This window comes from Rutidosis leptorrhynchoides, chromosome 11 (assembly GCF_046630445.1).
Source record: "Rutidosis leptorrhynchoides isolate AG116_Rl617_1_P2 chromosome 11, CSIRO_AGI_Rlap_v1, whole genome shotgun sequence".
Lineage (NCBI taxonomy): Eukaryota > Viridiplantae > Streptophyta > Magnoliopsida > Asterales > Asteraceae > Rutidosis > Rutidosis leptorrhynchoides.
The window spans coordinates 347866339-347938427 of record NC_092343.1 but is presented as its reverse complement, the minus strand read 5'-3'; positions in this window follow the sequence as shown (position 1 = coordinate 347938427).

Here is a 72089-nt window from a genome sequence, read left to right as displayed (position 1 = left end):
CAAATGATTCAGTACCTGCTGAAGTCATTAACGAATACCTTGCTCCTGACTCTAAACCCCTGCGAACAATATTCTTCATCATCCTCTGATATTAGAAATTCTAAAATATCATCATATCTTTCATTATAAATATCCTCCATATTTCTGAAGATATTTTCTTAATTTTTCTTATTTGAAATCATTTACCTCTTCGCGCTATCTGTATTACATCATAAAAGAAACTATTTTAGTTTCTAAATTCTGAAACATTCAAGTTTAAAATAGGAATATTTTGAAGTAGTGTTGGGAACTGAAGCATGAATTAGTATAATATAATGACACTTGATCAATGTGATTATATTACAGTAAGTCATGCTGATTTTCTAAATGAAACGTGATGATTCACAGATCATAACATCATCATGTGCCATGTTATATGACTCTTGTATTCTATTTAACCTCTAAAATATCAAGAAAATATTTCTTGATGATTCGGCCTTTTCCAAGGTATTCTAGTGATTTGACAAGTTAAGATCGTGCAATCACAATTTTCTTCCTAGAACATTAACAATGTTCATTCCGAAATTCATATCTGTGAATTCTGGACCATTACAAGCGGTACTTAATTGCAAGAAGAAGAAACAAAAGGACAAAACTCCGAAATAGAAATTGGGGTATAAATTGCAGCAAATAAAAGAGAGCATTAACTGTGAATGATAATGATTATTGAAGACAGAAGCAGAGACTTTGAAATATAAGGGAACATATAAAGCCCAACGACAAACCAGAAATTATAAACCATATATATCGATGCATATAGCAATATAAAGACACGGGAGAACTAGAAACACTATAAACCCAAGAGTATAGTAGAAGTAAATAGATTCTTTCGGTGGTAGATGAAAAAGAAGAATGACCGATATGAAAGTTAGAAGTATATCGAGAATCAGAACTGGATGGAGCATATTGATGAATACTTTAAAATATGAGTTGAGGGGGAAAGAATAGAAGGTGATGAAACATGACTAGGAACTTAGAAATCAACAGATTTAACTCACACAGTGGCGGAATAAGTGAATCAAACCCTCTACTGAATAGGTTAAGTTTTTTTTTTTTTTTTTTTGATTAATTTAGTCAAACCACAACTAAATCAAGTATGATTAGATCAACACCTAGAGCTATTATTCACCACCTGGGTGATTTGGACTGAGAGAGAATCGGAGGAGCTCACTAGATCTGAGTGTGTGTAACAAATGAGAGGCTTAACCTAAAATGAAGAACATAAGACTTTATATACCCCTGCTGTTGACTCACCCATACGATTCATTCATCACACGTACGAGTTGGCTTCATCAGCCGTACGGGTGATCACTCACTCGTGTCTTCTCATTTAGATTGTAATTGTGACTTAGCTCAGCATCAACCATGCATATGAGACTGTCAGCCGTACTATTGAGGCTTCACTCGTTCCTGCAGTTCCTGTAACATAGTCAAACATCTAAATCTCGTTCCTGCAGTTCCTGTAACCACATATAAACACGGATAGGATAATAACGAGCAATCATGGTGGCCTGTAAACTGTTGTACCTGCAATGGACGTGGGTAGATGTCTAGGGAGTTGCATAAAATGCATCAACAGAAGGTGTGAGTTGTAAGGAAACGAAGGAGGTGAATTTATAAGAAAATCTCTGACAGAACAATTAAAATGGACGATCGCATTTAAAGTGGATCCTAATTCCCTTGATTACCGGAGAGTCAAATCTTATTAAGAAGATTTTCTTCAAATCCCTTGAAATCTGGGAATGAATCATATCTACGTCAAATGATAAGATGAATCTACACTTACTCATTTCACTCTTCTATGTTAGCTTCATTCGTACTCTTCATATAAATGAATTGTTTATCCAAATTAATCGCTGATGATAAAACTATAATTTTCAGCCCGTATGCATCATGAAAACATACTTATTATCACTCACGAACTTTCCACTCAAATTTCGGGACGAAATTTCTTTAACGGGTAGGTACTGTGACAACCCGGAAATTTCCAACCAAATTTAAACTTTAATCTTTATATGTTTCCGACACGATAAGCAATATTGGTTAAGTTAAATTGCAAGAATTTTAAACTATGTTCATACATTCATTCAACCTCGACCAAATTCCAACGATTCACGAACCATTAAACGAATATGATTATATATGTATATGTGTATATATATTATAACTTGAAACGTAAATAAAATATTAGATTAAATACTTTATATGATTGTATCTGTTTCAAAATGTTTATCAATGGAATTAGAAGATAAGATCAAATGATTGAATTATCAGATATATTGAATTATGATTACAAGTCTCGGTTGAAAGGCCCACGTTGATTTGAGAAATCTTTCCATTTTAACAATATTCGAAAAATGGTAAAGTGATTTATAAATAAGAACAAATTGTCAATCATTGAGAACTAGACAAAGGATAGTGGAAGATTGAATCTCATAAAGACTCGATTGATCTATTTAGTTTCAAACGTACAAAAACGTTTTCAGTTTAAAAAGAACTTTATTATTAAAACGCATATAACTTTTATAAATATCTAGAACCGTTTTTGACAACTCATTACTTAACTAGTATGATAAAGATAACGATATTTATATTTTATTTTATTAAATATATATAACGATTTAAATTAATATTATATATATTTATTCGCGTATTATACGTACATAGTTTTATACTTTTACTATACTTAAACTTTACATTTACTTTATTTTTACTTTACTTTAACTTTAATAATTCACTTTAATAATTCATACTTTAATAATTCACTTTAATAATTCATACTTTAATAATTCACTTTAATAATTCATACTTTAATAATTCACTTTAATAATTCATACTTTAATAATTCACTTTAATAATTCAAAAATCTATTATAAATAGAATTCAATAGGTTTCATTATTTCATAGAAATTTGAAAATATTTTTCTCTAAACTCTCTCAATCGATTTACATATATATATTTACTCCGTATTATTTCAAGATATTATTAGTATACATAAAATATTACGACGGAGTGCTGTCCGAGTGGTTTCGAAATTGTTTTTCGAGTAGGATAGGATTAAGGAAATTATGGGTTATAGCTATGGAGGTGATTGAGTATGGTTCATGGGTATGCTCGTGAGGTCAATATAGTGTTTATCATTTCCGTTGTGTCTACATACCTTTCCTGCAATATTGAATCTCAATATTGATACGTGAGTACTCATAATTTAACTTTTACATACTAATAGTGTATCCCTGACTAGTGCTCGAGTATTTAGGATTATGCATGCTTGTACTTTTGATATTGCCCTTAGACAGGTTAGGTTGAATATTGAATTAGTTACACTTACGGTTGAGATAAGGTATAAGATATGCATGTCCTTGGAAAGCTAGCAAAAAATTAAGAACTTTTCCTTTAGATATCGAATGGTTTTGATGAACGGATTAGAAGTTATAATCAATTGAATTTTTGATATTTTTATTAAAAATGATTATTATTATTATCGTCGTTTTTTATCGTCGTTCTAGTTTTATCTTATTATTATCATTATTATTATCTTTATCAATAAAAGGGATTTATCATTAAAAATTGTTAATTTTTTTTATTATTACTATCGTTATTATCGTTAAAGTTATAATTAGTATTATTATTATTATCCAATTATTATCATTATTATTATTATTAGTATTATTATTATTATTATCATTATTAATATAAATCATTATTTAAAAATGGTTATTGTTATTGTTATTATTATTATTACTATATTATCATTAAGATAATTATTAGTATTATCGTTAATAATGTTATAGTAACTAACATTATTAATATAAGTGTAATTAAAACAAATATTTGTAACACCTAATTATTTTCATTACTATTATTATCATTATTATGAACACGATATAAAAGACGATTAAAAGCTATTAAACGAAACGATTAGGAAATAATGAGTAAGAGTATCATGATGAAATTAAAATATTATAAGATATTGATTTAGATAAAATTATCGTTCTTATTATTTTTATCATTACTATTATTATTAAAAGTATCGTTAGTATTAAAACTATCATTTTAACAAAAATTATCATTTAGTACTTCGAAATAGAATTATTATTTTAAAGATAATAAAATAGAATTATTAAAACTGTCATTGTTACTATAAAATATCATTATTATTATTATTTTAAATAGAATTATTATTTTAAAGATAATATTAAAACTTATCGTAAATATTAAAGTTATCATAATTAGAATTATCGTTTTATCATAATGTCATCTTAGTAATTATAAATATTGATATTTTTATAATAATAATTTTTATTACAAAATAATACAACTTTTACTTACTATCATTATAGATATTATTTTATCAAATAAATATGTGATACAAACATATTTTACTACGTGTAATAACTTACTTTAATAATACCTATCATATTATCTTTATAATATTAAATGAACCCTATAAATTTTATTACTTAATATATATAAAAGTATATTTTCTTACATAAATTTAATATAAAATTTTATTTATTAATAAATAAATTATATTATTACTCTAATAAATCTTTTAAAAATATTTAAAAATATAAAACGACGATATTTAAACTATATATTAATCATGTATAGATTTTTAGAAATTATTTTGAGTCAAATTTACTTTTGTTGACTTTTGCATATTAGTCTCGAGCATTAGGATTGTGGTACACTATGACTTGACCTAATTTGTTAGACAAATATTGACCAACACATAATTATATATAATTAATTTAGGTTCGTGAATCCGAGGCCAACCTTGCACTTGTTCAATGACGTTATATGTATTTTTACTACGAAATACAGTATGGTGAGTTTCATTTGCCTTTTTATCCTTTATATTTTTGGGACTGAGAATACATGCGCTTTTATAAATGTTTGACGAAATAGACACAAGTAATTGACACGAATCCTAAAGATAGATCTATTGGGCCTAACAAACCCCATCCAAAGTACCGGATGCTTTAGTACTTCGAAATTTATATCATGTCCGAAGGAGGATCCCGGAATGATAGGGGATATTCTTATATGTATCTAGTTAATGTCGGTTACCAGGAGTTCACCATATGAATGATTATTTTTGTCTCTATGCATGGGACGTATATTTATGAGAACTAAAAATGAAATTCTTGTGGTCTATTAAAATGATGGAAATAAATGATTATGATAAACTAATGAACTCACCAACCTTTTGGTTGACACTTTAAAGCATGTTTATTCTCAGGTGTTAAAGAAATCTTCCGCTGTGCATTTGCTCATTTTACAGATATTACTTGGAGTCTTTCATAGCATATTTCGAAGAACGTTGCATTCGAGTCATTGAGTTCATCAAAGATTATTATTAAATCAATTTATAGTTGGATAGTGGATATAATGAAATGGTATGCATGCCTGTCAATTTTCAATGTAAAGAAAGCTCGTATTTTAAAAACGAATGCAATGTTTGTAAAATGTATCATATAGAGGTCAAATACCTCGCAATGTAATCAACTATTGTGAATCGTTTATAATGTATATGAACGGGTCCTTTCAAATTAGACCATAATATCTATATGAAAAGTGAATTACTTTTTGTTTAAATTACATATATGAAAAGCTATAATCTTAGAAGTCAATACATTTTAGCATACAAGTCAGTTTTCATGCATGTGTTGGAAAAACTTACGTTTTCATTCGATTAGGCATATCACAAGTTTTACTCAAGCAAATGACATGATATCCTAGTGTAACCTGAGTTTTTTTCAATTAACAATTGAATGGTACACAATTCATAGAGCAATTTTCTGAGTATTTTGCCCAGGTTTCGGATTTACACCAAAACCCTAGCAAATCTTCGATTAACCATAACATGATCATAACTTACCGAAATTTAGTGATTCAAAAGCCCAAAGTTATTAGTTTTAAAGAGGTTTCTAATTATTTCATAATATTATAAAATTAAAAAGTTTAAGTTTCTGTTAACACAAAAATCAAATTCGTGATTAAACAAAAACACAACAAACGAACAAATTAACGCGAGCAATAACGTACACACGAATAGCCATGAGCAATAAAACATCTAGACTATGAAATTGTAGTGACCCGAACTTTTCCATGTTTATATATATTAATTGAGATTGATATTTACCTGATTAAATGTTTCCAACATGTTAAGCAATCAAACTTGTTAAGACTTGATTAATTGAAATATGTTTCATATAGACAATTGACCACCCAAGTTGATCGGTGATTCACGAACGTTAAAACTTGTAAAAACTATATGATGACATATATATGGATATATATATAGTTAACATGATACTATGATAAGAAAACATATCATAAAGTATATTAACAATGAACTACATATGTAAAAACAAGACTACTAACTTAATGATTTTTAAACGAGACATATATGTAACGATTATCGTTGTAAAGACATTTAATGTATATATATCATATTAAGAGATATTCATACATGATAATATCATGATAATATAATAATTTAAAATCTCATTTGATATTATAAACATTGAGTTAACAACATTTAACAAGATCGTTAACCTAAAGGTTTCAAAACAACACTTACATGTAACGACTAACGATGACTTAACGACTCAGTTAAAATGTATATACATGTAGTGTTTTAATATGTATTTATACACTTTTGAAAGACTTCAATACACTTATCAAAATACTTCTACTTAACAAAAATGCTTACAATTACATCCTCGTTCAGTTTCATCAACAATTCTACTCGTATGCACCCGTATTCGTACTCGTACAATACACAGCTTTTAGATGTATGTACTATTGGTATATACACTCCAATGATCAGCTCTTAGCAGCCCATGTGAGTCACCTAACACATGTGGGAACCATCATTTGGCAACTAGCATGAAATATCTCATAAAATTACAAAAATATGAGTAATCATTCATGACTTATTTACATGAAAACAAAATTACATATCCTTTATATCTAATCCATACACCAACGACCAAAAACACCTACAAACACTTTCATTCTTCAATTTTCTTCATCTAATTGATCTCTCTCAAGTTCTATCTTCAAGTTCTAAGTGTTCTTCATAAATTCCAAAAGTTCTAGTTTCATAAAATCAAGAATACTTTCAAGTTTGCTAGCTCACTTCCAATCTTGTAAGGTGATCATCCAACCTCAAGAAATCTTTGTTTCTTACAGTAGGTTATCATTCTAATACAAGGTAATAATCATATTCAAACTTTGGTTCAATTTCTATAACTATAACAATCTTATTTCAAGTGATGATCTTACTTGAACTTGTTTTCGTGTCATGATTCTGCTTCAAGAACTTCGAGCCATCCAAGGATCCATTGAAGCTAGATCCATTTTTCTATTTTCCAGTAGGTTTATCCAAGGAAATTAAGGTAGTAATGATGTTCATAACATCATTCGATTCATACATATAAAGCTATCTTATTCGAAGGTTTAAACTTGTAATCACTAGAACATAGTTTAGTTAATTCTAAACTTGTTCACAAACAAAAGTTAATCCTTCTAACTTGACTTTTAAAATCAACTAAACACATGTTATATATCTATATGATATGCTAACTTAATGATTTAAAACCTGGAAACACGAAAAACACCGTAAAACCGGATTTACGCCGTCGTAGTAACACCGCGGGCTGTTTTGGGTTAGTTAATTAAAAACTATGATAAACTTTGATTTAAAAGTTGTTATTTTGAGAAAATGATTTTTATTATGAACATGAAACTATATCCAAAAATTATGGTTAAACTCAAAGTGGAAGTATGTTTTCTAAAATGGTCATCTAGACGTCGTTCTTTCGACTGAAATGACTACCTTTACAAAAACGACTTGTAACTTATTTTTCCGACTATAAACCTATACTTTTTCTGTTTAGATTCATAAAATAGAGTTCAATATGAAACCATAGCAATTTGATTCACTCAAAACGGATTTAAAATGAAGAAGTTATGGGTAAAACAAGATTGGATAATTTTTCTCATTTTAGCTACGTGAAAATTGGTAACAAATCTATTCCAACCATAACTTAATCAACTTGTATTGTATATTATGTAATCTTGAGATACCATAGACACGTATACAATGTTTCGACCTATCATGTCGACACATCTATATATATTTCGGAACAACCATAGACACTCTATATGTGAATGTTGGAGTTAGCTATACAGGGTTGAGGTTGATTCCAAAATATATATAGTTTGAGTTGTGATCAATACTGAGATACGTATACACTGGGTCGTGGATTGATTCAAGATAATATTTATCGATTTATTTCTGTACATCTAACTGTGGACAACTAGTTATAGGTTACTAACGAGGACAGCTGACTTAATAAACTTAAAACATCAAAATATATTAAAAGTGTTGTAAATATATTTTGAACATACGTTAATATATATGTATATATTGTTATAGGTTCGTGAATCAACAGTGGCCAAGTCTTACTTCCCGACGAAGTAAAAATCTGTGAAAGTGAGTTATAGTCCCACTTTTAAAATCTAATATTTTTGGGATGATAATACATGCAGGTTTTATAAATGATTTACAAAATAGACACAAGTACGTGAAACTACATTCTATGGTTGAATTATCGAAATCGAATATGCCCCTTTTTATTAAGTCTGGTAATCTAAGAATTAGGGAACAGACACCTAATTGACGCGAATCCTAAAGATAGATCTATTGGGCCTAACAAACCCCATCCAAAGTACCGGATGCTTTAGTACTTCGAAATTTATATCATATCCGAAGGGTGTCCCGGAATGATGGGGATATTCTTATATATGCATCTTGTTATTGTCGGTTACCAGGTGTTCACCATATGAATGATTTTTATCTCTATGTATGGGATGTGTACTGAAATATGAAATCTTGTGGTCTATTGTTACGATTTGATATATATAGGTTAAACCTATAACTCACCAACATTTTTGTTGACGTTTAAAGCATGTTTATTCTCAGGTGAATATTAAGAGCTTCCGCTGTTGCATACTAAAATAAGGACAAGATTTGGAGTCCATGTTTGTATGATATTGTGTAAAAACTGCATTCAAGAAACTGATTTCGATGTAACATATTTGTATTGTAAACCATTATGTAATGGTCGTGTGTAAACAGGATATTTTAGATTATCATTATTTGATAATCTACGTAAAGCTTTTTAAACCTTTATTTATGAAATAAAGGTTATGGTTTGTTTTAAAAATGAATGCAGTCTTTGAAAAATGTCTCATATAGAGGTCAAAACCTCGCAACGAAATCAATTAATATGGAACGTTTTTAATCAATAAGAACGGGACATTTCAGTTGGTATCAGAGCGTTGGTCTTAGAGAACCAGAAAATTTGCATTAGTGTGTCTTATCGAGTTTGTTAGGATGCATTAGTGAGTCTGGACTTCGACCGTGTTTTCTTTAAAAATGATTGCTTAACATTTTTGTTGGAAACTATATATTTTTAACATATGAATATTATGTGATATATTAATCTCTTAACGTGTTTGATATTATGTGATAGATGTCTACCTCTAGAACAAGTCCCATTGACTCACTTAATAATAATGAAGAGTCAAATGTAAATTGGAATGATTTGTGGACTGATTCACAAGTTCCCGAAGAGGAACCGGAAGAAGAGTCGGAACCGGAAGAAGAATCGGAACCGGAAGAAGAATCGGAACCGGATGAAGAAATAGAACCGGTGGGGGAAATAATAAAACGGTTAAGTAAAAGAAAATCCTCAACCAACCGACCAAAGTTAATTATGGTCAATGGTGTTTCCGCCAAGGAAGCAAAATATTGGGAGGATTACCAATTCTCCGATGAATCGGATTCCGACGAGAATTCCGATGATGTTATAGAAATTACCCCAACTGAATTTAAAAAGGCAAAAGAAAATAATAAGGGAAAGGGCATAAAAATAGAGAAATCTAATTCCAACCCCGATGAACTTTATATGTATCGTCAACCCCCGAAGTCCTTAAGTTGTAACAATGACCCGGGAACCTCTAAACCACCAGGTTTTTCTAAACCAATGTGGACAACGACGGCTCGTATTAGGGGAACATCATATATCCCTAGAAACTTGGCAAAACGAACCAAAACCGAAGAAGAAGAAACGAGCGAGTAGGAATAAGATAGTTGTATTCGTGTGGTGTAATATATGTAATATAGTGTTCTTATGCTTTATGATATATGTAAAAATTGCTTGTATTAATAAGTATTTTTTTTATGAATCTAACTCTTGTCTATTTTACAGTTTAAAAACACAAAATGGATAGACAACCCAATATTTTAAGAGACCTACCCGGAGACATGATTGATGAAATCTTGTCTAGAGTCGGCCAGAATTCTTCGGCACAACTATTTAAGGCGAGATCAGTTTGTAAGACATTCGAAGAACGTTCCAAGAATGTCTTGGTTTATAAGAGACTTTCGTTTGAAAGATGGGGGATATCACATTGGGAAACCCATAAGTTACGATGTGTTTACTTTGACGCATATATTGCGGGGAACCCAAATGCTATTTTACGCAACGGGTTAAGAAATTATTTTGACTCAATATATCTGAATATTGGACTTCGTGATTTAGAAAAAGCGGCTAACATGCAACATAAAGAAGCATGTTATGCTTACGGATTAGTAATGTTCGCTTCTCACCAAAGTGAGAACAAGAACATCGGGCTACAACTATTAACCAAAACGTTTCCACAAGTGACGGAGTCGGTAATTGGGGTAAGAAATGAGGTTTTTAGATTATTACGGGACTGTTGGACATTACGTAACCCTCGTCCCTTTGATGACGTTACAACACGCTGTCTTATCAACGGCCATAACGGTTATGTTGCACAAGACCAAGGATGGGAAGTAGTCCTAGTAAAACCAGAATGCATGACTTGTTTCTGGACGTATGAATTACGTGTCTTTATTGCCTTTGCTGAACGACTTGTGTACTAGCTAGAATTGTCTTCACAACTATCTTGTATCAAAGTTATTGTGTGCTATATTTCATGCTTTATGTAAAATAAGCGGTATTGTAAGTTTGTAAAATATTGTATAAAAGTTTGAACGCGAAATATTATTATAATCAGTTTTTCATATAGAATTGTAGTAGTTGAATTGTATATTAGCTACTTAGTATGAACTTAACGGGTAGGTACTACCCGAATTTAAACTTATAAAACGCTAATATGAAGAAAAAGCTTTTATAAATGAGTTCATATTATGCTACGAAATACTATTAACTACTCTTAATATTCTGTATGATTAACTTGTTCCATTTAACTATTTTGAAGGAAATGGCACCGACTACTCGACACACCGTGAATATGAATGAAGAAGAATTTCGTACTTTTCTAGCTTCAAACATAGCCGCAGTACAGGCTGCGCTACATACCAACAATAACCTTGGATCTAGCAGTACAGGAAATCGTGTAGGATGCACCTACAAAGAATTCACTACCTGCAAACCTTTGGAATTTGATGGAACCGAAGGACCGATCGGATTGAAACGGTGGACCGAGAAGGTTGAATCGGTGTTTGCCATAAGTAAGTGTACTGAAGAGGACAAAGTGAAGTACGCTACGCATACCTTCACAGGTTCTGCGTTAACATGGTGGAATACCTATCTAGAGCAAGTGGGACAAGATGATGCGTACGCACTACCGTGGTCAGCATTCAAGCACTTGATGAACGAGAAGTACCGTCCCAGAACCGAGGTCAATAAGCTCAAGACAGAACTTAGAGGGTTACGAACCCAAGGATTTGATATTACCATGTACGAAAGACGATTCACAGAATTGTGCCTATTGTGTCCGAGAGCATTCGAAGATGAGGAAGAGAAGATCGACGCGTTTGTGAAAGGATTACCGGAAAGAATCCAAGAAGATATAAGTTCACACGAGCCCGCCTCCATACAACAGGCATGTAGAATGGCTCACAAACTAGTGAACCAGATTGAAGAAAGAATTAAAGAACAGACTGCTGAAGAGGCCAATGTGAAGCAAGTCAAAAGAAAGTGGGAGGAAAACGGTGATAAGAATCACCAATACAACAACAACAGCAATTACAACAATAATCGTAACAATTATCCCAACAATCGCAACATCAATCGCAACTACAACAAACGGCCCAACAACAACAACAACAACAACAACAACAACAACAACAACAGCAACTACAACAATCATCCCAACAACAATAATAACCGCAACAACAACAACAATCAGAAGCAGCTATGCCAAAGGTGTGAAAAGAATCACTCGGGGTTCTGCACCAAATTTTGCAACAAGTGTAAAAGAAATGGTCATAGCGCGGCGAAGTGTGAGGTCTACGGACCAGGGGTTAATAGAACGAAAGGAACAAATGGTGTCGGAACGAGTAATGGCGGAGCAAGTAGTGTCGGAGCAAGTTATGCCAATGTAGTTTGTTATAAATGTGGAAAACCAGGCCACATTATTAGAAATTGCCCGAACCAGGAGAACACGAATGGACAAGGCCGTGGAAGAGTTTTCAATATTAATGCGGTAGAGGCACAGGAAGACCCGGAGCTTGTTACGGGTACGTTTCTTATTGACAATAAATCTGCTTACGTTTTATTTGATTCGGGTGCGGATAGAAGCTATATGAGTAGAGATTTTTGTGCTAAATTAAGTTGTCCATTGACGCCTTTGGATAGTAAATTTTTACTCGAATTAGCAAATGGTAAATTAATTTCAGCAGATAATATATGTCGGAATCGAGAAATTAAACTGGTTAGCGAAACATTTAAGATTGATTTGATACCAGTAGAGTTAGGGAGTTTTGATGTGATAATCGGTATGGACTGGTTGAAAGAAGTGAAAGCGGAGATCGTTTGTTGCAAAAATGCAATTCGCATTATACGAGAAAAAGGAAAACCCTTAATGGTGTACGGAGAAAAGGGCAACACGAAGCTACATCTTATTAGTAATTTGAAGGCACAAAAACTAATAAGAAAAGGTTGCTATGCTGTTCTAGCACACGTCGAGAAAGTACAAACTGAAGAAAAGAGCATCAATGATGTTCTCATTGCAAAAGAATTTCCCGATGTATTTCCGAAAGAATTACCGGGATTACCCCCACATCGATCCGTTGAATTTCAAATAGATCTTGTACCAGGAGCTGCACCAATAGCTCGTGCTCCTTACAGACTCGCACCCAGCGAGATGAAAGAACTGCAAAGCCAATTACAAGAACTTTTAGAGCGTGGTTTCATTCGACCAAGCACATCACTGTGGGGAGCTCCTGTTTTGTTTGTCAAGAAGAAAGATGGTACATTCAGGTTGTGTATCGACTACCAAGAGTTGAACAAACTTACCATCAAGAACCGCTACCCACTACCGAGAATCGACGACTTATTTGATCAACTATAAGGCTCGTCTGTTTATTCAAAGATTGACTTACGTTCCGGGTATCATCAAATGCGGGTGAAAGAAGATGATATTCCAAAGACTGCTTTCAGAACACGTTACGGTCATTACGAGTTTATGGTCATGCCGTTTGGTTTAACTAATGCACCAGCTGTGTTCATGGACCTTATGAACCGAGTGTGTGGACCATACCTTGACAAGTTTGTCATTGTTTTCATTGATGACATACTTATTTACTCAAAGAATGACCAAGAACACGGTGAACATTTGAGAAAGGTGTTAGAAGTATTGAGGAAGGAAGAATTGTACGCTAAGTTTTCAAAGTGTGCATTTTGGTTGGAAGAAGTTCAATTCCTCGGTCACATAGTGAACAAAGAAGGTATTAAGGTGGATCCGGCAAAGATAGAAACTGTTGAAAAGTGGGAAACCCCGAAGACTCCGAAACACATACGCCAGTTTTTAGGACTAGCTGGTTACTACAGAAGGTTCATCCAAGACTTTTCCAGAATAGCAAAACCCTTGACTGCATTAACGCATAAAGGTAAGAAATTTGAATGGAATGATGAACAAGAGAAAGCGTTTCAGTTATTGAAGAAAAAGCTAACTACGGCACCTATATTGTCATTGCCTGAAGGGAATGATGATTTTGTGATTTATTGTGATGCATCAAAGCAAGGTCTCGGTTGTGTATTAATGCAACGAACGAAGGTGATTGCTTATGCGTCTAGACAATTAAAGATTCACGAACAAAATTATACGACGCATGATTTGGAATTAGGCGCGGTTGTTTTTGCATTAAAGACTTGGAGGCACTACTTATATGGGGTCAAAAGTATTATATATACCGACCACAAAAGTCTTCAACACATATTTAATCAGAAACAACTGAATATGAGGCAGCGTAGGTGGATTGAATTATTGAATGATTACGACTTTGAGATTCGTTACCACCCGGGGAAGGCAAATGTGGTAGCCGATGCCTTGAGCAGGAAGGACAGAGAACCCATTCGAGTAAAATCTATGAATATAATGATTCATAATAACATTACTACTCAAATAAAGGAGGCGCAACAAGGAGTTTTAAAAGAGGGAAATTTAAAGGATGAAATACCCAAAGGATCGGAGAAGCATCTTAATATTCGGGAAGACGGAACCCGGTATAGGGCTGAAAGGATTTGGGTACCAAAATTTGGAGATATGAGAGAAATGGTACTTAGAGAAGCTCATAAAACCAGATACTCAATACATCCTGGAACGGGGAAGATGTACAAGGATCTCAAGAAACATTTTTGGTGGCCGGGTATGAAAGCCGATGTTGCTAAATACGTAGGAGAATGTTTGATGTGTTCTAAGGTCAAAGCTGAGCATCAGAAACCATCAGGTCTACTTCAACAACCCGAAATCCCGGAATGGAAATGGGAAAACATTACCATGGATTTCATCACTAAATTGCCAAGGACTGCAAGTGGTTTTGATACTATTTGGGTAATAGTTGATCGTCTCACCAAATCAGCACACTTCCTACCAATAAGAGAAGATGACAAGATGGAGAAGTTAGCATGACTGTATTTGAAGGAAGTCGTCTCCAGACATGGAATACCAATCTCTATTATCTCTGATAGGGATGGCAGATTTATTTCAAGATTCTGGCAGACATTACAGCAAGCATTAGGAACTCGTCTAGACATGAGTACTGCCTATCATCCACAAACTGATGGGCAGAGCGAAAGGACGATACAAACGCTTGAAGACATGCTACGAGCATGTGTTATTGATTTCGGAAACAGTTGGGATCGACATCTACCGTTAGCAGAATTTTCCTACAACAACAGCTACCATTCAAGCATTGAGATGGCGCCGTTTGAAGCACTTTATGGTAGAAAGTGCAGGTCTCCGATTTGTTGGAGTGAAGTGGGGGATAGACAGATTACGGGTCCGGAGATTATACAAGAAACTACCGAGAAGATCATCCAAATTCAACAACGGTTGAAAACCGCCCAAAGTCGACAAAAGAGCTACGCTGACATTAAAAGAAAAGATATAGAATTTGAAATTGGAGAGATGGTCATGCTTAAAGTTGCACCTTGGAAAGGCGTTGTTCGATTTGGTAAACGAGGGAAATTAAATCCAAGGTATATTGGACCATTCAAGATTATTGATCGTGTCGGACCAGTAGCTTACCGACTAGAGTTACCTCAACAACTCGCGGCTGTACATAACACTTTCCACGTCTCAAATTTAAAGAAATGTTTTGCTAAAGAAGATCTCACTATTCCGTTAGATGAAATCCAAATCAACGAAAAACTTCAATTCATCGAAGAACCCGTCGAAATAATGGATCGTGAGGTTAAAAGACTTAAGCAAAACAAGATACCAATTGTTAAGGTTCGATGGAATGCTCGTAGAGGACCCGAGTTCACCTGGGAGCGTGAAGATCAGATGAAGAAGAAATACCCGCATCTATTTCCAGAAGATTCGTCAACACCTTCAACAGCTTAAAATTTCGGGACGAAATTTATTTAACGGGTAGGTACTGTAGTGACCCGAACTTTTCCATGTTTATATATATTAATTGAGATTGATATTTACCTGATTAAATGTTTCCAACATGTTAAGCAATCAAACTTGTTAAGACTTGATTAATTGAAATATGTTTCATATAGACAATTGACCACCCAAGTTGATCGGTGATTCACGAACGTTAAAACTTGTAAAAACTATATGATGACATATATATGGATATATATATATAGTTAACATGATACTATGTTAAGAAAACATATCATAAAGTATATTAACAATGAACTACATATGTAAAAACAAGACTACTAACTTAATGATTTTTAAACGAGACATATATGTAACGATTATCGTTGTAAAGACATTTAATGTATATATATCATATTAAGAGATATTCATACATGATAATATCATGATAATATAATAATTTAAAATCTCATTTGATATTATAAACATTGGGTTAACAACATTTAACAAGATCGTTAACCTAAAGGTTTCAAAACAACACTTACATGTAACGACTAACGATGACTTAACGACTCAGTTAAAATGTATATACATGTAGTGTTTTAATATGTATTTATACACTTTTGAAAGACTTCAATACACTTATCAAAATACTTCTACTTAACAAAAATGCTTACAATTACATCCTCGTTCAGTTTCATCAACAATTCTACTCGTATGCACCCGTATTCGTACTCGTACAATACACAGCTTTTAGATGTATGTACTATTGGTATATACACTCCAATGATCAGCTCTTAGCAGCCCATGTGAGTCACCTAACACATGTGGGAACCATCATTTGGCAACTAGCATGAAATATCTCATAAAATTACAAAAATATGAGTAATCATTCATGACTTATTTACATGAAAACAAAATTACATATCCTTTATATCTAATCCATACACCAATGACCAAAAACACCTACAAACACTTTCATTCTTCAATTTTCTTCATCTAATTGATCTCTCTCAAGTTCTATCTTCAATTTCTAAGTGTTCTTCATAAATTCCAAAAGTTCTAGTTTCATAAAATCAAGAATACTTTCAAGTTTGCTAGCTCACTTCCAATCTTGTAAGGTGATCATCCAACCTCAAGAAATCTTTGTTTCTTACAGTAGGTTATCATTCTAATACAAGGTAATAATCATATTCAAACTTTGGTTCAATTTCTATAACTATAACAATCTTATTTCAAGTGATGATCTTACTTGAACTTGTTTTCGTGTCATGATTCTGCTTCAAGAACTTCGAGCCATCCAAGGATCCATTGAAGCTAGATCCATTTTTCTCTTTTCCAGTAGGTTTATCCAAGGAAATTAAGGTAATAATGATGTTCATAACATCATTCGATTCATACATATAAAGCTATCTTATTCGAAGGTTTAAACTTGTAATCACTAGAACATAGTTTAGTTAATTCTAAACTTGTTCACAAACAAAAGTTAATCCTTCTAACTTGACTTTTAAAATCAACTAAACACATGTTATATATCTATATGATATGCTAACTTAATGATTTAAAACCTGGAAACACGAAAAACACCGTAAAACCGGATTTACGCCGTCGTAGTAACACCGCGGGCTGTTTTGGGTTAGTTAATTAAAAACTATGATAAACTTTGATTTAAAAGTTGTTATTTTGAGAAAATGATTTTTATTATGAACATGAAACTATATCCAAAAATTATGGTTAAACTCAAAGTGGAAGTATGTTTTCTAAAATGGTCATCTAGACGTCGTTCTTTGGACTGAAATGACTACCTTTACCAAAACGACTTGTAACTTATTTTTCCGACTATAAACCTATACTTTTTCTGTTTAGATTCATAAAATAGAGTTCAATATGAAACCATAGCAATTTGATTCACTCAAAACGGATTTAAAATGAAGAAGTTATGGGTAAAACAAGATTGGATAATTTTTCTCATTTTAGCTACGTGAAAATTGGTAACAAATCTATTCCAACCATAACTTAATCAACTTGTATTGTATATTATGTAATCTTGAGATACCATAGACACGTATACAATGTTTCGACCTATCATGTCGACACATCTATATATATTTCGGAACAACCATAGACACTCTATATGTGAATGTTGGAGTTAGCTATACAGGGTTGAGGTTGATTCCAAAATATATATAGTTTGAGTTGTGATCAATACTGAGATACGTATACACTGGGTCGTGGATTGATTCAAGATAATATTTATCGATTTATTTCTGTACATCTAACTGTGGACAACTAGTTATAGGTTACTAACGAGGACAGCTGACTTAATAAACTTAAAACATCAAAATATATTAAAAGTGTTGTAAATATATTTTGAACATACGTTAATATATATGTATATATTGTTATAGGTTCGTGAATCAACAGTGGCCAAGTCTTACTTCCCGACGAAGTAAAAATCTGTGAAAGTGAGTTATAGTCCCACTTTTAAAATCTAATATTTTTGGGATGAGAATACATGCAGGTTTTATAAATGATTTACAAAATAGACACAAGTACGTGAAACTACATTCTATGGTTGAATTATCGAAATCGAATATGCCCCTTTTTATTAAGTCTGGTAATCTAAGAATTAGGGAACAGACACCCTAATTGACGCGAATCCTAAAGATAGATCTATTGGGCCTAACAAACCCCATCCAAAGTACCGGATGCTTTAGTACTTCGAAATTTATATCATATCCGAAGGGTGTCCCGGAATGATGGGGATATTCTTATATATGCATCTTGTTATTGTCGGTTACCAGGTGTTCACCATATGAATTATTTTTATCTCTATGTATGGGATGTGTATTGAAATATGAAATCTTGTGGTCTATTGTTACGATTTGATATATATAGGTTAAACCTATAACTCACCAACATTTTTGTTGACGTTTAAAGCATGTTTATTCTCAGGTGAATATTAAGAGCTTCCGCTGTTGCATACTAAAATAAGGACAAGATTTGGAGTCCATGTTTGTATGATATTGTGTAAAAACTGCATTCAAGAAACTGATTTCGATGTAACATATTTGTATTGTAAACCATTATGTAATGGTCGTGTGTAAACAGGATATTTTAGATTATCATTATTTGATAATCTACGTAAAGCTTTTTAAACCTTTATTTATGAAATAAAGGTTATGGTTTGTTTTAAAAATGAATGCAGTCTTTGAAAAACGTCTCATATAGAGGTCAAAACCTCGCAACGAATTCAATTAATATGGAACGTTTTTAATCAATAAGAACGGGACATTTCAGAAATCATCAATAAATATAAGATTTAGAAGATTAGGGTTAGAAAAATAAAACCCTAGATCAAGCAATTGTTGGTAAAAATAGATAGAGCGTTGCGTGTAGATCGCGAATACGTGTTTAATTTTATGATCAAGCAACAAGATGATGGTGATCAGGGATGATGAAGGTGGCGATGGTGTTGATGGTGTCGTGTGTGTTTTCTCACGGCCAAGAAGGCAGACAAAAATAAAGTGCAGTGTTTTAATTTTTGTGGAATTTAACCTAAACCCTTACTAGTTATTTACAAGTTTCAAAATTGGCAAAACACCCCCTCCTCATGAGGGTCACGAATTTGAGCTACAAAAAGGGGGTTCCCGGAAGTTTGGTTTCTCCTATTTTGGCCACTAAAAGACTACATGCAACCCTGCGAGCTTCGGTGAATTTTACGGTACGTGATAACGATTAAAATTGCGAACGGTGTACTTAAAATAGCACAAAGATAAATAAATTATTACAAATAATAATTATGAATTAAGATGACATCAGAATGCCCTTAGGATCAATTTTTATTGCTATATTAAATCTTATGATTCGTTTCTATGTGCTGTTAACCGAAAACGCGAACCGAATAACTAAACGTTAAATCCTTCGTATTCCTATAATAAATTAATTCTTTTAATTATAAAATAATTCTAATTCTCATAAAATATATAGAATAATTATTTTACTTAATAATTATTTAGTTCGTCGCTAAGTGTCGTTAACCAAAAACGTTACCGGAACGTTAACCGAGCGTTTGAGCGAATTTTACGCATTTTAAATTTATAAAACTTCTAATAAATTAAAGTACTTTTAAAGCATAATAATTATATAAAATAATTATTAAAAGTGAATTATCAATCGTTTCGTTATCTTAAAGACGTTTTCCCGGTTTTCACTAATCGTACTTTTTTCTTGCGTTTTCTAAGTTTCTAGCATACTTCTAAACCAAAGTATGAAATCGTTTAATATGTAGCACATATTAAAATAGTATACTAAAAAAAAGTTCTAGCGTATTAATTCATTAGAATTTAACTAATGGTCGTTAAGTATTTAACGAAAAGTTAACGAATAAAATCGGGTTGTTACATATATGCAAGTCTTTGTAATTAATTTGCCATTAATTAATTTGTAATTAATTTAATAATATATATAATATAATATAGATATATATACAAACATCCTAAAATAACTTTCAACCACAATTCACAAAAACCTTTTGGTTTTTGTATATATATATATATATATATATATATATATATATATATATATATATATATATATATATATATATATATATAGCGTCATAATCAAGAGGGAAGCACTCTTTTAGGGGGAAGGGGGAAGAAATTTTTTTTTTCGTTTTATGAAAAAACTCTGTTCACGAACATTATAGATTAGATGAAAATATGAACATTTAAAAAAGACACTTTGTGATGACTGTCATTATTTTGGCGGGAAAACGCTCGAAGAAAAAAATAAAACCCTCAATGCATTGAATATACAAAATCCATTCCTAGTTATCAAATTATTTCCTAACTCTTCCGTAACTAACTAACTTCCTATTAATTAGACGTGTTTGTTTATTAACCCCATTCAATATGGAACCCTAAATAACCCGTTACATTGTTTGTTTAATTAGACGTGTTCGGTAGTTTCGGTAGACTAACATTAACAGAACTTTAAGGGTTAGGTTGATTAAACGGAGATCGTTAACATATATATCCCGTTAACTTATTTAGACGTGTCAAAGTTAAAGGCGTTACTTACAAACTAATTAGACGTGTGTTTTGAAACTTATTAGACATGTTAAACATTTAGACGTGTTCCCGGCAAATCTAATTAGACGTGTTGCCAATTAGACGTGTTGTTGTTTCATATAGACGTGTTCCTAGTAGACATAATTAGACGAGTTGTTAATTAGACGTGTTAGTTGGAATACTTTTTAGACGTGTCATCAATTAGAGGTGTTCCCAGTAAAAGTAATTAGACGTGGTTACCAATTAGAGGTGTTAAACTTATTTAGATGTGTTGAATATATCTAATTAGACGTGTTGCGAATCTTAATTAGACGTGTTCCGTGTTTTTTTGTGTAAAAAACTTAATTAGACGTGTTTCGTTTGATAAAATAGACGTGTTATATAGTGAACACGTCTAAATGGAGGGCTCTAAATGAGCCGAAATGTAGTAGAATGTTTTAGTGGTGAGTTTATTTGCATCGTTTTGTTTTCACCTTGTGTGAAGTGTTTTTTTCGAATTTAGCCCGATTTAGAGTTTAAGGTTTTAGGTTTTCGGGTTTACTCCGTAAACCCAAAACCCTAAACTCTAAACCGTTCGTGTTAAAATATTCAATCTAAACCCTAATTTCTAAACCTTAAACCTTAATTTCTAAACCCTAAAAGCTAAACCCTTAATTTTTAACCCCCTAATTTCTAACCCCTTAAAGAAAACTCAGAATCAAAGCATTCAATGCATTGAATGTTTTCATTTTTTTTCGAGCGTTTTACCGCCAAAATAATAACATTCACAAAGTGTCTTTTTTAAATGTTCATATTTTCATGTGATCTTGATGTCTGAAAAAAATTCGAAAAAAATGAAAAAAAATTACTTTCCTATAAAAAGTGCTTCCCTCTTGATTATTTCTCTATATATATATATATATATATATATATATATATATATATATATATATATATATATATATATATATATATATATATATATATATATATATATATATATATATATATATATATATATATATATATATATATATAGGGTAGTGATTCCCTAAGAACATTCTCACAAATAAATATAATGAAAACATGGATTCTTATGTAATTTTACATCCTTATATTTTATTCTATTAATTATTTAAGCCAAAAAATTGTATTCTCATATACGTATGATACTGTTGTTACGAAGTACTATATATATATATAATTTACATATTTACATCAAACATCATCATTCATTGATGAACCAATACGTTATAATCATTCTCAATTAAACTCATTGTTATGGATGAAATTAAGCAAGATTTAACTTAAAGTATTTTATGCAATACAATTAATATTTAAAAAATATATGGATGCATGGTATGTATTATAGTATTTTTTAACATAGTTATAACATGAATCCTTAGCCAACTATATACTCCGTATTATTCTTCACCAAAAAAATATGTACATCGGTTCTTCACAAACTCAAACCATCAATGAACACTAAAATATAAAATAAATGCAAACCAAAAACCAAATATGAATTCAATCGATGACTATGGATGGATAAAGACTTCAATCGATGTTTATGGATGCACTAATGAGTACAATCGATGAATGCGGATGGACCGAGACTTTACACGATGTGTCTAAATGCACCGCGAGTTAAAGCTACGAACTTGCATCGATATGAGACTTCAAGTGATGAGCCTGGATGCACTTGAGAGTTCATCGATGTTTATTATTATTATTATTATTATTATTATTATTATTATTATTATTATTATTATTATTATTATTATTATTATTATTATTATTATTATTATTATTATTATTATTATTATTATTATTATTATTATTATTATTATTATTATTAAGATGATTATTATTATTATTATTAATCTTATTAGTAGTATAATAATAATAATAATAATAATTATTATTATTATTATTATTATTATTATTATTATTATTATTATTATTATTATTATTATTATTATTATTATTATTATTATTATTATTATTATTATTATTATTATTATTATTATTAGTAATATACATAAAATATTACGACGGGGTTATGTTCGGGGGTATTGTTCGGGGGTATTGTTCGTGAATCAAAGGCCAAACTTGTGTTGTCATTATCATTGCGTCTGCATACTTTTTCTGCAATATTGAACCATAATATTGATAAGTGAGTTTTTCATAGTCCCGTTTTTAAAAGCTATTGCTATATATATTTTTGTGATGAGAATACATGCAAATTTTATAAATGTTTACGAAATAGAGACAAATGGTTAAAAATAAATTCCGCGGATTGAGATTATACCATAGGATATCCTTTTATTCCTTGGTAACTTAGTTATTAGTAAACTGGTCACTAATAAGCGCGAATCCTAAAGATAGATATATTAGGATTAACAACCCCATCTAGGGTATGGATGCTTTAGTGCTTTGAATTATTGTACACCGCGACGGCGGTGACAAACATCTTAGAGATTTGGAGATGTGTTCAGGGAATATTCTATATGCATTTTGTTAATGTTGGTTATCAAGCACTAAATATAAGTGGAATATTTTATACACGGGATTTGTGTATGTTGTTTATGAAAAATTGTGAGGCAACCTACGGGGGAGAAAAAGGTACGTCTCTAACTCTGCCAAAGCAAATAATATTTAAATTCTTGTGGTCTATTAAAATTATTGAAAATCATTGTTTATGATAAACCTATGAACCCACCAAGTTTTTGGTTGACACTTTTAAGCATGTTTATTCTCAAGTATCAAAGAAGCTTCCGCTGTTTAATTGTTATGTGCATGGAGTCGTACATGGTTTATTCAAGAAAAACTTGCATTCAAAAGACATTATTATTTATTATATTGATATTATCATCATGGATGCTTATTTATGAAAACAAATAATTATGGGGACCGTATATATGTAGACATCGTCAAATGTCGAAAATATTTATTTATATACTTTGTAAATGTATATAAATTTTATGAAACGACTCGTCCATATCCCTATATACGTAGTACATCAATTGTCGATTTCATTGCGAGGTATTGACCTCTATATGATATGTTTTGTAAACATTGCATTCATTTTAAAAGACAAACTTTCATTACAATGAAAGTTTACAATGCCATTTCAAAATATATCCATTCTATACAAATAATATAAATATGTTTTCCAAAATATAAATGACTAATCTGTCATTTACTTATTAACAATCTTTTTGAACTCAAACAATTTGAATGCAACGTCTTTGAAAATATGCCATGAACGACTCCATGTAATATCTTTAAAATTAGCAAATGCACAGCGCAAAATTTTTTTAATACCTGAGAATAAACATGTTTAAAAGTGTTAACCAAAAGGTTGGTGAGTTCATAGGTTTATCATAAACAATGATTTTCAATAGTTTTAATACACCAAAAGATTTCAAATATTTAACCGTACAAAATTCTCGTGTACAAAAACAAATACACAATTCTTGTGCATAAAAATATTTCATACGATGAACGCCTGGTAACCGACATTAACAAAGATGCATATAGAATATCCTCCAGCATACAAGAATTCCGTCTGTATACTAAAAACTCGAAGTACTAAAGCATTCTAATTCTCAAAATGGGGGATTCGCGTCAATTAGTGGCCAGTCACTAATTCTTAGGCTACCAAGCAAAAATAGGGATATCCGGTATAACAATTCAATCGTAGAATGTAGTTTTCAACTACTTGTGTCCATTCCGTAAAATATTTATTAAAACAACGCATGTATTTTCAACCCAAAAATATAAAGAGAAAAAGGGATCTATGAAAACTCACTTGTATTTTGACGAGAGCAAATAATATGATTTTTTCAATTCGTTGAAAAATATGACTCGCCCTTCGACGGATTCACGAACCTATAATAATAATATATATCAAATATACTATAATTATAATTGAATAATAATTGTATCATACTTATATGATACTTTTAATTAGTCAAGTTAGTAGTCCTTTGTTAGTAGTCCAATAATCGTCCAATAGTCCAATAATCCAATAGTCTAATATATATAATCTTAGAATTAATCTAGATGAGTTGTATACTTATTATTTTAGACTCAATCACGACCCATGGTATACATATTGTTTTAGACTCAATCATGACTCACTATATACGTATTCTTTTAGAGTCAATCATGACCCATGTATACTTATTGTTTTAGAGTCAATCACGACCCATGGTATACATACTGTCTTAGAATTAACCAAGACATATTATATACATGTTGTCTTATGATTTACCTGAACATATTGTATACATGTTGTCTTATGATTTATTCGAACATATTCTATACATAGTGTCTTATGATTTATCCGAACGTATTGTATACGTGTTGTCTTAACTAATCAAGACTATATTATATTGTCTCAGAATTAACCAAGACTAGTATATTCTATATACCTACAAGGAATAAGTCATGACATGTTTAAATACATGTAGGATATAGGCAAAGTTAGCTAGGATATGGTTAGTATAGTTTTTATGAAGTTAAAACTGTAGCTAAAACTAACCATTTCTATCCAATATTGTTTTACCCATAACTTCTTCGTTATAAATCCGATTTGAGTGAATCAAATTGCTATGCTTTCCTTATGAACTCTATTTTTCAAATATAAACTGGAAAAGTTAAGGTTTATAGTTGGAATCAAAAGTTTTATATGAAGTAAGTGAAAGTGGTCAGTTTCGTCGTAATCTTGACATCATGATTACCAATTTAAAAACATACTTCGACTTTGAGTTAAACCATGAATTTTGGATATGTTATCATGTCCATAATAAATAATATTTTTAGAATATATATCTCTAATTCAAAGTTTAAGATATGTTTTTAAAATCAAACCCAAAACAGCCCCCGGTTTAACAACAACGACGTATGTTAAGTTTTAAGGTGTTCTTCATATATACAAGTTATATATTCTTATGTTATATTTATATACTATCATAATACATATAATTAAGTGTTTTTAAAGTCAAGTTAGAAGGATTTTTTTTAGTTTTCAAACAAGTTTAGAATTAACCAAACTATGTTCTTGTAATTACAAGTTATATACTCTTATTAAGATAGCTATATTGATATGAATTGAAAAAGATTTTGAATAAGGTTACTGTAGTGACCCGAACTTTTCCATGTTTATATATCAATTTAAAACTATATTTGTATGATTAAATGTTTTCAACATGTTAAGCAATCAAACTTGTTAAGACTTGATTAATTGAAATGAGTTTCATGTAGACAATTGACCACCCAAGTTGACCGGCGATTCACGAAAGTTAAAAATTTGTAAAAAACTACATTGTGATATATATATGTATATATATAGTTAACATGAGATTTTGATAAGTAAGTATCTCACTAAGTATATTAACAATGAGTGATATACATAAAAATGAGTTTATTGAGTTAAGAAACTAGAAATGATATATATAACGATAATCGTTATAACAACGTCTTACTAAATACATATGAATCATATTAAGATATTGATACACTATGTTTAACATGATAAAATGATAATTAAACATATCATTAAGTATGTTAACAATGAACTACATATGTAAAATAAGACTACTAACTTAAGAATTTTGAAACGAGGCATATATGTAACGATTATCGTTGTAACGATATTTTAATGTATATATATCATATTAACATATATTCATACATCATAATATCATGATAATGTATTAATTTAACATTCATTAGATATAATAAACAATGGGTTAACAACATTAAATGAGATCGTTAACTTAAAGGTTTCAAAACAACACTTACATGTAACGACTAACGATGACTTAACGACTCAGTTAAAATGTTTATACATGTAGTGTATTTAGATGTATTAGTACACTTTTCAAAGATTTCAAGACATATATCAAAGTACTTCTACTTAACAAAAATTCTTACAATTGCATTCTCATTCATTTTCATCAACAATTCTACTCGTATTCAACCGTATTCGTACTCGTACAATACTCAGCTCCTAGACGTATATACTATTGGTATATACATATAATAATTTAGCTCTTAGAAGCCCTAGATAGTAAACAAACATGTGGAACTAACAATTAGACCACTAGCATGACTTATGAGCAATGAAACAAAAACAAGAACTCTTTTTATCCCCACTCACCTTCACCACTCACCACCCACTCAATTTCACTTCCAATTTTCTTCCCAATTCTCTCTCAAAAGACACACACTCTTCCATGAACGTCTAAGTTACTATTTTTCCAGAAAAAATCATCAAAAACAATCTTTGGTTATTAACTATAATCATCATAAAAACAATTACTCAAGAACACATCAAGAATACTTCCAAGTTTACAAGTTTACTTCCTAGTTTCCAAATCCATTCCAAGCAATCATCTAAGATAAAGAAACCTTTGTTATTTACAGTAGGTTATCTTTCTAAATCAAGGTAATATTCATATTCAAGCTTTGATTCAATTTCTATAACTATAACTATCTTAATTCGGGTAATAATCTTACTTGAACTTGTTTTCGTGTCATGATTCAATTTCAAAAACATTCAAGCCATCAAAGATCCTTTGAAGCTCAAGTTATTTTTTCATCATTTCCAGTAGGTTTACCTACTAAACTTAAGGTAGTAATGATGCTCATAATATCATTCGATTCATATATATATATATATATATATATATATATATATATATATATATATATATATATATATATATATATAACACTATCTTATTCGAAGATTTAAACTTGTAATCACTAGAACATAGTTTAGTTAATTCTAAACTTGTTCGCAACCAAAGTTAATCCTTCTAACTTGACTTTTAAAATTAACTAGACATATGTTCTATATCTATATGATATGCTAACTTAATGATTTAAAACTTGGAAACACGAAGAGCACCGTAAAACCAGATATACGCCGTCGTAGTAAAATCGGAGGCTGTTTTGGTTTGGATAATTAAAAACTATGATAAACTTTGATTTAAAAGCTATTCTTCTGGGAAAATGATTTTTCTTATGAACATGAAACTATATCCAAAAATCATGGTTAAACTCAAAGTAGAAGTATGTTTTCCAAAATGGTCATTTAGACGTCGTTCTTTCGACTGAAATGACTACCATTACAAAAACGACTTGTAACCAGTATTTCTGACTATAAACTTATAATTTTTCTGTTTAGATTCATAAACTTAAGTTCAATATGAAACCATAGCAACTTGATTCACTCAAAACAGATTTAAAACGAAGAAGTTATGGGTAAAACAAAATTGGATATTTTTACTAGTTTTAGCTACGTGAAAATTGTAACAAATCTATACTAATCATATCCTAGCTAACTTATATTGTATTATAAATGTATTCTAACATATATTATGTAATCTTGAGATACCATATATACGTATATAATGCTTTGACATATCATATCGACCCATCTATATATATATATTATTTGGAACAACCATAGACGCTCTATATGCTGTAATGATCGAGTTCACTATACAGGGTTAAGGTTGATTCCAAAAATATATATATACTTTGAGTTGTGATCTAGCCTGAGGCTTGTATACACTGGGTCGTGGATTGATCCAAGATAATTTATATTAATTTATTTCTGTACATCTAACTGTGGACCACTAGTTGTAGGTTACTAACGAGGACAGCTGACTTAATAAACTTAAAACAGTAAAACGTATTAAAAATGTTGTAAATATATTTTGAACATACTTTGATATATATGTACATATTTGTTATAGGCTCGTGAATCGACCAGTGGCCAAGTCTTACTTCCCGACGAAGTAAAAATCTGTGAAAGTGAGTTATAGTCCCACTTTTAAAAAAATTTAATATTTTTGGGATGAGAATACATGCAGTTTTATAAATGCTTTACGAGATGGACACAAGAAATCAAAACTACATTATATGGGTGAATGATCGAATCCGAGTACTCCCCTTTTTGCTTGGTAGCCTAAGAATTAGGGAAAATCACTAATTTTAAGAATTAGTGCACCCCTAATTGACGCGAATCCTAAAGATAGATCTATTGGGCCTAACAAACCCCATCCAAAGTACCGAATGCTTTAGTACTTCGAGTTTTTATATCATGTCTGATGGATGTCCCAGAATGATAGGGATATTCTTATATGCATCTTTTTTATGTCGGTTACCAGGTGTTCACCATATGAATGATTTTTATCTCTATGTATGGGATGATGTTTATGAAAAATGAAAATATGAAATCTTGTGGTCTATTATTACGATTGATAAATATATAGTTTACACCTATAACTCACTAACATTTTTGTTGAAGTTTGAAGCATGTTTATTCTCAGGTAATTATTAAGAGCTTCCGTTGTTGCATATTAAATTAAGGACAAGATTTGGGGTCCATGCTTGTTTAATATTGTTTGAAAACTGCATTCGAAGACATATATTGTTGTGTAATATTATTATAAACCATTATGTAATGGTCGTGTGAAAACGCTATATTTTTTATTATCATTTTAAACCTTTATCGATAAAATAGAGGTTATGGTTTGTTTTAAAATCGAATGCAGTCTTTGAAAAATGTCTCATATAGAGGTCAAAACCTCGCAACGAAATCAATTAATATGGAACGTTTATAATCATTATGAACGGGACATTTCAGTTGGTATCCGAGCATTGATGTTAAAGAACCAGAAATTTACATTAGTGTGTCTTATCGAGTTTGTTAGGATACATTAGTGAGTCTGGACTTCGACCGTGTTTTCTTTAAAAACAATTGCTTAACACTTTTGTTGGAAACTATATATTAATACCATCTAAATATTATGTGATATATTAACCTATTAATGTGTTTGATATTGTGTGTTAGATGTCTACCACTACTACAAATCCCATCGACTCACCTAATAATAATAATAATAATAATGAAAAGTCGAATATATTTTGGGAAGATTCACAAATTCCCGAAGAAGAACCGGAAGAGGAGGAACCGGAAGAGGAGGAACCGGAAGACGAGGAAACAGAAGAGGGAGAACCGGAAGAAGAAGAGGTTCCGGAGGAAGAAATATTGATACCTACAGTAAATCAATTAAATAAAAGAAAATTCTCAACCAACGGACCAAAGTCAATAATGGTCAATGGTGTTTCCGCCGAGGAAGCAAAATATTGGGAAGATTACCAATTTTTCGATGAATCGGATCCCAATGAGGATTCCGACGATGTTATAGAAATTACCTCGACCCAATTTAATAAAGCAAAAGAAAATAATAAGGGAAAAGATATAAAAATAGAGAAACCTGATTCCAACCCCGATGAACTTTATATGTATCGGCAACATCCGTATTTCTTAAAATGTAACAATAACCCGGGAACCTCTAAACTACCAGGTTTTTCTAAACCATTGTGGAAAATGACGGCTCGTATTAGAGGAACACCATATATCCCTAGAAAATTAGGAAAACGAACCAAGTCCGAAGAAGAAGAAACCAGTGATTCAGATTAGAGGGTTGTAATCATGTTGTGTATTATATGTATTGTAGTGTGCTGGTACTTTTATGTTCTATGTAAAAATTGCTTGTATTATTTATTAGTTATCGTTTACGAATCTAATCCTTGTCTATTTTACAGTATAAAAACACAAAATGGACATTAAGTGTAACAACCCGACTTTTTCCGTTAAAAACTTAACAACTGTCTGCTTCCTAATTGCTCAAGGTGCTGCATGGAGTCTTTCATGCCATATTTTCAAAAAGACATTGCATTCAAAAATTATTGTTATAATCTATTAATAAATAATTTGACGATTTAGTCATTTTGTATAAGTTGACATATATATTTGGGAAATGTCTCCATTTTTGGTAAACTTTCTATGTATAGAAAGTATGTCATTTAAAAATGAATGCAATTTTTATCAAAACGTATCATATAGAGGGCAAAACCTCGCTGTGGGACCAAATGTTGATGACTTCATCCCTATGGATTGGGTCGGGTCGTCTCAGGTGGTATCAGAGCGTTGGTTCTAGGGAATTAGGTGCATTAATGTGTCTGACCTGGACCGTTAGGATACATTAGTGATCTAGTCTAGAACCGTGTCGTTATACTTATATGTGATTATGTGCATACTCTGATATTAATATAATATTATTACTATCGGTGAGAAAGTATTTCTCCCTTTGATTACAAGCCTTCTCCTGCTCAAGCGAGTTCATTTTCAACACCCCGGTCATTGAAAAACCGGGAAGTGTTATTCAGGACTTTCGAAATTTCCGACATTCCTACGTGAGTTATTACTTATATAATTTTATAGATATCATTTGTGTTATAACATTTGCTTATGTGCTTCGATTAAGAAATTCTGGACGTCTCAAATTGTGAATCGGAAGAAGTCTTTTCCGACTCACGAAAATTCTCAGTAGTTTCAAAGACATTCTTACCACATTCCCTTTCAATATTATTAATTATAATATTATATTCCCATACTATTTTTAGTACACCTCTTTTTGAAATCATTTTGATTCATAAATTTTGTAAAACGACACTTGTTTCATATCCATAAATATTTTGGAGTAGTGTTGGAATGGAAGTATGAGTTAGTGTAATATAATTACGCTTGATCAACGTGGTTATATTACGGTAAGTCATGCGGAAGTTCTAATGGAACATGATGGTGGTAATGCTTGATCAACTTTACCTTCACCACGTACCATATTACATGAATCCTTTATTTTCTCTTCTGACATCTGAATATTATGACACTCTATACTTGACATCATTTGGATCACACATAATTTCCCCCTCATCTTTATCATATCATACTTGCACTCCGAACAGTTTATTTAAATGTATTCGTCATCAAAGGAATATGATCTCGTTTTAGCTAATTTCCATACTTAACTACAAGATGCTCGATCTTTCTATGTCAAGACGAACATTCCTATCCTCACTTGTTTCCTAAACGCCGTTTAATCACACCAACCAAAATTTCGGGACGAAATTTTCTTTAAGGGGTAGGTAATGTAACAACCCGACTTTTTCCGTTAAAAACTTAACAACTGTCTGCTTGCTAATTGCTCAAGGTGCTGCATGGAGTCTTTCATGCCATATTTTCAAAAAGACATTGCATTCAAAAATTATTGTTATAATCTATTAATAAATAATTTGACGATTTAGTCATTTTGTATAAGTTGACATATATATTTGGGAAATGTCTCCATTTTTGGTAAACTTTCTATGTATAGAAAGTATGTCATTTAAAAATGAATGCAATTTTTATCAAAACGTATCATATAGAGGGCAAAACCTCGCTGTGGGACCAAATGTTGATGACTTCATCCCTATGGATTGGGTCGGGTCGTCTCATTAAGGGTAGACAACCGAGTATTTTAGAAGACCTACCAGAGGATATGATTGATGAAATCTTGTCTAGAGTCGGTCAGAATTCATCAGCACAATTAGTTATGGCGAAATTAACTTGTCAAACATTTGAAAGACTTTCCAGAAATTCCTTAGTTTATAAAAGGCTTTCCTTTGATAGGTGGGGTATATATCACATTGGGGAGACCGTAAGTTAAGCCGTGTTTTCTTTAAAGCGTTAAATGCAGGGAAGTTAAGTGCAATTTTACGCTACGGGTTAAGAACCTATTTTGACTCAACATATTCCAACATAGGACTTCGTGAGTTAGAAAGAGCTTCTAACATGCAACATAAAGAAGCATGTTATGCTTACGGGTTAGTGATGTTCGCTTCTCACCAAAGTCAGAAAAAGAACATCAGATTACAATTGTTAAATAAAACATTCCCACAAGTGACGGACTCAGTAGTTGGGGTGAGAAACAAGGTTTTTAGATTGTTAAGGGGCTGTTGGGCATTACGAAACCCTCGTCCCTTTGACGATGTTACAACATGCTGCCTAGCCAATGGTCATAATGGTTATTTTCCACAAGATCAAGGATGGGAAATAATACTAGTAAAACTCAAATGCATGACTTGTTTATGGACTTATGAATTACGTGTCTTTATTTCTTTTACTGAACGACTTGCGTATTAACTAGAATTGCCTTTATAGCTGCCGAGTAGCAAAGTTATTATGTGCTATATTTCATCCTATATGTATAATAGTGGTATTGTATGTTTGTAAAATATTGTATATAAGTTTGAACGTGAAATATTTTTGTAATAAGTTTATCATATAGAAGCGTAGTAGTTAAGTTGTATAGTAGCTACTAAGTATGAACTTAACGGGTAGGTACTACCCGAATTAAAACTATAAAATGCTAATATGAAGAAAAAGCTTTTATAAATAAGTTCATATTATGCTACGAAATACTATTGACTACTCTTAAATTCTATATGATTAACTCAATTCTTTTGGCTATTTTTGAAGGAAATGGCACCGACGACTCGTCAGAACTTGAACATGAGCGAGGAAGATTTCCGTGTTTTCCTTGCAGCAAACATAGCCGCAGTATAGGCTGCGATGCAAAATAACAATAACTCTGGATCTAGCAGTGGAACTAATTCCACAAGAAATCATGTAGGATGCTCCTACAAAGAATTCACTGCCTGCAAACCTCTAGAATTCGATGGAACCGAGGGTCCAATTGAATTAAAACGGTGTACCGAGAAGGTCGAATCGGTGTTTGCCATAAGTAAGTGTACTGAAGAGGACAATTTTAAGTACGCCACACATACCTTCACAGGTACTGCGTTAACGTGGTGGAACACCTATCTTGAACAGGTATGATAAAATGCTGCTTACGCACTACCGTGATCAGCATTCAAGCACTTGATGAACGAGCAGTACCGTCCTAGAAACGAGGTCAATAAGCTCAAGGTAGAGCTTAGAGAGTTACGAACACAAGGGTTCGACATTACCACGTATGAACGACAATTCACAGAGTTGTGCCTATTGTGTCCGGGAACGTTCGAAGATGAAGAAGAGAAGATCGATGCGTCTGTAAAAGGATTACCAGAAAGGATTCAAGAAAATGTGAGTTCACAAGAGCCCGTTTCCATACAAAAGGCAAGTCGAATGGCTCATAAACTCATAAATCAGATTGAGGAAAGAATTTAAGAGCAGGCAGCCGAAGAAGCCAACACGAAACAACTCAAGAGGAAGTGGGAGGAAAACAGTGATAAGAGTCACCAGCACAACAACAACAATCACAACCACAATCGTAACAACTATCCCAACAACCACAACATCAATCGCAACAACAACAATCGCAATCCCAACAACAACTACAACAAACGTCCCAATAACAATAACAACCACAATAATCCCAACAACAATCTTAATAACAACAATGGCAACAAAAACCAAAAACAGCCATGCCAAAGGTGTGAAGAGATTCACCAGGGGTTCTGCACGACATTTTGCACCAGGTGTAAAAAAATGGTCATAGCGCGACAAAGTGTGAGTTCTACGGACCAATGTATAACAGAATTAGAGGAACAAATAATGTCGGAACGAGTAATGTTGAAACAAGTAGTGTCGGAGCAAGTAATGCCAACGTAGTCTGTTATAAATGTGGAAAATAGGGCCACATTATTAAAAATTGCCCGAATCAGGGGAATACTAATGGGTAGGGCCGCGGAAGAGTTTTCAATATTAATACTGCAGAAGCGCAGAAAGACCCGGAGCTTGTTACGGGTACGTTTCTTATTGATAATAAATCTGTTTATGTTTTATTTGATTCGGGTACGGATAGAAGCTATATGAGTAGAGATTTTTGTGCTAAATTAAGTTGTCCATTGACGCCTTTGGATAATTAATTTTTACTCGAATTAGCAAACGGAAAATTAATTTCGGCAGATAATATATGTCGGAATCGAGAAATTAAACTGGTTAGCGAAACGTTTAATATTGATTTGATACCAGTAGAGTTAGGGAGTTTTGATGTGATAATCGGCATGGACTGGTTGAAAAAGGAGAGGGCAGAGATCGTATGTTACAAAAATGCAATTCGAATTGTACGAGAAAAAGGAAAACCTTTAATGGTGTATGGAGAAAAGAGCAACGCGAAGTTACATCTTATTAGTAATTTGAAGGCGCAAAAGCTAATAACAAAAGGTTGCTATGCTATTCTAGCACACGTCGAGAAAGTACAAACTGAAGAAAAGAACATCAATGATGTTCCCGTCGCAAAAGAATTTCCCGATGTATTTCCGAAAGAATTACCGGGACTACCTCCACACTGATCCGTTAAATTTCAAATAGATCTTGTACCGGGAGCTGCACCAATAGCTCGTGCTCCATACAAAATCGCACCCAGTGAAATGAAGGAACTTCAAAGCCACTTACAAGAACTTTTAGAGCGTGGTTTTATACGACCAAGTACATCACCATGGGGAGCTCCTGTTTTGTTTGTCAAAAAGAAGGATGCTACATTCAGGTTATGTATCGACTACCGAGAGTTGAACAAACTTACCATCAAGAACCGTTACCCACTACCAAGAATCGATGACTTATTTGATCAAATACAAGGCTCGTCGGTTTATTCGAAGATCGATTTACCTTCCAGGTATCATCAAATGCGGGTGAAGGAGGATGATATTCCAAAGACTGCTTTCAGGACGCGTTACGGTCATTACGAGTTTATGGTCATGCCGTTTGGTTTGACTAACACACCAACTGTGTTCATGGACCTCATGAACCGAGTGTGTGTACCATACCTTGACAAGTTTGTCATTGTTTTCATCGATGACATACTTATTTACTCAAAGAATGATCAAGAGCACGAAGAACATTTGAGAAAAGTGCTAGAGTTGTTGAGGAAAGAAAAACTGTACGCTAAACTTTCAAAATGTGCATTTTGGTTGGAAGAAGTTGAATTCCTTGGTCATATAGTGAACAAAGAAGGTATTCAGCTGGATCCAACAAAGATTGAAATCGTTGAAAAGTGGGAAACCCCGAAAACTCCGAAACATATACGCTAATTTTTAGGACTAGCTGGTTACTACAGAAGATTCATCCAAGATTTTTCCAAAATAGCAAAACCCTTGACTGCATTAACGCATAAAGGGAATAAATTTGAATGGAAAGATGAACAAGAGAAAGCGTTTCAATTGTTGAAGAAAAAGTTAACTACGACACCTATATTGTCATTACCTGAAGGAAATGATGATTTTGTGATATATTGTGACGCCTCAAAGCAAGGTCTCAGTTGTGTATTAATGCAACGAACGAAGGTAATTGCTTATGCATCCAGACAATTGAAGATTCACGAGCAAAATTATACGACTCACGATTTGGAATTGGGCGCTGTTGTTTTTGCATTAAAGACTTGGAGGCACTACTTATATGGGGTCAAAAGTATTATATATACCGACCACAAAAGTCTCTAACACATATTTAATCAGAAACAACTGAACATGAGGCAGCGTAGGTGGATTGAATTGTTGAATGATTGTGACTTTGAGATTCGTTACCACCCGGGGAAGGCGAATGTGGTAGCCGACGCTTTGAGTAGAAAGGATAGAGAACCTATACGGGTAAAACTATGAATATAATTATTCGTACTAACCTTACTACTCAAATAAAGGAGGTGCAGCAGGGAGTTGTAAAAGAAGGAAAGTTGAAGAATGAAATACCCAAAGGATCGGAGAAATATCTTAATATTCGGGAAGACGGAACCTGGTATAGGGCTGAAAGAATTTGGGTACCAAAGTTTGGAGATGTGAGAGAAAAGGTACTTAAGGAAGCACATAAAACAAGATATTCAATACATCCCGGAGCGGGGAAGATGTACAAAGATCTCAAGAAACACTTTTGGTGGTCGGGTATGAAAGCCGATATTGCTAAATACGTAGAAGAATGTTTGACATGTTCTAAGGTCAAAATTGAACATCATAAACCATTAGGTCTACTTCAACAACTTGAAATCTCGAAATGGAAATGGGAAAACATTACCATGGATTTCATTACTAAATTGCCAAGGACTGCAAGTGGTTATGATACTATTTGGGTAATAGTCGATCGTCTCACCAAGTCAGCGCACTTTTTGCCAATGACAGAAGATGATAAAATAGAGAAGTTGACGCGGTTATATTTGAAGGAAGTTGTCTCCAGACATAGAATACCAATCTCTATTATCTCTGATAGGGATGGCAGATTTGTTTCAAGGTTTTGGCAGACATTATAGCAAGCATTGGGAACTCGTCTAGATATGAGTACTGCCTATCATCCACAAACTGATGGGCAGAGCGAAAGAGCGATACAAACGCTTAAAGACATGCTACGAGCATGTGTTATTGATTTTGGAAACAGTTGGGATCGACACCTACCGTTAGCAGAATTTTCCTACAACAACAGTTACCATTCGAGTATTGAGATAGCGCCGTTTGAAGCACTTAATGGTAGAAAGTGCAGGTCTCCGATTTCATGACCCGTCCTAATCCATCTGGACGAATACAATACATTTGGTTACATCGCGAGGTTCTGACCTCTATATGATACATTTTACAAACATTGCATTCGTTTTTAAAAGACAAACTTTTATTTCATCGAAAGATGACAGGCATGCATACCCTTTCATAATATATCCAATCTATAAATGACTTAGTAGTAATCTTGTTGAACTCAATGACTCGAATGCAACATATTTTGAAATATGTTATGAATGACTCCAAGTAATATCTCTAAAATGAGCAAATGCACAGCGGAAGATTTCTTTCACACCTAAGAATAAACATGCTTTAAAGTGTCAACCAAAAGGTTGGTGAGTTCATTAGTTTAACATAAATAATCATTTCCATCATTTTAATAGACCACAAGATTTTCATTTTTCATTTCTCATAAATATACGTCCCATGCATAGAGACAAAAATCATTCATATGGATTGAACACCTGGTAACCGACATTAAGAAGATGTATATAAGAATATCCCCTATCATTCCGGGAAATCCTTTGGACATGATAAAAACGAATTCGAAGTACTAAAGCATCCGGTACTTTGGATGGGGTTTGTTAGGCCCAATAGATCTATCTTTAGGATTCGCGTCAATTAGGCGTGCACTAATTCTCAAAATTAGTGATGTTCCCTAATTCTTAGGCTACCAAGCAAAAAGGGGCATATTCGGCTTCGATCATTCAACCATATAATGTAGTTTCGATTACTTGTGTCTATTTCGTAAAACATTTATAAAAGCAGCGCATGTATTATCAGTCCCAAAAATATATATTGGAAAAGCATTTAAAAAGGGAGTAATAAAACTCACAATCCAATATTTTGTAGTAAAAATATTCATACGACAAAACTGAACAATGCAGGGTTGGCCTCGGATTCACGAACCTATATCAATTGTATATCTATTAAAATATATAATGGAAATCACATAATTTCCTTTATTATATATTATTTATGTGTTTGTAGTTTATAATAAATTCCCTTTAAAAAAATATATACTTATATTATATCTTAAAGTATATGTTATATGTATTCATTTTATATATATTTAAAATGATTAACATCTATACATTTAGTTATATATATATTTAGTATTATATTAAAAATATCTAATTTGTTGTATGTAAGTGTTTATATAAGAAATACTAATATGTCTTATATATTGTTATATGGAATATTTATATAATTGTAGTATATGTAATAGGTATGTTTTATGTACAAAATATTTATTTGTTAAAAATGATAGTTTTGATATTAATAGTCCTACTAATAATAACTTTATTAATAACAATAATACTAATAATAAAAATGATAATGATAATACATATGTTAATAATGATTCTAATAATACTAATAAGTACATAATGATACTAATACTAATATTAATAATAATAATAATAATAATAATAATAATAATAATAATAATAATAATAATAATAATAATAATAATAATAATAATAATAATAATAATAATACTTTGTGTTATTTTGATAATAATAATAATCCTAATCATAATAATAGTAATAATACATATACTAGTAATAATGATAATGATAAAAATTATAATTTAAGTAACAATAACAATAATAATAATAATAATTTTGGTAATGAAATCTACCTTCAAAAGCCTTTCTAAAAAAAATATGCCCCGAACAAGATTTGAACCCGAGACCTCTCGCTCACCCACAAACACCCTTAACCATTCTGCCATTCATGTCTTACTTATTTATTATGCAACCCAAATATATATCTAATATCTATTTCAACTTGAATCATCTTCTTCATCTTCTACCTTAAATCCATTCAACCATGGAACTTCAAAAATCAAAATAACGAATTCAGGTTTTCATTTATGACTTCTAAACAACATGAAATAAAAAAATAAAAGTGTTCTTGTAATTAAAAAAATTGAGAAAAAAGCTACTGCTTGCTAGTAGCTACTAAAAAAAATTAATTCTTTCAATTTTGAGTTCGTTTTGGACAATCTTTATGTTTCAAATCATTTCTAGAAACTTTGTGAATCATCAATTTCAACAGAAACATCAATTATAACTCTAATTTGATTGTAGAATAATAGTTGACTTTTTAAAATTAAAACTTTGACTCGCAAATTCGAATTCGTTATTAAGAATTAGAACTTGAGATTTTACAGGAAGTTTAAGTAAATGATTCCTAACAACTCTGCATTTTTAGTGTTTGAAATTTGTTTCGAATTCAAATTTTTGTATCTCACTGTCAAAAACACATGAACTCAAAAATTTAGTTTTTAGATTAAGAATGTTATAGGTTATGATTACAACATGTATTGTGTTGCAAATCATTCCTATAATCTTTATGGATCATCAAATTAACTAGAAACATCAATACAAATTCGAATTTGATTCAAGAACACTTAGTTGACTTTTAAAACCCAAAACTTTGACTCTCAAATTAGAGATTAATAGAAAGAATTGAGGATTGAAAACTTACAGATAGTTTAGATAGACGATTCCTAATAAAACTGTATTATTACATTTTGAAAATTCATTCGAAATCAAAATATGGTTAAAAAGATGAAGAACAGAGGTGTCGAGCTTTATTTCATGAATTTTGTTGGTTTGGTTCTTTCTCAAAATGCAGGTGCCTATATAATGAAAGAGTTTTTGTTCTGTATTCAAGATTGAAATGGACTTGTAACAACATCCGACAATTACAAAATCACAAATAGTTTTGAGGGATATATGTAACTGATTTTGATTCTCTATAATTATTTTTAATAAATATTAATAGTAAATGTACTAATAATATTAATAATAATTATATTAATAATAATCCTAAAAATAACTAAATAATAGTAATAATATTATAAAATGATAATAAAAAAATAAGAATTCATTTAAATCATAAATAAATTTTAATCTTAAATTATTTTCATAATTCTTATAATATTTATAATAATAATACTATTAGTGTTAATAATATTAAATTGTATTAATTTTTATTAATAATAATAATGTCTTTTTAAAACAATAATAACAACATTAATATCCTAAATTACATTCGTTAACTTTTATATGTAATAATAATAATAATATTCATAATACTGAGATTAATATTAATATTTATTTTAATGAAAGTAATAATAACTTTGTTAATATAATAACTATATTTTAACTTGAAATAAGATTTAATATGTTATCCTTACATTTCTTTAATTATTTACTACTTATTTTATATAATAACATATTTGAATATTTATATGTTTTATATACATATTACAATATATAATATCAATTATTTATAGAATTCATATATATATATATAGATTTATTTAAATAATAGCTTAATTATTTTTGTATATTACTTTACATTTTCAACTCCAAATGATTATTTTGTATTTTCTAAATTCAACTTAATATGTACACTTATATTTATATATGAATATATATAATTACATTTTTATTTACACACAATTGTTCGTGAATTATCGGGAATAGTCGCAGGTTAAATGAATCCATGTAAATAGTTCAAAAATTTTGAGACTCTACATTACAGACTTTGCTTATCATGTCGAAATAATTTAAAGATGAAGTTTAAATTTGGTCAAAAATTTCCGGGTCGTCACAGTACCTACCCGTTAAAGAAATTTCGTCCCGAAATTTGATCAAGGTCGTCATGACTAACAATAAAAATGTTTTCATGGCGAATATGAGTTGATAAATAGAGTTTTATCATCATTGAGTAATATGGATAAAACAATATGATTATGTGAAGAGTACGACTGAAGCTATCGCAAAAGAGTGAAATGAGTAAATGCATATTTGACTTAATCGGTGACGTAGTCACGGTTGATTTCCGGAATTTAAGGGATTTAGAGGAAATCTTCGTAATAAGATTTGATTCTTCGAAAATTAAGGAAATTAGGATTCTCTTTGGTTAAATGCGATAATCTGTTTTGATTTCTCTGTCGTATGTTTCACTATAAATCCAACCTCTTCGTTTCCTTATTTTCACAGCTCATACTTTCTATTCTTTCTTTCTCAATTCATACTTTTGTTTTCTCTTCTCGACTTTAAGTAGCAAGTAATGGTCCATAATTCGTAGGTATAAAATTTCGAATGAACATGACTAACGTTCTAAGAGAGAAATTATAATAGCACGATCTTGATTGGTTAGATTACCAGAATTCAGAAGAAAAGATAGGACTATCAGAAAAATATGTTCTTGATATGTTCGGAGATTAGGTATAATGTAAGAGTCGTGTAATATGGCACATGATAATGGTACTGTGAATCATCATGTTTCATTAGAAGCTCAGCATGACTTACTGTAATATAATCACGTTGATCAAGTGTCACTATATTATACTAACTCATGCATCAGTTTCCATCACTGTTTCAAAAACATTCATTTTTTAAATTCGAATTTTTTTCAAAACTTAGAAACTAAAATAGTTTTCTTTCTGATGTAACACTGATATCTCGAAAAGATAAATGATTTCAAATAAGAATAGTTATGACAATATTTTCAGAAATATCGAGGATATTTATAATGAAAGATACGATGATATTTTAGAATTTCTACTATCGATGGATGATGAGGAAGTTTGTCTGAAAAAGTGTAAAGTCAGGAGCAATGTATTCGTTAATGACTTCAGCAGATACTGGATCATTTGGATTCTTTGAAAGGCAGGTTTAGTCCTTGTGATTTGTCCACAGCCTCCTTCATGGTTTGCTCAATCCATTTTCCAGTTCCAACATTTCTGAGCTTTGCCAACATACTATTCGTTATCATTAACTTTTGGCTGTTAAGGTCGTTTACAGTTTTTGTTGCTTCATTCAACTTTTCAAAATTCAGAGTATTGATTCACAGACTGGGTGCTTTTCAGAATTTCGGAATGGAAGCTCATAATTCTAAGAGGTAAAGGTTATGTGTATACATATAACTGTTGAAGTAGTAATGTTGCGAGGCTCAATATACTGATTGCTAATTCCCAGTAATTGATATGGTAGTTCTTGTTACAAGATGTGGATGAGTATATGAATAGGTTTTAACGAACAAATATAATGGTTCTTCAGAGAGTCTTAAGCCAATGAGTAATGAAGTTGCTGGTAAGTTTACTGCTAATGTGGTGGGATATAAACGGTTCTCTGGTAACGATGATGAAGGGGCAAACGTATATATCAAAGTTATAATAAGACTAATCCAAATGAAAAGTCGAAGTTGATTTTCCTGGAGGTGTGACAAAATTTGTTAATTTGAAAAAGAATTGCAATGTTATTTTCGGTAATAACAATGCCAAATGAGCTAGCACAGATACGTGTTAATGTTTACTCAAGTTCCGAGTGTTTTCAGGTGGATAACTATATGCATAAATCTTTCCTTCCGTAGATGAAGTGTGGTTGGTGCATCCTCTCGATTGAGGTGTTTTCAAGAATCATGAAAGGTTTGAACGCAGATTGTAATCGTTAAGGTACAACTGAGGTTTAAGATGAAATCAAGTGGCAAACTTGAAGAATTTTTTAGTTTCATATGTTATAATCAATATTTTAATTCATTTTAATTGTCCAATGTTATTAGTCCACAGTCGATAGTCCACAGTTAACAGTCCAATAATTCATATATAGTTTAATATATAATTTTCGAATTAATTAATATGTATCGTGACCCGTGTACATGTCTCAGACTCGATCACAACTCAAAGTATATATATTATTGTAGAATCAACCTCAACCCTGTATAGCTAATTCTCGCATTACTGCATATAGAGTGTCTATGGTTATTCCAAATAATATATATAGATGCGTCGATATGATATGTCAAAACCTTGTATACGTGTCCCGATATTTAAAGTGCGTAAAATAAATAACAGAAATTAAATGACGATAAATAAAATTGCGAGAATAAAAATTGCGATAATAAATTACGATAAATAAAAAATGTAATCAGTTAGCTAGGAACAGTTAGCGTGGATTCTTAACAAAATTTTTCTCAAGTTAATTTGTTTGTTTCTAACAAGTTTTATTTTGTCCAATGTTTTCTTCATTATGCCACTTGTTGGATTTTGATAGGTCAAAATCCAAATATAAAATTGAATGAAAATGGTTATTCTGCGATGAACGGATACGTATATTTGTGGATGTAAGATAGATAGTAAATGATCGTTGAATCAGATTCGAAGAATGTACAGTGTAACTTATTAATGTGGAATCTAAATATTCCTCGGGTATTACCTACCCGTTAAAATATTTTCACCATTAACAGTTTGTACAATAAAACTTTTAATTACAATCTTTATGAAAACATATATACATATATATTTTCTTCAAACGTAATCATGGATTTAATGAGTCAATGTGATATTAAACTCATCAGATTTACGGCTAGAACTAGAGTACATAATCTCTAAAACCTTAGAGATTACATAATCGCCATGAAGGACGAAGATAGTTTATGTAGAACGATTCGTAGAACGATGATTATGCTTGAGGTATAGATTGCGAGGTTGAGACGTGTGATGTTGTTGTTGTTGTTGGTACTGGTTATGCTGCTGGTGCTGCTGATGGTGGTACTGTTGCTGTCGGTGCTACAAGTGTTGTTGATGCTGAGGTTGGTGATGATGTTGGTGTAGTAAGTATAGCTTGTAGATCATGCACCATTCTTGTCAGGGTTTCTATCCTACCCTCTATCATTTCTATCCATCCACTCATCTGATTCGATAGATCTTGATTATCAATTCGAAGTTCCCTAACTTTTTCTAATATTCCCCTTCGATTGGTATTCGGAAGTAGAGGTTGAATATTTTCTAAGATTGCAGTAATGCGACCTTCAAGGTGGAAAACTTTAGCAAGAAGGGTGAATACAGTGTTGCGCATAGGTTCACCGGTGAGTACATCGTTTTCTCCGATGTTAGGAGGTAATTTTGGTTCGCGGTAGGGCTCGCCTTCTTAATTTCTCCATCGAGTGAGTAAGTCTCGGACCCACCCCCATCTCCTCCAGAAAGTAAAAAAGCTAAACAGTGGAGACACTTCGGGTTCATTGACTTCGGAGTCTACTTTAATACGCATCTCGAAATTGCTTTCGGAACTAATGGAATCCAAGCTAGGTGTAGTGAAATGTCCCGTTCATATTGATTGTAAACGTTCCATATTAATTGATTTCGTCGCGAGGTTTTGACCTCTATATGAGACGTTTTTCAAAGACTGCATTCATTTTTAAAACAACCATAACCTTTATTTTATCTATAAAGGTTTAAAAAGCATTACGTAGATTATCAAATAATGATAATCTAAAATATACTGTTTACACATGACCATTACATAATGGTTTACAATAAGAATATATTACATCAAAAATAATTTTCTTGAATGCAGTTTTTACACAATATCATACAAGCGTGGACTCCAAATCTTATCCTTATTTTAGTATGCAATAGCGGAAGCCCTTAATAGTCACCGGAGAATAAACATGCTTAAAACGTCAACAAAAATGTTGGTGAGTTATAGGTTTAACCTATATATTTATCAAATCATAATAATAGACCACAAGATTTCATATTTCAATATACATCCCATACATAGAGATAAAAATCATTCATATGGTGAACACCTGGTAACCGACATTAACAAGATGCATATAAGAATATCCCCTATCATTCCGGGAAATCCTTCGGACATGATAAAAACAAATTCGAAGTACTAAAGCATCTGGTACTTTGGATGGGGTTCGTTAGGCCCAATAGATCTATCTTTAGGATTCGCGTCAATTAGTAGATCGGTTTACTAATTCTAAGGCTACCAAGCAAAAGGGGCATATTCGGGTTCGATCATTCACCCATATAATGTAGTTTCATTTACTTGTGTCTATTTCGTAAAACATTTATAAAACTGCATGTATTCTCATCCCAAAATATTAGATTTTAAAAGTGGAACTATAACTCACTTTCACAGATTTTTACTTCGTCGGGAAGTAAGACTTGGCCACTGGTCGATTCACGAACCTATACAAATATGTACATATATATCAAAGTATGTTCAAAATATATTTACAACATTTTTTAATACGTTTTAATTTTTTAAGCTTATTAAGTCAGCTGTCCTCGTTAATAACCTACAACTAGTTGTCCATAGTTAGATGTATAGAAATAAATAAATATAAATTATCTTGGATCAATCCACGACCCAGTGTATACAAGCCTCAGGCTAGATCACAACTCAAACTATATATATTATTTTGGAATCAACCTCAACCCTGTATAGCTAACTCCAACATTACTGCATATAGAGTGTCTATGGTTGTTCCAAAATATATTATATAGATGGGTCGATATGATATGTCAAAACATTGTATACGTGTCTATGGTATCCCAAGATTACATAATATATATTAGAATACATGAATAATACAATATAAGTTTGTTAAGTTATGATTTGTATAGAATTGTTACAATATTTCCCGTAGCTACAACAATCAAAAAAATATCCAATCTTGTTTTACCCATAACTTCTTCGTTTTAAATCCGTTTTGAGTGAATCAAATTGCTATGGTTTCATATTGAACTCTATTTTATGAATATATACAGAAAAAGTATAGGTTTATAGTCGGAAATATAAGTCACAAGTCGTTTTTGTAAGAGGTAGTCATTTCAGTCGAAAGAACGACGTCTTGATGACCATTTTGAAAAAACATACTTCCACTTTGAGTTTAACCATAATTTTTGGATATAGTTTCATGTTCATAAGAAAAATCATTTTCTCAGAAGAACAACTTTTAAATCAAAGTTTATCATAGTTTTTAATTAACTAACCCAAAACAGCCCGCGGTGTTACTACGACGGCGTATATCGGTTTTACGGTGTTTTTCGTGTTTTCAGGTTTTAAATCATTAAGTTAGCATATCATATAGATATAGAACATGTGTTTATTTGATTTTAAAAGTCAAGTTAGAAGGATTAACTTTTGTTTGCGAACAAGTTTAGAATTAACTAAACTATGTTCTAGTGATTACAAGTTTAAACCTTCGAATAAGATAGTTTTATATATATGAATCGAATGAAGTTATGAACATCATTACTACCTCAAGTTTAGTAGGTAAACCTACTGGAAGTGACAAGAAATGATCTAGCTTCAAAGGATCTTGGATGGCTTGAAAGTTCTTGAAGTAGGATCATGACATAAAAACAAGTTCAAGTAAGATTTTTACTCGAATTAAGATAGTTTATAGTTGTAGAAATTGCATCAAAGTTTGAATATGATTATTACCTTGAATAAGAAAGATAACCTACTGTAAATAACAAAGGTTTCTTGATCTTAGATGATTACTTGGAATGGATTAGAAAGCTTGGATGTAAACTAGTAAACTTGAAAGGATTTTCGAAGTGTTCTTGAAGTGTTCTTCCTAAGATGATTATAGCTTGATTCTTGAAGTAATTTTTGATGAAGATGATGATTAACTACTGGAAAAATTCATTCATAAGTGTGTGTGTGTTTTGAGAGAGAATTAGAAAGAGAATTGGAAGTGAAATGGAGTGAATGATTAGTGGTAAGTAGTGAGTGATGAGTGGGGTTAAAAGGAGTTCTAGTTAGTTGACTAGTTCATGGTAGAAGTTAAAATTGATTAGTCATACATGACATAATCAAAAGTGGAATCCCATGCTAGTTCCTATTGGTATATACCCACAATAAGTACGTCTAGAAGCTGTGTATAATACGGATATGAATACGACTAGAATTCTTGATGAAAAAAGAATGGGAATGTAATTGTACGCATTTTCGTTAAGTATTAGTGTTTTGATATATGTCTTGAAATCATCCAAAAGTATATTAATACATCTAAATACACTACATGTATATACATTTTAACTGAGTCGTTAAGTCATCGTTAGTCGTTACATGTAAGTGTTGTTTTGAAACCTTTAAGTTGATGATCTTATTTAATATTGTTAACATATTGTTTATTATATCTAATGAGATGTTAAATTATTATATTATCATGATATTATGATATATTAATATATCTTAATATGATATATATACATTTAAATGTCGTTACAACGATAATCGTTACATATATGTCTCGTTTCAAAATCCTTAAGTTAGTAGTCTTGTTTTTACATATGTAGTTCATTGTTAACATACTTAATGATATATATAATTATCATTTTATCATGTTAAATATAGTGTAACATTATCTTAATATGATACATATGTATTTAGTAAGACGTTGTAATAACGATAATCGTTATATATATCGTTTCGAGTTTCTTAACTTAGTAGTCTCATTTTTATGTATATAACTCATTGTTAATATACTTATGGAGATACTTACTTATGATAATCTCATGTTAACTATATGTATATCCATATATTTATCGTCATGTCATTTTTACAAGTTTTAACGTTCGTGAATCGCCGGTCAACTTGGGTGGTCAATTGTCTACATGAAACTCATCTCAAATAATCAATTCTTAACAAGTTTGATTGGTTAACATGTTGGAAACACTTAATCATGTAAAAATCAATTTCATTTAATATATATAAACATGGAAAAGTTCGGGTCACTACAGTACCTACCCGTTAAATAAATTTCGTCCCGAAACTTTAAACAGTTGGAGGTGTTGTCGTATCTTCTGGAAATAAGTGCGGGTATTTCTTTTTCATCTGATCTTCTCATTCCCAGGTGAACTCGGATCCTCTACGAGCATTCCATCGAACCTTAATAATTGGTATCTTGTTTTGCTTAAGTCTTTTAACCTCACGATCCATTAGTTCGACGGGTTCTTCGATGAATTGAAGTTTTTCGTTGATTTGAATTTCGTCTAACAGAATAGTGAGATCTTCTTTAGCAAAACATTTCTTCAAATTTGAGACATGGAAAGTGTTATGTACAACCGCGAGTTGTTGAGTTAACTCAAGTCAGTAAGCTACTGGTGCGACACGATCAATAATCTTGAATGGTCCAATATACCTTGGATTTAATTTCCCTCGTTTACCAAATCGAACAACGCCTTTCCAAGGTGCAACTTTAAGCATGACCATCTCTCCAATTTCAAATTCTATATCTTTTCTTTTAATGTCGGAGTAGCTCTTTTGTCGACTTTGGGCGATTTTCAACCGTTGTTGAATTTGGATGATCTTCTTGGTAGTTTCTTGTATTATCTCCGGACCCGTAATCTGTCTATCCCCCACTTCACTCCAAAAAATCGGAGACCTGAACTTTCTACCATAAAGTGCTTCAAATGGCGCCATCTCAATACTTGAATGGTAGCTGTTGTTGTAGGAAAATTCTGCTAACGGTAGGGGTCGATCCCAACTGTTTTCGAAATCAATAACACATGCTCGTAGCATGTCTTCAAGTGTTTGTATCGTCCTTTCGCTCTACCCATCAGTTTGTGGATGATAGGCAGTACTCATGTCTAGACGAGTTCCTAATGCTTGCTGTAATGTCTGCCAGAATCTTGAAATAAATCTGCCATCCCTATCAGAGATAATAGAGATTGGTATTCCATGTCTGGAGACGACTTCCTTCAAATACAGTCGTGCTAACTTCTCCATCTTGTCATCTTCTCTTATTGGCAGTAAGTGTGCTGATTTGGTGAGACGATCAACTATTACCCAAATAGTATCAAAACCACTTGCAGTCCTTGGCAATTTAGTGATGAAATCCATGGTAATGTTTTCCCATTTCCATTCCGGGATTTCGGATTGTTGAAATAGACCTGATGGTTTCTGATGCTCAGCTTTGACCTTAGAACACGTCTAATATTCTCCTACGTATTTAGCAACATCGGCTTTCATACATGGCCACCAAAAATGTTTCTTCAGATCCTTGTACATCTTCCCCGTTCCAGGATGTATTGAGTATCTGGTTTTATGAGCTTCTCTAAGTACCATTTCTCTCATATCTCCAAATTTTGGTACCCAAATTTTTTCAGCCCTATACCGGGTTCCATCTTTCCGATTATTAAGATGTTTCTCCGATCCTTTGGGTATTTCATCCTTTAAGTTTCCCTCTTTTAAAACTCCTTGTTGCGCCTCCTTTATTTGAGTAGTAAGGTTAGTTTGAATCATTATATTCATAGATTTTACACGAATGGGTTCTCTGTCCTTTCTGCTCAAGGCGTCGGCTACCACATTTGCCTTCCCTGGGTGGTAACGAATCTCAAAGTCGTAATCATTTAACAATTCAATCCACCTGTGCTGCCTCATGTTCAGTTGTTTCTGATTAAATATGTGTTGAAGACTTTTGTGGTCGGTATATATAATACTTTTGACCCCATATAAGTAGTGCCTCCAAGTCTTTAATGCAAAAACAACCGCGCCTAATTCCAAATCATGCGTCGTATAATTTTACTCGTGAATCTTCAATTGTCTAGACGCATAAGCAATCACCTTCGTTCGTTGCATTAATACACAACCGAGACCTTACTTTGATGCGTCACAATAAATCACAAAATCATCATTCCCTTCAGGCAATGACAATATGGGTGCCGTAGTTAACTTTTTCTTCAACAATTGAAACGCTTTTTCTTGTTCATCCTTCCATTCAAATTTCTTCCCTTTATGCGTTAATGCAGTTAAGGGTTTTGCTATTCTGGAAAAGTCTTCGATGAACCTTCTATAGTAACCAGCTAGTCCTAAAAACTGGCGTATGTGTTTTGGAGTTTTCGCGGCTTCCCACTTTTCAACGGTTTCAATGTTTGCTGGATCCACATGAATACCTTCTTTGTTCAATATGTGACCGAGGAATTGAACTTCTTCCAACCAAAATGCACACTTTGAAAACTTAGCGTACAGTTTTTCCTTTCTTAACAACTCTAGCACTTTTTTCAAATGTTCTTCGTGCTCTTGGTCATTCTTTGAGTAAATAAGTATGTCATCGATGAAAACAATGACAAACTTGTCAAGATATGGCCCACACACTCGGTTCATGAGGTCCATGAACACAGCTGGTGCGTTAGATGTATGTACTATTGGTATATACACTCCAATGATCAGCTCTTAGCAGCCCATGTGAGTCACCTAACACATGTGAGAACCATCATTTGACAACTAGCATTAAATATCTCATAAAATTACAAAAATATGAGTAATCATTCATGACTTATTTACATGAAAACAAAATTACATATCCTTTATATCTAATCCATACACCAACGACCAAAAACACCTACAAACACTTTCATTCTTCAATTTTCTTCAACTAATTGATCTCTCTCAAGTTCTATCTTCAAGTTCTAAGTGTTCTTCATAAATTCTACAAGTTCTAGTTACATAAAATCAAGAATACTTTCAAGTTTGCTAGCTCACTTCCAATCTTGTAAGGTGATCATCCAACCTCAAGAAATCTTTGTTTCTTACAGTAGGTTATCATTCTAATACAAGGTAATAATCATATTCAAACTTTGGTTCAATTTCTATAACTATAACAATCTTATTTCAAGTGATGATCTTACTTGAACTTGTTTTCGTGTCATGATTCTGCTTCAAGAACTTCGAGCCATCCAAAGATCCGTTGAAGCTAGATCCATTTTTCAATTTTCCAGTAGGTTTATCCAAGGAACTTAAGGTAGTAATGATTGTAGTGACCCGAACTTTTCCATGTTTATATATATTAATTGAGATTGATATTTACATGATTAAATGTTTCCAACATGTTAAGCAATCAAACTTGTTAAGACTTGATTAATTGAAATATGTTTCATATAGACAATTGACCACCCAAGTTGACCGATGATTCACGAACGTTAAAACTTGTAAAAACTATATGATGACATATATATGGATATATATATAGTTAACATGATACTATGATAAGTAAACATATCATTAAGTATATTAACAATGAACTACATATGTAAAAACAAGACTACTAACTTAATGATTTTTAAACGAGACATATATGTAACGATTATCATTGTAAAGACATTTAATGTATATATATCATATTAAGAGATATTCATACATGATAATATCATGATAATATAATAATTTAAAATCTCATTTTATATTATAAACATTGGGTTAACAACATTTAACAAGATCGTTAACCTAAAAGTTTCAAAACAACACTTACATGTAACGACTAACGATGACTTAACGACTCAGTTAAAATGTATATACATGTAGTGTTTTAATATGTATTTATACACTTTTGAAAGACTTCAATACACTTATCAAAATACTTCTACTTAACAAAAATGCTTACAATTACATCCTCGTTCAGTTTCATCAACAATTCTACTCGTATGCACCCGTATTCGTACTCGTACAATACACAGCTTTTAGATGTATGTACTATTGGTATATACACTCCAATGATCAGCTCTTAGCAGCCCATGTGAGTCACCTAACAAATGTGGGAACCATCATTTGGCAACTAGCATGAAATATCTCATAAAATTACAAAAATATGAGTAATCATTCATGACTTATTTACATGAAAACAAAATTACATATCCTTTATATCAAATCCATACACCAACGACCAAAAACACCTACAAACACTTTCATTCTTCAATTTTCTTCATCTAATTGATCTCTCTCAAGTTCTATCTTCAAGTTCTAAGTGTTCTTCATATATTCTACAAGTTCTAGTTACATAAAATCAAGAATACTTTCAAGTTTGCTAGCTCACTTCCAATCTTGTAAGGTGATCATCCAACCTCAAGAAATCTTTATTTCTTACAGTAGGTTATCATTCTAATACAAGGTAATAATCATATTCAAACTTTGGTTCAATTTCTATAACTATAACTATCTTATTTCAAGTGATGATCTTACTTGAACTTGTTTTCGTGTCATGATTCTGCTTCAAGAACTTCGAGCCATCCAAGGATCCGTTGAAGCTAGATCCATTTTTCTCTTTTCCAGTAGGTTTATCCAAGGAACTTAAGGTAGTAATGATGTTCATAACATCATTCGATTCATACATATAAAGCTATCTTATTCGAAGGTTTAAACTTGTAATCACTAGAACATAGTTTAGTTAATTCTAAACTTGTTCGCAAACAAAAGTTAATCCTTCTAACTTGACTTTTAAAATCAACTAAACACATGTTCTATATCTATATTATATGCTAACTTAATGATTTAAAACCTGGAAACACGAAAAACACCGTAAAACCGGATTTACGCCGTCGTAGTAACACCGCGGGCTGTTTTGGGTTAGTTAAATAAAAAAAACTAAGATAAACTTTGATTTAAAAGTTTTTATTCTGAGAAAATGATTTTTATTATGAACATGAAACTATATCCAAAAATTATGGTTAAACTCAAAGTGGAAGTATGTTTTCTAAAATGGTCATCTAGTCGTCGTTCTTTCGACTGAAATGACTACCTTTACAAAAACGACTTGTAACTTATTTTTCCGACTATAAACCTATACTTTTTCTGTTTAGATTCATAAAATAGAGTTCAATATGAAACCATAGCAATTTGATTCACTCAAAACGGATTTAAAATGAAGAAGTTATGGGTAAAACAAGATTGGATAATTTTTCTCATTTTAGCTACGTGAAAATTGGTAACAAATATATTCCAACCATAACTTAATCAACTTGTATTGTATATTATGTAATCTTGAGATACCATAGACACGTATACAATGTTTCGACCTATCATGTCGACACATCTATATATATTTCGGAACAACCATAGACACTCTATATGTGAATGTTGGAGTTAGCTATACAGGGTTGAGGTTGATTCCAAAATATGTATAGTTTGAGTTGTGATCAATACTGAGATACGTATACACTGGGTCGTGGATTGATTCAAGATAATATTTATCGATTTATTTCTGTATATCTAACTGTGGACAACTAGTTGTAGGTTACTAACGAGGACAACTGACTTAATAAACTTAAAACATCAAAATATATTAAAAGTGTTGAAAATATATTTTGAACATACTTTGATATATATGTATATATTGTTATAGGTTCGTGAATCAACCAGTGGCCAAGTCTTACTTCCCGACGAAGTAAAAAAATCTGTGAAAGTGAGTTATAGTCCCACTTTTAAAATCTAATATTTTTGGGATGAGAATACATGCAGGTTTTATAAATGATTTACAAAATAGACACAAGTACGTGAAACTACATTCTATGGTTGAATTATCGAAATCGAATATGTCCCTTTTTATTAAGTCTGGTAATCTAAGAATTAGGGAACAGACACCCTAATTGACGCGAATCCTAAAGATAGATCTATTGGGCCTAACAAACCCCATCCAAAGTACCGGATGCTTTAGTACTTCGAAATTTATATCATATCCGAAGGGTGTCCCGGAATGATGGGGATATTCTTATATATGCATCTTGTTAATGTCGGTTACCAGGTGTTCACCATATGAATGATTTTTATCTCTATGTATGGGATGTGTATTGAAATATGAAATCTTGTGGTCTATTGTTACGATTTGATATATATAGGTTAAACCTATAACTCACCAACATTTTTGTTGACGTTTTAAGCATGTTTATTCTCAGGTGATTATTAAGAGCTTCCGCTGTCGCATACTTAAATAAGGACGAGATTTGGAGTCCATGCTTGTATGATATTGTGTAAAAACTGCATTCAAGAAACTTATTTTGTTGTAACATATTTGTATTGTAAACCATTATGTAATGGTCATGTGTAAACATGATATTTTAGATTATCATTATTTGATAATCTACGTAAAGATTTTTAAACCTTTATTGATGAAATAAAGGTTATGGTTTGTTTTAAAATGAATGCAGTCTTTGAAAAACGTCTCATATAGAGGTCAAAACCTCGCAACGAAATCAATTAATATGGAACGTTTTTAATCAATAAGAACGGGACATTTCAGTTGGTATCCGAGCGTTGGTCTTAGAGAACCAGAATTTTGCATTAGTGTGTCTTATCTAGTTTGTTAGGATGCATTAGTGAGTCTGGACTTCGACCGTGTTTACTTGAAAAATGATTGCTTAACAAATTTTGTTGGAAACTATATATTTTTAACATGTGAATATTATGTGATATATTAATCTCTTAACGCGTTTGATATTATGTGATAGATGTCTACCTCTAGAACAACCCATTGACTCACCTAATAATAATGAAGAGTCAAATGTAAATTGGAATGATTCGTGGACTGATTCACAAGTTCCCGAAGAGGAACCGGAAGAAGAGTCGGAACCGGAAGAAGAATCGGAACCGGAAGAAGAATCGGAACCGGATGAAGAAATAGAACCGGTGGGGGAAATAATAAAACGGTTAAGTAAAAGAAAATCCTCAACCAACCGACCAAGGTTAATTATGGTCAATGGTGTTTCCGCCAAGGAAGCAAAATATTGGGAGGATTACCAATTCTCCGATGAATCGGATTCCGACGAGAATTCCGATGATGTTATAGAAATTACCCCAACTGAATTTAAAAAGGCAAAAGAAAATAATAAGGGAAAGGGCATAAAAATAGAGAAATCTAATTCCAACCCCGATGAACTTTATATGTATCGTCAACCCCCGAAGTCCTAAAGTTGTAACAATGACCCGGGAACCTCTAAACCACCAGGTTTTTCTAAACCAATGTGGATAACGACGGCTCGTATTAGGGGAACATCATATATCCCTAGAAACTTGGCAAAACGAACCAAAACCGAAGAAGAAGAAACAAGCGAGTCGGAATAAGATAGTTGTATTCGTGTGGTGTAATATAAGTAATATAGTGTGCTTATGCTTTATGATATATGTAAAAATTGCTTGTATTAATAAGTATTTTTTTATGAATCTAACTCTTGTCTATTTTACAGTATAAAAACACAAAATGGATAGACAACCCAATATTTTAAGAGACCTACCCGGAGACATGATTGATGAAATCTTGTCTAGAGTCGGTCAGAATTCTTCGGCACAACTATTTAAGGCGAGATCAGTTTGTAAGACATTCGAAGAACGTTCCAAGAATGCCTTGGTTTATAAAAGGCTTTTGTTCGAAAGATGGGGGATATCACATTGGGAAATCCATAAGTTACGATGTGTTTACTTTGACGCATATATTGCGGGGAACCCAAATGCTATTTTACGCAATGGGTTAAGAAATTATTTTGACTCTATATATCCGAATATTGGACTTCGTGATTTAGAAAAAACGGCTAACATGCAACATAAAGAAGCATGTTATGCTTACGGATTAGTAATGTTCGCTTCTCACCAAAGTGAGAACAAGAACATCGGGCTACAACTATTAAACAAAACGTTCCCACAAGTGACGGAGTCGGTAATTGGGGTAAGAAATGAGGTTTTTAGATTGTTATGAGACTGTTGGACATTACGTAACCCTCATCCCTTTGACGACGTTACAACACGCTGTCTTATCAACAGCCATAACGGTTATGTTCCACAAGACCAAGGATGGGAAGTAATCCTAGTAAAACCAGAATGCATGACTTGTTTCTGGACGTATGAATTACGTGTCTTTATTGCCTTTGCTGAACGACTTGTGTACTAGCTAGAATTATCTTCACAACCATCTTGTATCAAATTTATTGTGTGCTATATTTCATGCTATATGTAAAATAAGCAGTATTATAAGTTTGTAAAATATTGTGTAAAAGTTTGAATGCGAAATATTATTATAATCAGTTTTTCATATAGAATTGTAGTAGTTGAATTGTATATTAGCTACTAAGTATGAACTTAACGGGTAGGTACTACCCGAATTTAAACTTATAAAACGCTAATATGAAGAAAAAGCTTTTATAAATGAGTTCATATTATGCTACGAAATACTATTAACTACTCTTAATATTCTGTATGATTAACTTGTTCCATTTGACTATTTTGAAGGAAATGGCACCAACTACTCGACACACCGTGAATATGAATGAAGAGGAATTCCGTACTTTTCTAGCTTCAAACATAGCCGCAGTACAGGCTGCGCTACATACCAACAATAACCTTGGATCTAGCAGTACAGGAAATCGTGTAGGATGCACCTACAAAGAATTCACTGCCTGCAAACCTTTGGAATTTGATGGAACCGAAGGACCGATCGGATTGAAACGGTGGACCGAGAAGGTCGAATCGGTGTTTGCCATAAGTAAGTGTACTGAAGAGGACAAAGTGAAGTACGCTACGCATACCTTCACAGGTTCTGCGCTAACATGGTGGAATACCTATCTAGAGCAAGTGGGACAAGATGATGCGTACGCACTACCGTGGTCAGCATTCAAGCGCTTGATGAACGAGAAGTACCGCCCCAGAACCGAGGACAATAAGCTCAAGACAGAACTTAGAGGGTTACGAACCCAAGGATTTGATATTACCACGTACGAAAGACGATTCACAGAATTGTGCCTATTGTGTCCGGGAGCATTCGAAGATGAGGAAGAGAAGATCGACGCGTTTGTGAAAGGATTACCGGAAAGAATCCAAGAAGATATAAGTTCACACGAGCCCGCCTCCATACAACAGGCATGTAGAATGGCTCACAAACTAGTGAACCAGATTGAAGAAAGAATTAAAGAACAGACTGCTGAAGAGGCCAATGTGAAGCAAGTCAAAAGAAAGTGGGAGGAAAATGGTGATAAGAATCACCAATACAACAACAACAACAATCGCAACAATTATCCCAACAATCGCAACATCAATCGCAACTACAACAAACGGCCCAACAACAACAACAACAACAACAACAACAACAACAACAACAACAGCAACTACAACAATCATCCCAACAACAATAATAACCGCAACAACAATAACAATCAGAAGCAGCTATGCCAAAGGTGTGAAAAGTATCACTTGGGGTTCTGCACCAAATTTTGCAACAAGTGTAAAAGAAATGGTCATAGCGCGGTGAAGTGTGAGGTCTACGGACCAGGGGTTAATAGAACGAAAGGAACAAATGGTGTCGGAACGAGTAATGGCGGAGCAAGTAGTGTCGGAGCAAGCTATGCCAATGTAGTTTGTTATAAATGTGGAAAACCGGGCCACATTATTAGAAATTGCCCGAACCAGGAGAACACGAATGGACAAGGCCGCGGAAGAGTTTTCAATATTAATGCGGCAGAGGCACAGGAAGACCCGGAGCTTGTTACGGGTACGTTTCTTATTGACAATAAATCTGCTTACGTTTTATTTGATTCGGGTGCGGATAGAAGCTATATGAGTAGAGATTTTTGTGCTAAATTAAGTTGCCCATTGACGCCTTTGGATAGTAAATTTTTACTCGAATTAGCAAATGGTAAATTAATTTCAGCAGATAATATATGTCGGAATCGAGAAATTAAACTGGTTAGCAAAACATTTAAAATTGATTTGATACCAGTAGAGTTAGGGAGTTTTGATGTGATAATCGGTATGGACTGGTTGAAAGAAGTGAAAGCAGAGATCGTTTGTTACAAAAATGCAATTCGCATTATACGAGAAAAAGGAAAACCCTTAATGGTGTACGGAGAAAAGGGCAACACGAAGCTACATCTTATTAGTAATTTGAAGGCACAAAAACTAATAAGAAAAGGTTGCTATGCTGTTCTAGCACACGTCGAGAAAGTACAAACTGAAGAAAAGAGCATCAATGATGTTCCCATTGCAAAAGAATTTCCCGATGTATTTCTGAAAGAATTACCGGGATTACCCCCACATCGATCCGTTGAATTTCAAATAGATCTTGTACCAGGAGCTGCACCAATAGCTCGTGCTCCTTACAGACTCGCACCCAGCGAGATGAAAGAACTGCAAAGCCAATTACAAGAACTTTTAGAGCGTGGTTTCATTCGACCAAGCACATCACCGTGGGGAGCTCCTGTTTTGTTTGTCAAGAAGAAAGATGGTACATTCAGGTTGTGTATCGACTACCGAGAGTTGAACAAACTTACCATCAAGAACCGCTACCCACTACCGAGAATCGATGACTTATTTGATCAACTACAAGGCTCGTCTGTTTATTCAAAGATTGACTTACGTTCCGGGTATCATCAAATGCGGGTGAAAGAAGATGATATTCCAAAGACTGCTTTCAGAACACGTTACGGTCATTACGAGTTTATGGTCATGCCGTTTGGTTTAACTAATGCACCAGCTGTGTTCATGGACCTTATGAACCGAGTGTGTGGACCATACCTTGACAAGTTTGTCATTATTTTCATTGATGACATACTTATTTACTCGAAGAATGACCAAGAACACGGTGAACATTTGAGAAAGGTGTTAGAAGTATTGAGGAAGGAAGAATTGTACGCTAAGTTTTCAAAGTTTGCATTTTGGTTGGAAGAAGTTCAATTCCTCGGTCACATAGTGAACAAAGAAGGTATTAAGGTGGATCCGGCAAAGATAGAAACTGTTGAAAAGTGGGAAACCCCGAAAACTCCGAAACACATACGCCAGTTTTTAGGACTAGCTGGTTACTACAGAAGGTTCATCCAAGACTTTTCCAGAATAGCAAAACCCTTGACTGCATTAACGCATAAAGGGAAGAAATTTGAATGGAAGGATGAACAAGAGAAAGCGTTTCAGTTATTGAAGAAAAAGCTAACTACGGCACCTATATTGTCATTGCCTGAAGGGAATGATGATTTTGTGATTTATTATGACGCATCAAAGCAAGGTCTCGGTTATGTATTAATGCAATGAACGAAGGTGATTGCTTATGCGTCTAGACAATTGAAGATTCACGAGAAAAATTATACGACGCATGATTTGGAATTAGGCGCGGTTGTTTTTGCATTAAAGACTTGGAGGCACTACTTATATGGGGTCAAAAGTATTATATATACCGACCACAAAAGTCTTCAACACATATTTAATCAGAAACAACTGAATATGAGGCAGCGTAGGTGGATTGAATTATTGAATGATTACGACTTTGAGATTCGTTACCACCCGGGGAAGGCAAATGTGGTAGCCGATGCCTTGAGCAGGAAGGACAGAGAACCCATTCCAGTAAAATCTATGAATATAATGATTCATAATAACATTACTACTCAAATAAAGGAGGCACAACAAGGAGTTTTAAAAGAGGGAAATTTAAAGGATGAAATACCCAAAGGATCGGAGAAGCATCTTAATATTCGGGAAGACGGAACCCGGTATAGGGCTGAAAGGATTTGGGTACCAAAATTTGGAGATATGAGAGAAATGGTACTCATAAAACCAGATACTCAATACATCCTGGAACGGGGAAGATGTACAAGGATCTCAAGAAACATTTTTGGTGGCCAGGTATGAAAGCCGATGTTGCTAAATACGTAGGAGAATGTTTGACGTGTTCTAAGGTCAAAGCTGAGCATCAGAAACCATCAGGTCTACTTCAACAACCCGAAATCCCGGAATGGAAATGGGAAAATATTACCATGGATTTCATCACTAAATTGCCAAGGACTGCAAGTGGTTTTGATACTATTTGGGTAATAGTTGATCGTCTCACCAAATCCGCACACTTCCTACCAATAAGAGAAGATGACAAGATGGAGAAGTTAGCACGACTGTATTTGAAGGAAGTCGTCTCCAGACATGGAATACCAATCTCTATTATCTCTGATAGGGATGGCAGATTTATTTCAAGATTCTGGCAGACATTACAGCAAGCATTAGGAACTCGTTTAGACATGAGTACTGCCTATCATCCACAAACTGATGGGCAGAGCGAAAGGACGATACAAACGCTTGAAGACATGCTACGAGCATGTGTTATTGATTTCGGAAACAGTTGGGATCGACATCTACCGTTAGCAGAATTTTCCTACAACAACAGCTACCATTCAAGCATTGAGATGGCGCCGTTTGAAGCACTTTATGGTAGAAAGTGCAGGTCTCCGATTTGTTGGAGTGAAGTGGGGGATAGACAGATTACGGGTCCGGAGATTATACAAGAAACTACCGAGAAGATCATCCAAATTCAACAACGGTTGAAAACCGCCCAAAGTCGACAAAAGAGCTACGCTGACATTAAAAGAAAAGATATAGAATTTGAAATTGGAGAGATGGTCATGCTTAAAGTTGCACCTTGGAAAGGCGTTGTTCGATTTGGTAAACGAGGGAAATTAAATCCAAGGTATATTGGACCATTCAAGATTATTGATCGTGTCGGACCAGTAGCTTACCGACTTGAGTTACCTCAAAAACTCGCAGCTGTACATAACACTTTCCACGTCTCGAATTTGAAGAAATGTTTTGCTAAAGAAGATCTCACTATTTGGTTAGATGAAATCCAAATCAACGAAAAACTTCAATTCATCGAAGAACCCGTCGAAATAATGGATCGTGAGGTTAAAAGACTTAAGCAAAACAAGATACCAATTGTTAAGGTTCGATGGAATGCTCGTAGAGGACCCGAGTTCATCTGGGAGCGTGAAGATCAGATGAAGAAGAAATACCCGCATCTATTTCCAGAAGATTCGTCAACACCTTCAACAGCTTAAAATTTCGGGACGAAATTTATTTAACGGGTAGGTACTGTAGTGACCCGAACTTTTCCATGTTTATATATATTAATTGAGATTGATATTTACATGATTAAATGTTTCCAACATGTTAAGCAATCAAACTTGTTAAGACTTGATTAATTGAAATATGTTTCATATAGACAATTGACCACCCAAGTTGACCGATGATTCACGAACGTTAAAACTTGTAAAAACTATATGATGACATATATATGGATATATATATATAGTTAACATGATACTATGATAAGTAAACATATCATTAAGTATATTAACAATGAACTACATATGTAAAAACAAGACTACTAACTTAATGATTTTTAAACGAGACATATATGTAACGATTATCGTTGTAAAGACATTTAATGTATATATATCATATTAAGAGATATTCATACATGATAATATCATGATAATATAATAATTTAAAATCTCATTTGATATTATAAACATTGGGTTAACAACATTTAACAAGATCGTTAACCTAAAAGTTTCAAAACAACACTTACATGTAACGACTAACGATGACTTAACGACTCAGTTAAAATGTATATACATGTAGTGTTTTAATATGTATTTATACACTTTTGAAAGACTTCAATACACTTATCAAAATACTTCTACTTAACAAAAATGCTTACAATTACATCCTCGTTCAGTTTCATCAACAATTCTACTCGTATGCACCCGTATTCGTACTCGTACAATACACAGCTTTTAGATGTATGTACTATTGGTATATACACTCCAATGATCAGCTCTTAGCAGCCCATGTGAGTCACCTAACACATGTGGGAACCATCATTTGGCAACTAGCATGAAATATCTCATAAAATTACAAAAATATGAGTAATCATTCATGACTTATTTACATGAAAACAAAATTACATATCCTTTATATCTAATCCATACACCAATGACCAAAAACACCTACAAACACTTTAATTCTTCAATTTTCTTCATCTAATTGATCTCTCTCAAGTTCTATCTTCATGTTCTAAGTGTTCTTCATATATTCTACAAGTTCTAGTTACATAAAATCAAGAATACTTTCAAGTTTGCTAGCTCACTTCCAATCTTGTAAGGTGATCATCCAACCTCAAGAAATCTTTGTTTCTTACAGTATGTTATCATTCTAATACAAGGTAATAATCATATTCAAACTTTGGTTCAATTTCTATAACTATAACAATCTTATTTCAAGTGATGATCTTACTTGAACTTGTTTTCGTGTCATGATTCTGCTTCAAGAACTTCGAGCCATCCAAGGATCCGTTGAAGCTATATCCATTTTTCTCTTTTCCAGTAGGTTTATCCAAGGAACTTAAGGTAGTAATGATGTTCATAACATCATTCGATTCATACATATAAAGCTATCTTATTCGAAGGTTTAAACTTGTAATCACTAGAACATAGTTTAGTTAATTCTAAACTTGTTCGCAAACAAAAGTTAATCCTTCTAACTTGACTTTTAAAATCAACTAAACACATGTTCTATATCTATATTATATGCTAACTTAATGATTTAAAACCTGGAAACACGAAAAACACCGTAAAACCGGATTTACGCCGTCGTAGTAACACCGCGGGCTGTTTTGGGTTAGTTAAATAAAAAAAACTATGATAAACTTTGATTTAAAAGTTGTTATTCTGAGAAAATGATTTTTATTATGAACATGAAACTATATCCAAAAATTATGGTTAAACTCAAAGTGGAAGTATGTTTTCTAAAATGGTCATCTAGACGTCGTTCTTTCGACTGAAATGACTACCTTTACAAAAACGACTTGTAACTTATTTTTCCGACTATAAACCTATACTTTTTCTGTTTCGATTCATAAAATAGAGTTCAATATGAAACCATAGCAATTTGATTCACTCAAAACGGATTTAAAATGAAGAAGTTATGGGTAAAACAAGATTGGATAATTTTTCTCATTTTAGCTACGTGAAAATTGGTAACAAATATATTCCAACCATAACTTAATCAACTTGTATTGTATATTATGTAATCTTGAGATACCATAGACACGTATACAATGTTTCGACCTATCATGTCGACACATCTATATATATTTCGGAACAACCATAGACACTCTATATGTGAATGTTGGAGTTAGCTATACAGGGTTGAGGTTGATTCCAAAATATGTATAGTTTGAGTTGTGATCAATACTGAGATACGTATACACTAGGTCGTGGATTGATTCAAGATAATATTTATCGATTTATTTCTGTATATCTAACTGTGGACAACTAGTTGTAGGTTACTAACGAGGACAGCTGACTTAATAAACTTAAAACATCAAAATATATTAAAAGTGTTGTAAATATATTTTGAACATACTTTGATATATATGTATATATTGTTATAGGTTCGTGAATCAACCAGTGGCCAAGTCTTACTTCCCGACGAAGTAAAAAAATCTGTGAAAGTGAGTTATAGTCCAACTTTTAAAATCTAATATTTTTGGGATGAGAATACATGCAGGTTTTATAAATGATTTACAAAATAGACACAAGTACGTGAAACTACATTCTATGGTTGAATTATCGAAATCGAATATGTCCCTTTTTATTAAGTCTGGTAATCTAAGAATTAGGGAACAGACACCCTAATTGACGCGAATCCTAAAGATAGATCTATTGGGCCTAACAAACCCCATCCAAAGTACCGGATGCTTTAGTACTTCGAAATTTATATCATATCCGAAGGGTGTCCCGGAATGATGGGGATATGCTTATATATGCATCTTGTTAATGTCGGTTACCAGGTGTTCACCATATGAATGATTTTTATCTCTATGTATGGGATGTGTATTGAAATATGAAATCTTGTGGTCTATTGTTACGATTTGATATATATAGGTTAAACCTATAACTCACCAACAATTTTGTTGACGTTTTAAGCATGTTTATTCTCAGGTGATTATTAAGAGCTTCCGCTGTCGCATACTTAAATAAGGACGAGATTTGGAGTCCATGCTTGTATGATATTGTGTAAAAACTGCATTCAAGAAACTTATTTTGTTGTAACATATTTGTATTGTAAACCATTATGTAATGGTCGTGTGTAAACAGGATATTTTAGATTATCATTATTTGATAATCTACGTAAAGCTTTTTAAACCGTTATTGATGAAATAAAGGTTATGGTTTGTTTTAAAATGAATGCAGTCTTTGAAAAATGTCTCATATAGAGGTCAAAACCTCGCAACGAAATCAATTAATATGGAACGTTTTTAATCAATAAGAACGGGACATTTCAATGATGTTCATAACATCATTCGATTCATACATATAAAGTTATCTTATTCGAAGGTTTAAACTTGTAATCACTAGAACATAGTTTAGTTAATTCTAAACTTGTTCGCAAATAAAAGTTAATCCTTCTAACTTGACTTTTAAAATCAACTAAACATATGTTCTATATCTATATGATATGCTAACTTAATGATTGAAAACCTGGAAACACGAAAAACACCGTAAAATCGGATTTACGCCGTCGTAGTAACACCGCGGGCTGTTTTGGGTTAGTTAATTAAAAACTATGATAAACTTTGATTTAAAAGTTGTTATTCTGAGAAAATGATTTTTATTATGAACATGAAACTATATCCAAAAATTATGGTTAAACTCAAAGTGGAAGTATTTTTCTAAAATGGTCATCTAGACGTCGTTCTTTCGACTGAAATGACTACCTTTACAAAAACGACTTGTAACTTATTTTTCCGACTATAAACCTATACTTTTTCTGTTTATATTCATAAAATAGAGTTCAATATGAAACCATAGCAATTTGATTCACTCAAAACGGATTTAAAATGAAGAAGTTATGGGTAAAACAAGATTGGATAATTTTTCTCATTTTAGCTACGTGAAAATTGGTAACAAATCTATTCCAACCATAACTTAATCAAATTGTATTGTATATTATGTAATCTTGAGATACCATAGACACGTATACAATGTTTCGACCTATCATGTCGACACATCTATATATATTTCGGAACAACCATAGACACTCTATATGTGAATGTTGGAGTTAGCTATACAGGGTTGAGGTTGATTCCAAAATATATATAGTTTGAGTTGTGATCAATACTGAGATACGTATACACTGGGTCGTGGATTGATTCAAGATAATATTTATCGATTTATTTCTGTACATCTAACTGTGGACAACTAGTTGTAGGTTACTAACGAGGACAGCTGACTTAATAAACTTAAAACATCAAAATATATTAAAAGTGTTGTAAATATATTTTGAACATACTTTGATATATATGTATATATTGTTATAGGTTCGTGAATCAACCAGTGGCGAAGTCTTACTTCCCGACGAAGTAAAAATCTGTGAAAGTGAGTTATAGTCCCACTTTTAAAATCTAATATTTTTTGGGATGAGAATACATGCAGGTTTTATAAATGATTTACAAAATAGACACAAGTATTTGAAACTACATTCTATGGTTGAATTATCAAAATCGAATATTCCCCTTTTTATTAAGTCTGGTAATCTAAGAATTAGGGAACAGACACCCTAATTGACGCGAATCCTAAAGATAGATCTATTGGGCCTAACAAACCCCATCCAAAGTACCGGATGCTTTAGTACTTCGAAATTTATATCATATCCGAAGGGTGTCCCGGAATGATGGGGATATTCTTATATATGCATCTTGTTAATGTCGGTTACCAGGTGTTCACCATATGAATGATTTTTATCTCTATGTATGGGATGTGTATTGAAATATGAAATCTTGTGGTCTATTATTATGATTTGATATATATAGGTTAAACCTATAACTCACCAACATTTTTGTTGACGTTTTAAGCATGTTTATTCTCAGGTGATTATTAAGAGCTTCCGTTGTCGCATACTTAAATAAGGACAAGATTTGGAGTCCATGCTAGTATGATATTGTGTAAAAACTGCATTCAAGAAACTTATTTTGTTGTAACATATTTGTATTGTAAACCACTATGTAATGGTCGTGTGTAAACAGGATATTTTAGATTATCATTATTTGATAATCTACGTAAAGCTTTTTAAAACCTTTATCTATGAAATAAAGGTTATGGTTTGTTTTAAAAATGAATGCAGTCTTTGAAAAACGTCTCATATAGAGGTCAAAACCTCGCAACGAAATCAATTAATATGGAACGTTTTTAATCAATAAGAATGGGACATTTCAGTTGGTATCCGAGCGTTGGTCTTAGAGAACCAGAATTTTGCATTAGTGTGTCTTATCGAGTTTGTTAGGATGCATTAGTGAGTCTGGACTTCGACCGTGTTTACTTGAAAAATGATTACTTAACAAATTTTGTTGGAAACTATATATTTTTAACATGTGAATATTATGTGATATATTAATCTCTTAACACGTTTGATATTATGTGATAGATGTCTACCTCTAGAACAAGTCCCATTGACTCACCTAATAATAATGAAGAGTCAAATATAAATTGGAATGATTCGTGGACTGATTCACAAGTTCCCGAAGAGGAACCGGAAGAAGAGTCGGAACCGAAAGAAGAATCGGAACCGGAAGAAGAATCGGAACCGGATGAAGAAATAGAACCGGTGGGGGAAATAATAAAATGGTTAAGTAAAAGAAAATCCTCAACCAACCGACCAAGGTTAATTATGGTCAATGGTGTTTCCGCCAAGGAAGCAAAATATTGGGAGGATTACCAATTCTACGATGAATCAGATTCCGACGAGAATTCCGATGATGTTAACCCCCGAAGTCCTTAAGTTGTAACAAAATATTGGGAGGATTACCAATTCTCCGATGTAAAAATAGAGAAATCTAATTCCAACCCCGATGAACTTTATATGTATCGTCAACCCCCGAAGTCCTTAAGTTGTAACAATGACCCGGGAACCTCTAAACCACCAGGTTTTTCTAAACCAATGTGGAAAACGACGGCTCGTATTAGGGGAACATCATATATCCCTAGAAACTTGGCAAAACCAACCAAAACCGAAGAAGAAGAAACAAGCGAGTCGGAATAAGATAGTTGTATTCGTGTGGTGTAATATATGTAATATAGTGTGCTTATGCTTTATGATATATGTAAAAATTGCTTGTATTAATAAGTATTTTTTTATGAATCTAACTCTTGTCTATTTTACAGTATAAAAACACAAAATGGATAGACAACCCAATATTTTAAGAGACCTACCCGGAGACATGATTGATGAAATCTTGTCTAGAGTCGGTCAGAATTCTTCGGCACAACAATTTAAGGCGAGATCAGTTTGTAAGACATTCGAAGAACGATCCAAGAATGCCTTGGTTTATAAAAGGCTTTCGTTCGAAAGATGGGGGATATCACGTTGGGAAATCCATAAGCTACGATGTGTTTACTTTGACGCATATATTGAGGGGAACCCAAATGCTATTTTATGCAATGGGTTAAGAAATTATTTTGACTCAATATATCCGAATATTGGACTTCGTGATTTAGAAAAAGCGGCTAACATACAACATAAAGAAGCATGTTATGCTTACGGATTAGTAATGTTGGCTTCTCACCAAAGTGAGAAAAAGAACATCGGGCTACAACTATTAAACAAAACGTTCCCACAAGTGACGGAGTCGGTAATTGGGGTAAGAAATGAGGTTTTTAGATTGTTACGGGACTGTTGGACATTACGTAACCCTCGTCCCTTTGACGACGTTACAACACGCTGTCTTATCAACGGCCATAACGGTTATGTTCCACAAGACCAAGGATGGGAAGTAATCCTAGTAAAACCAGAATGCATGACTTGTTTCAGGACGTATGAATTACGTGTCTTTATTGCCTTTGCTGAACGACTTGTGTACTAGCTAGAATTATCTTCACAACCATCTTGTATCAAATTTATTGTGTGCTATATTTCATGCTATATGTAAAATAAGCGGTATTGTAAGTTTGTAAAATATTGTGTAAAAGTTTGTACGTGAAATATTATTATAATCAGTTTTTCATATAGAATTGTAGTAGTTGAATTGTATATTAGCTACTAAGTATGAACTTAACGGGTAGGTACTACCCGAATTTAAACTTATAAAACGCTAATATGAAGAAAAAGCTTTTATAAATGAGTTCATATTATGCTACGAAATACTATTAACTACTCTTAATATTCTGTATGATTAACTTGTTCCATTTGACTATTTTGAAGGAAATGGCACCGACTACTCGACACACCGTGAATATGAATGAAGAGGAATTCCGTACTTTTCTAGCTTCAAACATAGCCGCAGTACAGGCTGCGCTACATACCAACAATAACCTTGGATCTAGCAGTACAGGAAATCGTGTAGGATGCACCTATAAAGAATTTCACTGCCTGCAAACCTTTGGAATTTGATGGAACCGAAGGACCGATCGGATTGAAACGGTGGACCGAGAAGGTCGAATCGGTGTTTGCCATAAGTAAGTGTACTGAAGAGGACAAAGTGAAGTACGCTACGCATAACTTCACCGGTTCTGCGTTAACATGGTGGAATACCTATCTAGAGCAAGTGGGACAAGACGATGCGTACGCACTACCGTGGTCAGCATTCAAGCACTTGATGAACGAGAAGTACCGTCCCAGAACCGAGGTCAATAAGCTCAAGACAGAACTTAGAGGGTTACGAACCCAAGGATTTGATATTACCACGTACAAAAGACGATTCACAGAATTGTGCCTATTGTGTCCGGGAGCATTCGAAGATGAGGAAGAGAAGATCGACGCGTTTGTGAAAGGATTACCGGAAAGAATCCAAGAAGATATAAGTTCACACGAGCCCGCCTCCATACAACAGGCATGTAGAATGGCTCACAAACTAGTGAACCAGATTGAAGAAAGAATTAAAGAACAGACTGCTGAAGAGGCCAATGTGAAGCAAGTCAAAAGGAAGTGGGAGGAAAACGGTGATAAGAATCACCAATACAACAACAACAGCAATTACAACAATAATCGCAACAATTATCCCAACAATCGCAACATCAATCGCAACTACAACAAACGGCCCAACAACAACAACAACAACAACAACAACAGCAACTACAACAATCATCCCAACAACAATAATAACCGCAACAACAACAATAACAACAATCAGAAGCAGCTATGCCAAAGGTGTGAAAAGTATCACTCGGGGTTCTGCACCAAATTTTGCAACAAGTGTAAAAGAAATGGTCATAGCGCGGCGAAGTGTGAGGTCTACGGACCAGGGGTTAATAGAACGAAAGGAACAAATGGTGTCGGAACGAGTAATGGCGGAGCAAGTAGTGTCGGAGCAAGTTATGCCAATGTAGTTTGTTATAAATGTGGAAAACCGGGCCACATTATTAGAAATTGCCCAAACCAGGAGAACACGAATGGACAAGGCCGCGGAAGAGTTTTCAATATTAATGCGGCAGAGGCACAGGAAGACCCGGAGCTTGTTACGGGTACGTTTCTTATTGACAATAAATCTGCTTAAGTTTTATTTGATTCGGGTGCGGATAGAAGCTATATGAGTAGAGATTTTTGTGCTAAATTAAGTTGTCCATTGACGCCTTTGGATAGTAAATTTTTACTCGAATTAGTAAATGGTAAATTAATTTCAGCAGATAATATATGTCGGAATCGAGAAATTAAACTGGTTAGCGAAACATTTAAGATTGACTTGATACCAGTAGGGTTAGGGAGTTTTGATGTGATAATCGGTATGGACTTGTTGAAAGAAGTGAAAGCAGAGATCGTTTGTTACAAAAATGCAATTCGCATTATACGAGAAAAAGGAAAACCCTTAATGGTGTACGGAGAAAAGGGCAACACGAAGCTACATCTTATTAGTAATTTGAAGGCACAAAAACTAATAAGAAAAGGTTGCTATGCTGTTCTAGCACACGTCGAGAAAGTACAAACCGAAGAAAAGAGCATCAATGATGTTCCCATTATAAAAGAATTTCCCGATGTATTTCTGAAAGAATTACCGGGATTACCCCCACATCGATCCGTTGAATTTCAAATAGATCTTGTACCAGGAGCTGCACCAATAGCTCGTGTTCCTTACAGACTCGCACCCAGCGAGATGAAAGAACTGCAAAGCCAATTACAAGAACTTTTAGAGCGTGGTTTCATTCGACCAAGCACATCACCGTGGGGAGCTCCTGTTTTGTTTGTCAAGAAGAAAGATGGTACATTCAGGTTGTGTATCGACTACCGAGAGTTGAACAAACTTACCATCAAGAACCGCTACCCACTACCGAGAATCGACGACTTATTTGATCAACTACAAGGCTCGTCTGTTTATTCAAAGATTGACTTACGTTCCGGGTATCATCAAATGCGGGTGAAAGAAGATGATATTCCAAAGACTGCTTTCAGAACACGTTACTGTCATTACGAGTTTATGGTCATGCCGTTTGGTTTAACTAATGCACCATCTGTGTTCATGGACCTTATGAACCGAGTGTGTGGACCATACCTTGACAAGTTTGTCATTGTTTTCATTGATGACATACTTATTTACTCAAAGAATGACCAAGAACACGGTGAACATTTGAGAAAGGTGTTAGAAGTATTGAGGAAGGAAGAATTGTACGCTAAATTTTCAAAGTGTGCATTTTGGTTGGAAGAAGTTCAATTCCTCGGTCACATAGTGAACAAAGAAGGTATTAAGGTGGATCCGGCAAAAATAGAAACTGTTGAAAAGTGGGAAACCCCAAAAACTCCGAAACACATACGCCAGTTTTTAGGACTAGCTGGTTACTACAGAAGGTTCATCCAAGACTTTTCCAGAATAGCAAAACCCTTGACTGCATTAACGCATAAAGGGAAGAAATTTGAATGGAATGATGAACAAGAGAACGCTTTTCAGTTATTGAAGAAAAAGCTAACTACGGCACCTATATTGTCATTGCCTGAAGGGAATGATGATTTTGTGATTTATTGTGACGCATCAAAGTAAGGTCTCGGTTGTGTATTAATGCAACGAACGAAGGTGATTTCTTATGCGTCTAGACAATTGAAGATTCACGAGTAAAATTATACGACGCATGATTTGGAATTAGGCGCGGTTGTTTTTGCATTAAAGACTTGGAGGCACTACTTATATGGGGTCAAAAGTATTATATATACCGACCACAAAAGTCTTCAACACATATTTAATCAGAAACAACTGAATATGAGGCAGCGTAGGTGGATTGAATTGTTGAATGATTACGACTTTGAGATTCGTTACCACCCGGGGAAGGCAAATGTGGTAGCCGATGCCTTGAGCAGGAAGGACAGAGAACCCATTCGAGTAAAATCTATGAATATAATGATTCATAATAACCTTACTACTCAAATAAAGGAGGCGCAACAAGGAGTTTTAAAAGAGGGAAATTTAAAGGATGAAATACCCAAAGGATCGGAGAAGCATCTTAATATTCGGGAAGACGGAACCCGGTATAGGGCTGAAAGGATTTGGGTACCAAAATTTGGAGATATGAGAGAAATGGTACTTAGAGAAGCTCATAAAACCAGATACTCAATACATCCTGGAACGGGGAAGATGTACAAGGATCTCAAGAAACATTTTTGGTGACCGGGTATGAAAGCCGATGTTGCTAAATACGTAGGAGAATGTTTGACGTGTTCTAAGGTCAAAGCTGAGCATCAGAAACCATCAGGTCTACTTCAACAACCCGAAATCCCGGAATGGAAATGGGAAAACATTACCATGGATTTCATCACTAAATTGCCAAGGACTGCAAGTGGTTTTGATACTATTTAGGTAATAGTTGATCGTCTCACCAAATCAGCACACTTCCTGCCAATAAGAGAAGATGAAAAGATGGAGAAGTTAGCACGACTGTATTTGAAGGAAGTCATCTCCAGACATGGAATACCAATCTCTATTATCTCTGATAGGGATGGCAGATTTATTTCAAGATTCTGGCAGACATTACAGCAAGCATTAGGAACTCGTCTAGACATGAGTACTGCCTATCATCCACAAACTGATGGGCAGAGTGAAAGGACGATACAAATGCTTGAAGACATGCTACGAGCATGTGTTATTGATTTCGGAAACAGTTGGGATCGACATCTACCGTTAGCAGAATTTTCCGACAACAACAGCTACCATTCAAGCATTGAGATGGCGCCGTTTGAAGCACTTTATGGTAGAAAGTGCAGGTCTCCGATTTGTTGGAGTGAAGTGGGGGATAGACAGATTACGGGTCCAGAGATTATACAAGAAACCACCGAGAAGATCATCCAAATTCAACAACGGTTGAAAACCGCCCAAAGTCGACAAAAGAGCTA